This window comes from Oncorhynchus gorbuscha, linkage group LG02 (genome assembly GCF_021184085.1).
Source record: "Oncorhynchus gorbuscha isolate QuinsamMale2020 ecotype Even-year linkage group LG02, OgorEven_v1.0, whole genome shotgun sequence".
In the NCBI taxonomy this organism is placed as follows: domain Eukaryota; kingdom Metazoa; phylum Chordata; class Actinopteri; order Salmoniformes; family Salmonidae; genus Oncorhynchus; species Oncorhynchus gorbuscha.
The window spans coordinates 55,356,959-55,418,753 of NC_060174.1; the positions used below are offsets into that span (position 1 = coordinate 55,356,959).

The 61,795-nt window shown below is 42.9% G+C and overlaps 1 protein-coding gene across 8 annotated transcripts; it reads left to right on the top strand.

Moving 5' to 3' along the window:
- The first annotated feature begins 29,811 nt into the window (after positions 1-29,811).
- LOC124004783 (nuclear receptor subfamily 2 group C member 1-like) lies at positions 29,812-53,756 on the top strand. Of its 8 annotated transcripts, none has more exons than XM_046313610.1 (14): positions 29,812-29,997; positions 37,444-37,573; positions 39,220-39,456; positions 39,805-39,883; positions 39,987-40,166; positions 41,582-41,750; positions 42,874-42,970; positions 43,880-44,073; positions 47,004-47,157; positions 47,492-47,613; positions 49,513-49,655; positions 50,144-50,281; positions 52,803-52,908; positions 53,138-53,756. In XM_046313610.1, the coding sequence occupies exons 2-14, from the start codon at positions 37,505-37,507 to the stop codon at positions 53,307-53,309; spliced, it is 1,860 nt and encodes a 619-aa protein (XP_046169566.1). In that variant the 5' UTR covers positions 29,812-29,997; positions 37,444-37,504; the 3' UTR covers positions 53,310-53,756. The 8 variants fall into 8 exon arrangements, with proteins under 8 accessions (XP_046169566.1, XP_046169537.1, XP_046169575.1 ...); XM_046313581.1 differs by lacking the exon at positions 29,812-29,997 and adding an exon at positions 30,034-30,346; XM_046313619.1 differs by lacking the exon at positions 29,812-29,997 and adding an exon at positions 30,034-30,346 and having other exon boundaries at positions 41,582-41,729.
- The last annotated feature ends 8,039 nt before the right edge of the window (positions 53,757-61,795 follow it).

Below are 61,795 nucleotides of genomic sequence, written 5' to 3' on the forward strand. Positions count from 1 at the left end.
AGAGACACTTCCTGATTCTGACTAAGTGACTCAGTGCGGGAGTTTGGTGCACCGGGCTTGAACAAACCCAGGTCCCACAACTGCACTGCTCCTCCATCATTGAGAGGGATAAATTCCCAGAGCTGGAAAGAGACATGGTGGAGCTCAGAGAGCTGGTCCACACAATTCAGACAGAACAAACACACAAAACAGACCAGAACAGCAACCCCCCCCCAACAAGACCCGGGGGGCAGAAGGTGGAGATGGACGGCTGTCTGAGAGAGCTGGCTGCTCTACGGACTGAGGTGAGAGAACTTAAAGAGGCACACGTGTCACTGAAGGACGAGGTCAGAAAGCTGAGGTGTGACAGAGAGCAGAACACTCCCCCAGACAAGCCAGCAGAACAGCCCACCTCAGACCCGGACCACAACCTCAACACCACAATGTGACAGACAACACAGGACCCACCAACCCAACAGACCCCACCCCTCCTAACAGCTCCCGTGTCAGCTCCGCTGATAGCTCTCTTGACAACTCCCCACACATCCACCAAGAACACACAAAATCCAGAGATTGTGCTCCTCATTGACTCAAATGGCAAATACATTCAAGAGGATAAACTTTTTCCCAAACACAAAGTGGCTAAACTCTGGTGCACAAACACTAGACATGCCCTGGAGCTGTTGTCAGAGGACAGACTAGGGTTCCCCAGCCACATCATAATTCACATGGGCACAAATTACCTGAGGGCCCAGCAGGAAAGGGTGGCCACAGCACTCAAGGGAGTGATTGAAAAAGCTTCTTCCACTTTCCCCAACGCACAAGTGGTTATCTCTACCCTGCTACCACAAAAATACTTTCACCCTGCCATCATACAGTGGGTGAAAGCAAGCATTTCACGAGACTGTCTCAAAACCTAATGTCAACCTGGTCCACCTCTACAAAGCAGCAATCCCTATTTTTGCCAGGACCCTAAAGGACGTCACCCTCAACCGTAGCCCCAGCATCTCACATCGGAGCAACAGAGCAATGGACACACCGCCCAGACCTGCAAGACCTGCTCAGAGAGAACCCACGTCAAAAGGACCTACACCCAGACCACAGCATCACCAGCCACATCCAAAGCAATCCCTGGCCACACCCTATATAGGTCCCCCCATATCAGACCTATGCCCCTTTTGCCCACCATGACCCCCGCCCGTGATGAAAGGACCTCAACATGACAGCAGGACATATGCCAGGTTGTGAGCAGAGCAACAGGCCGAACCCCCACTATTACACCAGCCAAAGCCTGATCCTGCGACAAGAGGTATGTATCAGATGCTCAACATGCCCTGCTCACACCTACTGTGATGGTCTGTGCCTAAACCACACCAAAACAAATCTAGACACTATGGAACACAAGGCTTTTACTATCTCTTCCTGGAATATACAAGGTCTGAGATCATCTGCCTTCGGCCTAAAGAGCAGGAACCCAGACTTCATCAAATAAATTAGAAATACAGACATTGTCATCCTACAAGAAACATGGTATAAAGGAGACAGATCCACTGGTTGCCCTCTAGGTTACAGAGAGCTGGTAGTCCCATCTACCAAACTACCAGGTGGGTGGTATAGAGGAGATGGATCCACTGGTTGCCCTCTAGGTTACAGAGAGCTGGTAGTCACATCCACCAAACTACCAGGTGTGAAACAGGGAAGAGACTCAGGGGGTATGCTAATTTGAAATAGAGCAGACCTAACCCACTCTGTTAAATTAGTCAAAACATGAACATTTTACATCTGGCTAGAAATTAACAAGGAAATTATCTAAACAAAGAAAATTGTCCTCAGGTGTGCTACCTATATCATCCCAATAGAATCCCCATACTTTAACGAGGACAGCTTCTCTATACTATAGGGGAGATCAACAATTTCCAGGCCCAGGGACATGTACTAGTCTGTGGCATTCTAAATGCCAGAACTGGACAATAACCTGACACCCTCAGCACACTGGGGGACAAACACCTACCTGGAGGTGACAGCATTTCCTCCCCCATATGCCCCTTTAGACACAACTATGACAACATAACCAATAAAAATGGGTCACAACTCCTGCAGCTCTGTTGGACGCTGGGTATGTACATAGTCAATGGTAGGTTTCAAGGGGACTCCTACGGTAGCTCATCTCTTGGCAGTAGTACTGTAGACTACTTTATCACTGCCCTCAACCCAGAGTCTCTTAGAGTGTTCACAGTCAGTCCACTGACACCCCTATCAGATCACAGCAAAATCACACTCTACTTGAACAGTGCTATGGCCAATCATGAGGCATCAAAGCCAAAGGAATAATATTAAGAAATGCAATAGATGGAAGGAAAGTAGTGTGGAAATTTACTAAAAAACAATTAGGCAACAACAAATTCAGTCCCTTCTAGACAATTTTCTGGACAAAATGTTTCACTGTAATAGTGGAGTCTTAAACTTAGCAGTAGAAAACCTAAATAGTATATTTGACCTCTCAGCTTCCCTATCAAATCTAAAAAAAAATGTAAAGCAGACAACCTAAGAAAATTAACAACAATGACGAATGGTTTGAGGAAGAATTTAAAAAAACTAAGAAATAATTTGAGAAACCTATCCAACCAAAAACATAGAGGCCCAGAAAACCTGAGCCTGCGCCTTCACTATGGTGAATAACGAAAAGAATACAGAAATACACTACAGAAAAAGACGGAACAGCACGTCAGAAATCAGCTCAATGTAATTGAAGAATCCATAGAATCTAACCACTTCTGTGAAAACTGGAAAACTCCAAACAAACAACAACACGAAGAGTTATATTTCTGTCTCTTTAACAAAGGACAAACAGCAAAAACATATACATGATCAAATATAAATCTTAGTATCAACTATTTTTTTATTTGACCTTTATTTAACTAGGCAAGTCAGTTCAGAAGAAATTCTTATTTTCAATGACGGCCTAGGAACAGTGGGTTAACTGCCTGTTCAGGGGCAGAACGACAGATTTGTACCTTGTCAGCTCGGGAATTGGAACTTGCAACCTTCCGGTTACTAGTCAAAAGCTCTATCCACTAGGCTACCTTGCTGCCCCTACTATTAAAGACTACCAGAACCCACTGGATTCTCCAATTACATTGACTGAACTACAGGACAAAATACAAATCCTCCAACCCAAAAAGGCTTGTGGGATACCTAAATGAAATGATAAAATATACAGACCACAAATTTAAATTGGCTATACTTAAACTCGTTGACATAATCTTCAGCTCTGGCATATTCCCCAACATTTAGAAGCAAGACTGATCACCCCAGTCCACAAAAGTGGAGACAAATTTGACCTCAATAACTACCAGGGGATATGCGTCAACAGCAACCTTGGGAATATCCTCTGCATTATCATTAACAGCAGACTCATACATTTCCTCTGTGAAAACAATGTACTGAGCAAATGTCAAATTGGCTTTTCACCAAATGACAGTCGACAGACCACGTATTCACCCTGCACACTCTAATTGACAAACAAACAAACCAAAACAAAGGCAAAGTCTCCTCATGCTTTGTTAATTTCAAAAAAGCTTTCAACCCAATTTGGCATGAGGGCCTGCTATACAAATTGATGGAAAGTGGTGTTTGGGGAAAACATATGACATTATAACACAAACAACCACTGTGCGGTTAAAATGGACAAAAACACAGACTTTTCTTTCCACAGGTCCGGGAGGGGGGGAGACAGGGATGAAGCTTAAGCCTCACCCTATTCAACATATATAACAACGAATTGGCGAGGGCACAAGAACAGTCTGCAGCTCCACAGGTAACTTCCACAAAAGTGTGAATGACCTGAGAGACTTTGCAAGAAGGGCCTTCTATGCCACCAAAAGGAGCATAAATTTCGACATACCAATTAGGATCTGGCTAAAAATACTTGAAAGTTATAGAACCCATTGCCCTTTATGGTTGTGAGGTCTGGTGTCCGCTTACCAACCAATAATTCACAAAATGGGACAAACACCTAATTGAGACTGCAAAAATATCCTCTGTGTACAATGTAAAACATCAAATAATGCATGCAGAGTAGAATTAGGCCGATACCCGCTAATGATAAAAATCCAGAAAAGAGCTGTTAAATTCTACAACCACCTAAAAGGAAGCTATTCCCAAACCAAACAATTCCCAAACCAAACAATTCCCAAACCTTCCATAACAAAGCCACCACCAAATCATGAGAAAACAAAAAGAAAATTACTTGACACATTGGAAAGAATTTACAAAAAAACAGCAAACTAGAATGCTATTTGGCTGTAAACAGAGAGTATGCAGTGGCAGAATTCCTGACCACTGTGACTGACCTAAAATCAAGGAAATCTTGACTATGTACAGACTCAGTGAGCTTAGCCTTGCTATTGAGAAAGGCCGCCAAAGGCAGACCTGGCTCTCAAGAGAAGACAACAAAATGAGGTGGAAACTGAGCTGCACTTCCTAACTTCCTGCCAAATATATGACCATATTAGAGAGACACATATTTCCCTCAGGTTACACAGACCCACAAAGAATTTGAAAAAACAAATCCAATTTTGATAAACTCCCTTATCTATTGGGTGAAAATACCACAGTGTGTCATCACAGCAGCAAGATTTGTGACCTGTTGCCACAAGAAAAGGGCAACCAGTGAAGAACAAACAATTCTGTGAATACATCCTATATTTTATGTTTATTTTCCCTTTTGTACTTGAACTATTTGCACATCATTACAACATCGTATATAGACATAATATGACATATGAAATGTCTTTATTCTTTTGGAACGTTTGTGAATGTAATGTTAATAATAATAATATATGCCATTTAGAATTTAATGACTTACAGTCATGTTCATACATTTGTATTGTTCGAACCCACTACCCTGGCGTTACAAGCGCCATGCTCTACCAACTGAGCTACAGAAGGACCACTTTTCTTTATTATCTATTTCACTTGTTTTGGCAATGTAAACACATGTTACCCATGCCAATAAAGCCCTTAAATTGAAATTGAATAGAGAGAGGGATGGAGAGAATTACTTCCTCACTGAGTGATTCACTAACTGATATCGTGACAATGTAGTGTCAGTGTGTAGAGCAATAATGGTTTTAGAATAGCCTATTCTGTGGAATGTTCACGCTGATGAAGATACTGAAGATATGAATGAAGACTTTAGTTCCTTACGTACTTCCTGACACAAATCTCTTAACTTGCATACTGAACTCCAGCGTATTCATTTTTCCACACAACTCCGTTGCTTAGTTGCTGTTATTAGCACTGATGATGGAGAATTATATTCAACTTCAGCACACAATATGTGATGTTACATACAATATTCAGCAAACAAATATATAGGCCTATTACTACCATTGTTGAGCACAGGCATTTTTTTTGTGAAGCTTTTTTTATTAAACATATGAATAAATACTGGGATTGACAAATACAATAGGCTTTACAGACATCCGATTGGAAACGTAAACACTGACAGCGATGGCATACAAATAAAACAAAACAAAATTTAAAAAATACATGTAAAAACATATGCAAGTCATCCACTGCAACTCTCTGACCATATCAGTAATGAATGTCCACGACCTGAGAGAGCACAACCTTAAAGTCCCTGTGAAGTTCCTGTATAGATAGTTCTTCATTGAAATAGTAGCTTGTAACGTTTTGTAAAATGTTAATCCAATGTTTGTATGTGAGGTTCTTGAGCGTGCCCCAAATCATAGCACTCAATCTACCCTACAGATGTATATTTGATTTGTGGAGTTGTGAGCCCCCTAGTGGATATGTTGTGAATAAACTCCTTTATACATCGGTGCTCACAGCGTAGACTTCACAGGCAGAGTTGATAACATCGGAGCGGATCAGTGCAGCGCAACCATTGCCTATTTAGGATCAAAAGAAGAAACGTTACCAAATCTAACGGGTGGATAGCAAGATTACTTACAAAGCTTTGACACCACACTCGAGTCTTGACAATGCACCTGAAAGAAGAAAGCGGGCGGTTTCCATTCATCATCATGAGCGCAGTGGAATTGACAGGCTGTAGTTGATGAGACGTATTAATGGATTTCGATTGGGTTAGAGGATTTGAAAAGCAAGCTTAATTTACCCATGTAGAGATTAGGAATTACACAAACCTTAAACAATGATACATTTGGGATTATATATGTATATTTTTATTTTTTTTTTTTTTTATTAAGTAAAACATTAATAACCACATTGTTGGAGCGATTTGGTGGCCCTAGTGCATAGGCCTACATTACAGTGTAGGCTAGTTTTCATTGTCCCAATACTGCAGGCACAACCACGAAGTTAAGTTCAAACAACTACAGAGCAAGTAGTTTAGGGGTTAACTCCCAAATGTCTGTGATGAGTAAAAATGAATTAACCAAGAGATTCTTAATATAATGTCCATCCATCACAGCATACTCTTTGTTTTTGGCGTTGCATTAAAAGAAAAGGAAACTGTTCTCTTTGCTTTCAGTTGACTGTATTACATTGCATTGTTTTGTTCAGAAAAGTGGCACACGGATCAGGCCAAACTGAGTGGGAATAAACAATACACAATAGCAGTTTGGTTTTCAGACAGTGCTGATTTTGCTGAAGGACAAGCCAAACCACTGCCTCTCTCCCTTTGTATGCCTATCTCTATTCCTGTCAGCAGTTCAGATCTGTACATCTAACAATGTAAAAGTGTTTACTGAGCTACAGTTCATATAAGGAAATAAATGAGGCCCTAATCTATGGATTTCACATGACTGGGCCTTGGAGGACATAGGCCCACCCACTTGGGAGCCAGCTTCTCAGTACCCCCACAGAAACCCTCCATAGAAACCTATTGAAATATAGATTATAGAATACACAGGACCAGCGGTCATCTTTGTGGTAGTAATTATACGTAAACATTTTCAATGTCAATGGTGTACCAGGTAAATTGCAGTGGTCTGAAGGGATGGGTTCATTCTATGAATTATATTTCTATGATTGAAATGAGACACACCCTGTGGTCAAGAGCATGTTGTGTCTCAACCGATGGCGGGGGACAACACAAACAACTCAGAAGGTCTAAGTCTGCAACATGTAAAAACATGGAGTATGTGTGCTGTTAGATAATTGATGTTTAAAGGATGAAAAATGACAATTTTACAAACACCGTTTGTAAGCAAAGTCGACCGTTTATATTTTCCAGTGTTGAAGACATGGATGTCTCATGGTATGGTGGGGTATGCAGAATGGGGTAACTTTGAGCACCTTTATCTCCTGAGTGTTTTGGCATTCAGGTCTAAAATGTCACTTTTTGAACACTTCTTTCACTGCCAAATGTATAAAGAGTTTTGTTTTAAAATCAAAAGGGATCCTCTCAAAAAGTGATTGAATTCAAATGGATTTACCCATATGTCAACCCTCTGAGTGGAGGCACACACACCCCTTTCTCCTTGTTAGCCCAGCATCTGTTAGCTTTTACAGAGCATTTAACTGTCATTTGTATTCTAGAGTTCCAGGATTTTCTTATACTAGAATGATCAATAAAAATGTCATCTTTAGAACTCTCATTTTTAATTTCAGTTAGGACTGTTTGACATGTATGAGGGTGATGGTGTCACTTTTCCTATGTTTTTAATGCCTGTTCTCTCTCTCTCTCTCTCTCTCTCTCTCTCTCTCTCTCTCTCTCTCTCTCTCTCTCTCTCTCTCTCTCTCTCTCTCTCTCTCTCTCTCTCTCTCTCTCTCTCTCTCTCTCTCTCTCTCTCTCTCTCTCTCTCTCTCTCTCTCTCTCTCTCTCTCTCTCTCTCTCTCTCTCTCTCTCTCTCTCTCTCTCTCTCTCTCTCTCTCTCTCTCTCTCTCTCTCTCTCTCTCTCTCTCTCTCTAGGCACGTAGAAGCCACCGGTGGCCGCCAAACCAAAGATCACTCAGCCCCAGAAGCCAGGGCCCTCTCCATCCTCGGCTGTAGCCCTCAAACCACCATGCTTCCACAAACCATGCCTCACCACAGCGTTGGAGTCCAAACCACTCTCATCAAAGAATGTAAGTCACAATCAGACCACAGTGAACGATGGTCAGAGACCATCGGAAATGTCCAGAAGTATAGGTCTTCTGAACTGCAGAAATGGAATACAGCATCAAGAGAACAAGAAACCAGATTGTGATTATATTATTCCAATTTGTCAGTGTAGCCAGAAGAACTGTCTGTGGGTGGGGAATGGTAACACACCGGATGTAGAGATTGACAAAATTGAAAAAGACTTGAAAACGTTGCATAACAATAGCAAAATGGAGGAATCCAGAATAAAGCTTGTTCCCAAATCTCGATCTCGAGAGAACAAAGGAGACGACAACAACAAGAGCCAAGCAGTAAACAACACTTTACCAGATGTTTGTGTACAGGCTGTGTTGCTGTCCACTAATAACCACCTCTTAAACACAAATCAGAACATCAAATCAGACATAGTGACGTCAGCACACCCTGACATAGTGCCCTCTTCCTCAGGAGAGCACCCAGAGCAATGATACCAATGGTGGTGGTGACACCATCCCCTCCTCTTGTTCTATTGGTAGAGACACTGGCAAGTCCAATCAAAACCCAGCTGTACCTAGGAAGCCTCTCCCCCTCTCTGTACCCCGGAAACCCAGGAAGTCTGCCCTGGTTAGACAGGAAGACCCAGAGGAGGGGAGGGGTCAGATGGAGGGGAGGGAGTGGAGGGAAACAATGGTCAGAAAGGTGAAGGTGTCACTGGAGAGGAAGAACAGCCTGTCTCTGTCTGCCAACGCACACCTGCTTGTCACGCACACAACATTCCTGCCAGGACCAGTGAAAGCTGGAAGGGTCTTCCATTGTCCAGTACACCCTGCCATCCACCTGCAGCCCCTTCCAGAAAGAAAGCCTTTCTGTCTGAACCTGAGAATGCAGCACAGACCTTTTCCACCTCCTCCCATCCGCACCTCCCTCAGGATGTAGAGGAGGAGAATAAGGGATGGGTGGATGACAGTGTCTATGAAAAGGAGTGTTCAGTAGATAAGAAGGTGATCCATGGTGAGATTACTTGTCATCCTTTCTTGACCAGTCTGCCCAACCAGCTGGAGCTCAACTCCAACTGCCACTCGCCTTTCACCGTGGCAACCAGCAAGATGGCCGTTGTCCCCAAGAAACCACAGGGACACAGCTCCCCGTCAGCATTGGTACTGAAGAAGGAACTGTCAGAAGAGGGAAAAGGGGAGAAAGGAAAGACCTCAGACAGTGATGATGATGGACGTGTACTCGTTAAGGGCAGTCAAGTTGGTAGGGCTCTAAATATGAAAGCTATGAGAGCGCTAGCTGCAACCCCAGGGGAGCGACCAGGAAGGAGCATCCTGCAGATGCTGGTATCACCTATCTCCAGTAAGAACAGCATTGGTGAAACACTGATGCTGTCTAAGCCGCCTCGCTCCACCCTGGGGAAAGGGAGAACCAAGTCCTTCTCCTCTGCCGAGTTCACCCGCTCCGATGGACAGAAACTTAATTCCTTCCGGAGGCCCCTGGAGCTGAAGCTCTCTGTCACATGAGTAGTATGTGAATGGTGGCGGCCAAGATATCAATTTTCAAGATCACCTGGGGATGTCGGGCTCACGCAAGTTCTCCTGTCCCCAGCTTGGGGTGATTGAGGTGGGGGTGGAGCAGAGCGTGGATAAGTTCCGTTACCTCGGAGCGGCACAGGCTCCGGAGATGGAGCATGAGAATGTGTGGTATTACGAGGAGATGCCAGAGTATGTCATCCTACCTCTGGGACTGGGGAGTGGGGGGCCGGTGGGTACGCCTCCGGACCAGTCGGACTGGCACAACCACCTGTATTATGATAATATATACGAGGAACGGGAGCCGTACCATCCCCTGGAGAAACACATTGAACATCAACAGCGGAAGCATAGTGTGTAACGGTATTCATCTTCTGAAGAAGAGGAATCATTGGACCAAAGCTCAGCGTGGTAAGTGTTCATTCTTTCTTTATTAAAACTGAACACTAAAACAAAAGGTGCAAAGCACTAAACAGAAATTAACTACCCACAAAAACCATGTGGGGAAAAGCTACCTAAGTATGGTTCCCAATCAGAGACAACGATAGACAGCTGTCCCTGATTGAGAACCATACCCAGCCAAAACAAAGAAATACAAAAACATAGAAAAAGGAACATAGAATGCCCACCCAAATCACACCCTGACCAAACCAAAATAGAGACATAAAAAGCTCTAAGGTCAGGGCGTGACATAGTGAAAGGTTTTTCTTACTCTTTTTGTCATTTTTTAAATTCTAGGTAAAGGGACCCATACGCTTTAAATATATATATATATATATATATATATATATATATATATATATATATATATATATATATATATATATATATATATATATATATATATATATATTTACAGGATTAAACAAATGTGTGTGTTTCATTGGAGAGAGGAGAGATACTGTAGTCGGAAAGATAGATGGAGAGTGAAAGTGTCACAAAGGCAGTTGGTCTAATTCAAATCCACAGCAACACAATGTGACTAACTCTATTTGAGCTATTCCACGCAAGTGTGAACGGGAAATATTTCTGGTATCTCAGATTATTTTGGCAAAAATATTTTTATGAATATCTCAAAACTAACCTTTTTGATTTTGTTCATTTTTAAACATATTGTACATCACATTTCCAGAATGGGCTCTCTAGTACTTTTGAAAATATGACCCATTTCATACATAGAGATTGACATTATAGGTCATTAACCAATCACAGCCTTTAGGATTGCATATTCAGCAAATCACTAGCAGAGTGATATTCCACTTCACTATTTTGGGAACAGTGGGTTACCTGCCTTGTTCAAGGGCAGAACAACATATTTTTACCTTGTCAGCTCGGGGATTCGATCTAACAACCTTTCGGTTACTGGCCCAGTGCTCTAACTCCTGGGCTACCATGGTTTGGTAAGAAGAATGCCCCTCTCCCCACCGGTGTGATTACTACCTCTGAGGGTTTAGAGCTTGAAGTAGTCACCTCATACAAGCACTTGGGAGTATGGCTAGACGGTACACTGTCCTTCTCTCAGCACATATTAAAGCTGCAGGCTAAAGTTAAGGTTTCCTCTATCGTAATCTCACCTCTTTCACCCCAGCTGCCAAACTAACCCTGATTCCCATGACCATCCTACCCATGCTAGATTATGGAGACATACTTTATAGACCGGCAGGTAAGGGTGCTCTCGAGCGGCTAGATGTTCTTTACCATTCGGCTATCAGATTTGCCACCAATGCTCCTTATAGGACACATCACTGCACTCTGTACTCCTCTGTACACTGGTCATCTCTGTATACCCGTCGCAAGACCCATTGGTTGATTGGTTGATGCTTATTTATAAAACCCACTTAGGCCTCACTCCCCCCCTATCTGAGATATCTACTGCAGCCCTCATCCTCCACATACAACACCATTTCTGCGGCTGCTTTGCGTGATGTATTGTGTCTCTACCTTCTTGCCCTTTGTGCTGTTGTCTGTGCCCAATAATGTTTGTACCATGTTTTGTGCTGCTACCATGTTGTTGTCATGTTGTGTTGCTACCATGCTGTGTTGTCATGTGTTGCTGCCTTGCTGTATTGTTGTCTTAGGTCTCTCTTTATGTAGTGTTGTTGTCTTTCTTGTCGTGATGTGTGTTTTGTCCTATATTTACTTATTTATACTTTAATCCCAGCCTCCGTTCCCGCCGGAGGCCTTTTGGTAGAACATCATTGTAAATAAGAATTTGCTCTTAACTTACTTGCCTAGTTAAATAGAAAACGGTTCAGTGTTCTGTGCCTTGAACCAACAGCTTAGTGCGTTAGTCAGGCCACTTTATTTCAGAGTGAAACAATCACACGCATCTAACACACATTGAGCCTCTCACAAATATAGCCATACCATAGAATATCTACTTTAAACAGGGCATGGACCCAGAATGCACAAAGGAGGAGGCTACTTGAAGTAGCAACTCACCATGGTCCAGTTCTAAACCAATACCTAACAACAATAGTTCTGCTAAGCCTCCTGCTTGGCTAGGTGGTGTTTTTGTCATATTATAGCTGGTTGGAGCCAAGGGCCTAGGATTAGGGTAGAGTTAGCGGGTTTGGAACCAGGCCTTTCTTATGTCTGTGTTGGCCTGTGACACCTTTAACTTCCTCAAGATCAAGTCAACGAGCAGATAGGTAGAGAGGAGTGACCAGCTTGGAGCCCAGCCCTCCGTAATGTTTGGGTTGGCAATAGTGTGGACATGCAGCCAAACTACTCTGACCCAAGGCAATATTTTTTTTCTTCTGTCTGTCAAACACCTATTTCCTTTGTGTTCTCTGTGGTCACTCCAGGAAATGTTGGAATACTGGTGGACTGATGATTTTTCTTATGTAAGAAAGACACCTCCCTGATGTGAAATGCTTACTCAGGCGTTTTATACCAACCAACCTCTCCTTCCTCTCTCCCTCCTTCACCATCCTACTTTTATATCACACTCTCCTCCACCCTTTCTCTCTCCTAGGTGAGTGGTACGTGTGTGTTTTTGTGTACGTGCATTACTGACTAATCTACTGTCCTCCCAACAGGAGCTCTATAGATGAGGATGTTGGCCAGATGGATGATGAGGACATCATGGTTCACAGCTTGGACGAGGACGATGACACTTCCTCCTCCAACAAAGGGGAACCTGAGCAGCATGGGGAGAGGGAGGTGAGCTGCTAGAAAATAGAAAGAAAATATGCCACTTAGCAGATGATTTGATGTAAGGTTACTTACAGTACAGTGATTGCATGCATTTCTAGTATATGATCCCTGTGAGAATTGAACCCACGATCTTGGTGAAAATGTAGTGATTGACTTAGTGTTTGTACCTGTGTCTGCGCTAGGCTGACAGTGTCATGCAGGTGAATGAGGACCCAAAAGCGACTTGGCGAAAACAGAGTCTTTAATCCAGTAAAGTAATTCTACAAACATAAGACATAATTCCACTCGTAATGACGAGAACAGACTGGAGACTCGATCAAGAACTGCAGGTTGCCTCGGGAAGGCACTTGAACCTAGCAGACTCAGACACCTGCTCTCCACGCAGCATCTGAGGGAAACACGACACGACAGGGCGATACACAGACACAGCACGGTGAACAATAGACAAGGATCCGACAGGGCAGGAACGGAAAACAAGGAGAGAAATAGGGACTCTAATCAGGGAAAAGAATAGGGAACAGGTGTGGGAAGACTAAATGATTGATTAGGGGAATAGGAACAGCTGGGAGCAGGAACGGAACGATAGAGAGAAGAGAGAGAGGAAGGGAGAGAGAAAAAGGGGAACGAACCTAAAAAGACCAGCAGGGGGAAAATGAACAGAGGGAAAAGCCAAAATGACAAGACAATCTAAGACAAAACATGACAGACAGTGGTGCCAAGGAGAGCAAGGTAGTCCACATTGCAAGGGAGATCATGAGCTCCGAGAATGTATTGTCAACGTCCTGAAGCTTCTCCATATTGTAATTATTCTGGCATTTTGCCATCTTTGTGCTACGTTTGATACAAAAAACATGTTGACAGACTTATCATTCTCTACAGAACTGTGGCTTGCGTTTTACTGTTCATGAAATATCTAGTGAGAACTCCAGTATGTACTGTAAGTGAGACTTCTCCATTTGTGTTTTGATTATGCTAACCACTGGGGCACAGTCCACCATGAGGGACATGCATTGGGTTTCTGAACTGTACACTACTTTCCTCATTCCCGCTATGCCCTCATTCCTAACAGGCAGTTAGGAAAGCCAAGGCTAGCTTTTTCAAGCAGAAATATGCTTCCTGCAATACAAACTCAAAAAAGTTCTGGGACACTGTAAAGTCCATGGAGAATAAGAGCACCTCCTCCCAGCTGCCCACTGCACTGAGGATAGGAAACTCTGTCACCACCGATAAATCCCCTATAATTGAGAATTTCAATAAGCATTTTACTACGGCTGGCCATGCTTTCCACCTGGCTACCCCGACCCCGGTCAACAGCCCTGCACCGCCCCAGCAACTCACCCAAGCCTCCCCCATTTCTCCTTCTCCCAAATCCAGTTAGCTAATGTTCTGAAAGAGCTGCAAAATCTGGACCCCTACAAATCAGCCGGGCTAAACAATCTGGACCCTTTCTTTCTAAAATGATCTGCCGAAATTGTTGCAACCCCTATTACTAGCCTGTTCAACCTCTCTTTCGTGTCGGCTGAGATTCCCAAAGATTGGAAAACAGCTGCGGTCATCCCCCTCTTCAAAGGGGGACACACTCTTGACCCAAACTGCTACAGACCTATATCTATCCTACCCTGTCTTTCTAAAGTCTTCGAAAGCCAAGTTAACAAAGAGATTACCGACCATGTTGAATCCCACCGTACCTTCTCCACTATGCAATCTGGTTTCAGAACTGGTCATGGGTGCACCTCAGCCACGCTCAAGGTCCTAAACGATATCATAACCGTCATTGATAAGAAACAATACTGTGCAGCCGTATTCATTGACCTGACTAAGGCTTTCGAGTCTGTCAATCACCACATCCTTATCGGCAGACTCAACAGCCTTGGTTTCTCAAATGATTGCCTCGCCTGGTTCACCAACTACTTCTCCGATAGAGTTCACTGTGTCAAATCGGAGGGCCTGTTGTCCGTACCTCTGGCAGTCTCTATGGGTGTGTCACAGATTTCAATTCTTGGGCCGACTCTCTTCTCTGTATACATCAATGATGTCGCTCTTGCTGCTGGTGAGTCTCTGATCCACCTCTACGCAGACGACACCATTCTGTATACCTCTGGCCCTTCTTTGGACACTGTGTTACCAACCCTCCAGACGGGCTTCAATACCATACAACTCTCCTTCTGTGGCCTCCAACTGCTCTTAAATACAAATAAAACTAAATGCATGCTCTTCAACCGATGGCACCTGCCCGCCCGTCCAGCATCACTACTCTGTATGGTTCTGACAAGCATCACTTGTTAAGTGTAATGTAAAATGGTGCTCTCACTGACACATATTTCAAGGGACGTGGGGACCCTGATTTGTTATGGGGTGTCATCCCCCCCCCCACCCTGGTCCCCCCTCTCTTCTGTCAGCTGAGCAGTGCAGTATGTGAGCAGATGTAAACCACAGGAGATCCCTGCTACAGGGCCCGCGCCCCTTAGAGCCTATCTGGTACTGTATGTGTTGTCCGAGTTGTCCCATGAACCACAAAAAAGCACCAAACACCATCATCAGAAACAACTTTCCCTGAGAGCCCCAAGGCTTTCCTTCTCTCCTCCTCTCCTGCTCTGCTTTTTTAAGAGGACTGGGTGTGTGAGTGAGAGGTGGTGGGGGGTATTGGAAACTAAACAGGGCTTTCATGTAAGACCGCTTGGTATAGAGGTCAGAGGTTGAGGATGGCTCATTCTTATGGCTCAGATCTAAGTGCACTGAAATGTTCCGAACTTGGAACATTTGATGTGTTGTGCTTGCAGCCTAACACTTTTCTGTGTAAAAACAATAAACGCCGTACAAAAGGAAAGGGAATGGGAAAGGGGATACCTAGTCAGTTGTTCAACTGAAATGTCTCTTCCGCATTTAACACAACCCCTCTGAAAGACATTGTGTGTCTGTCTGTGTGTTGTGTGTCCTGTGTCTCTGTCTCTCCCACCGACCCATCCATCCCTCCCATACAGAAATTCCGTGGTGCGGTGGCAAAGGCGTCTCATCAAAAGTGGGAAGCCTATTATAGAGGTTCCAGATCCTGTACTACCTTCCTCAGCTCTATGAATTGAACCATGGCCTGCTCAGAGAGCTGGAGGAGAGGGTCACACAATGGTACCAGAATTGTAAAATTGGAATTTGTATATTCTAGTTATATTTCTATTGCCAGAAGCAATGCTACCTGAATTAAAATGATAGAATTAGTCTATTTCTATGACCCAGGCTATCATTCAAATCTTTTCTCATAGGATTGATAATCTAGGATCGGATCAGACAAACCCCCCCCGTCCATATTTTATTATTCATTGTGATCAAAAATACTACACTCATCCTATATCAGCATTCCTACTCTGAGATGTCTGTGAATACGGGCCCGGAACCGTCACTAGCACTCAACTCTATCACCATCAACATAAATTACAACTACAAAATAATAACGCCTACATACATCACTGACATTGTGACTCACAAACACACATCTATCATTCCTGACACAGTCGGCCAGTGGTACCTTAATTGGGGAGGACAGGCTCATAGTAATGGCTGGAACAGAATAAATGGAATGGTATCATACTCATCAAACACATGGTTTCCATGTGTTTGATACCATTCCATTCACAACCATAAATAACCACACATTTACAGGTTAAGTAAGTAAGCGAAACTTAGATATGTGTTTTTGGTTGTTGATTCAACTAGATCATGCCCATTTCGAGCGTATCTTTCTAAAGAATAAGGAGTTGTGTCAAAATATTTAGATATAAGTTAGCTGGCAAACAAAATTGATCCTACCCCTCAGGGACGAGCATGGTCGGCTAGCGGACATCTTTGTGAAGAAATGGCCCTATCTGAAGATGTACTCGACATACATCAGAGATTTTGAAAATAACGTGGCTCTACTGGACAAGCAAAACAGGAAAAACCTAGCCTTTGCTGCAGTAGTGCGGGAATTCGAGGTAAACGGACTCACTGGGACAACCTGTTTTCTGTGTGTGTGATTTGTTTAAAGTGAAAGGTGTGTGTATCTTTGTTTGTTAGTCGATCTGTGAGTGTGTGTACTAAAGTGTTTATTATATGTCTCAGGCTAGTCTCTGCTGTGCCAGCCTGACTCTGACCTACTGAAGCCTGTTCAGAGGTTTCTCCAGTATCAGCTTCTGCTCATAGGTAACTGAGGGGTCTCTTTGGTTTCACTGACAAGCTCAGTCCTGAGGGGTGTACTACACAAGTAGGATCATTAGCTAGGCTCCCATCCAATAGGCTCTATGCATTATACCACCTCCAACGTTCTAATTTACTTCCTATCAGGTTGTTGACTTTCGGAGCGATTTCTGCTATTGTTTTTATCATTAGCTTACTAGCTATCGTCGATGCATTTCTCCGGAAGTCATCGACCCGGTAGGAAGTCAATTAGAACGTTGGAGGCGGTATAATGCACAGAGCCTTATTGTTGGCGATAGAAATAAGTTCATGATGAAGTAGCACTCACAAAACTCTCATCGTATTTTCAACAGTTTTGTCACAAAAACGGTTGCGTCTAAATAGAAACATGTTCGCAGATACAGTACGGGTAGTCTGGTCTACAGTACATGATAAGATTACTGTGGATAATAGCAAGCATATTTTTACTTGTCAAAAGGGCAGTCAAGCATCGATCATCATGTCACCAGAGTGTCTGTGATATTTATTGGAAAGTAGCATTAAGCTCATCATCATAACTTATTTCGTCTGTAGCCGAATAAACTGTCGAGTTGTAGTGGGAGGACCACACCCCATTTCATCGCTTGACTACAAATTTACTTCGATATGATGGTTAATATAAATATTTGCGCATAAAGGCATTCCCACATAATTCATTTTACTGACACAAAAGATCCCACTATGTAAAACGAACAAATGATCTGTTGGCATTTATAAAATTACACTGAAACTTCCTGTTTCCATCACAGCTGTTGTGATTTTTAAAATAAATATACGATATGACTTTACTCGCATAAAAAACTGTGGATGGATAAGTGGTGAATGAGTAGGCCAGCTAACTTGGATAAATAACCAGAAATAACTATTGATTTTCTAGTTTATTAAGAATGCTGAATATTCAGAATATTGAGGCAATTTAGCTGGCTAACTCCTTGATACTGCTTTGTAGTGTATTCTCCTCTGGACTAAAAGGCATACTCAATGGAAAATGTCTTCAAAAAACCAGAGAAATGTAATAACACTTTGACAAATCATTGCACAATAACACCCAAAATAACAGCAAAAAACAGTAAACAACTCAACACATTCACATGGTCAAGTGTTTAATTTGTTGTGTTTAATTTGTTGTACATCTACTGGTCAAATAAGTGCACTGCAAACAGAATTCTTCACCTAGTCTTCAAGCCAGTCATAATAAGATTATGAAGTGCGGTCAAGGAGAATTCTGAAGATTTTCAAACAACTTAGAACATTTCTTCAAGTGCTATGATGAAACTGGCTCTCATGAGGACCGCCACAGGAAATGAAGACCCAGAGTTACCTCTGCTGCAGAGGATAAGTTCATTAGAGTTACCAGCCTCAGAAATTTCAGCCCAAATAAATGCTTCAGAGTTCAAGTAACAAGACACATCTCAACATCAACTGTTCAGAGGAGATTGCGTGAATCGGGCCTTCATGGTCGAATTGCTGCAAAGAAACCACTACTAAAGGACACCAATAAGAAGAAGAGACTTGATTGGGCTAAGAAACACGAGCAATGGACATTAGACCGGTGGAAATCTGTCCTTTGGTCTGATGAGTCCAAATTTGAGATTTTTGGTTCCAACCGCCGTATCTTTGTGAGATGCAGAGTAGGTGAACGGATAATCTTTGCATGTGTAGTTCCCAACAAAAAGCATGGAGGTGTGATGGTGCTTTGCTGGTGACACTGTCTGTGATTTGTTTAGAATTCAAGGTACACTTAACCAGCATGGCTACCACAACATTCTGTAGCGATACGCCATCCCATCTGGTTTGCACTTAGTGGTACTGTCATTTGTTTTTCAACAGGACAATGACCCAACACACCTATTTTACCCATCTCTAAGATCAGTAGATTAAAGAGTCTTGGTTGAGTGGAATATTAGATAATAATATCTCTCCTTTCGGGATAACATCCAGAAACTGATCCAGGTTCAGTGCAGTCTGAACGGTCACCATGAAATCGTCTTGCTTGGGAGGGTGTTCCTGAAAGAGGGTGTTCTGATGAAGCCCTCTAGGAAGGTCATGCAGCCCAGGATGTTCTTCCTGATGAGTAGGGAATTAAATGAGCTGTCTTCATCAGACAGTTTCAGATAGTGCCTCTTGGATCGTTTTCTTCCATTTTGTCCATACTAAACACAACCTATTTGTGTCTCCTTTCTCCCTGCACATGTTCGTTCTTCAGTTATGGAGTGTCTAGATGAGCAATTCCAGTGATATAAAATGATTGTATTTTTATCTAGTTCAATGACACATTTCTGTACACCACCCCTGTTCAGTCTGGACAGTTCAAACTCAACAACATGTTCTCACTGGCTGGGATGAAGGTAGGAGCTCGTGATTGTGTCTTAAATTGCACCCTATTGTACCTGTGGCCTTTTTAAATCCTACATTCAGTAATAGTTGTACACGTTCTTCAACCACAAAACTACGCCGTGGCCCGTTTATTAGGTACACCCGTTCACAATGATGGTTCGCTCCTGCAGACCGTGAGTCACGTGGACTTGGCAGACAGTCCTTCAGTTACTGTTCGTTTCAACATTAGAATTGGCAAAACAAGTGACCTATGCAACATTGAACGTGATATGAAGTTTGGTGCCAGGGTACCGGTTCCAGTATCTCAGAAACGGCCCGCCTCCTGGGCTTTTCACGTACAACAGTGTCAAGGGTTTACCGAGAATACAATCGTGCAAGCTAACAGGCTTGGCGCAGTACAACGGTGGTGTGCAGAACGGCATCTCGGAACAAACTCATCAGACAACCACACCGGGTTCCACTCCTATCAGCTAAAAACAAGAAGTGGCTCCAGTAGGCACCAACACTGGACAATTGAGGAGTGTGTCAGGATTAATCTAGCTGTCATGATTTGGGGCTGTACAAATGTTGAATGTATTAGAAGAATTGATTTAGCTTCTGTTATATTAATAGAAGGGGAGGGGTTATAAGACCCCTCCCTACTTACATTTATAGGGTCCTAGACTACAGATTAACAATATACAGTGGGGAGAACAAGTACAGTGCCTTGCGAAAGTATTCAGCCCCCTTGAACTTTGCGACCTTTTGCCACATTTCAGGCTTCAAACGTAAAGATATAAAACTTTATTTTTTTGTGAAGAATCAACAACAAGTGGGACACAATCATGAAGTGGAACGACATTTATTGGATATTTCAAACTTTGTTAACAAATCAAAATTATTCCATGTATTGCGAGATCTTGGCCAACAACCTCCTTGCCTCAGTAAGAGCATTGATTGAAGATGGGTCGTGGCTGGGTCTCCCAGCATGAAAACGACCCGAAACACACAGCCAGGGCAACTAAGGAGTGGCTCTGTAAGAAGCATCTCAAGTTCCTGGAGTGGCCTAGCCAGTCTCCAGACCTGAACCCAATAGAAAATCTTTGGAGGAAGCTGAAAGTCCATATTGCCCAGCGACAGCCCTGAAACCTGAAGGATCTGGAGAAGGTCTGTATGAAGGAGTGGGCCAAAATCCCTGCTGCAGTGTGTGCAAACCTGGTCAAGAACTACAGGAAACGTATGATCTATGTAATTGCAAACAGAGGTTTCTGTGCCAAATATTAAGTTCTGCTTTTCTGATGTATCAAATACTTATGTCATGCAATAAAATGCAAATGAATTACTTAAAAATCATACAATGTGATTTTCTGTATTTTTGTTTTAGATTCAGTCTCTCACAGTTGAAGTGTACCTATGAATAAAATTACAGACCTCTACATGCTTTGTAAGTAGGAAAACCTGCAAAATCGGCAGTGTATCAAATACTTGTTCCCCCCACTGTATATATTCAATATGTAGTTTTAGAAATGTTACACCCCCCCCCCCATAGGAACATAACACAAAAAAGGAACCAGCCCTTTATATTTGGCACTAGAGCTCAAACTCCCCCCAATAGAATAAATAACGTTAAAAGGTAACCCTCTAGCCATTAGATTGGCCCTCTCAGGGGCCAGGCCCATAGGAACCAAATCTCCGGCTTTGCGTGCCAAACCTGGCCATGTGTCACCCGAAGGGAGAGCATGTACACACTACTCCACAGCAATGGGGAGCACCAAGGTTAGGAGGGAGAGAGACTGAGTCCCTCACTGTATGCCACTACCGCCATAAATATTGCTGGTTCTGACCAGCACAAGCTGGCCCGACAAAGGTGGAAGGAAGCACCTGATACCCTTAGGGGGATGTGTCTGTCATCAGCATCCTGCATGTTACAACTCAACTCATGGGAGCCCCCTGACAATAACAGTGGGTCCCACCACTGGGCCAGAACCTGTAGGCCCGATGGGGACACCCAAAGCAACCGGTTTAGGCTGTGAAATGCGTTTATGTGAGCGACTTGCACTCAGCGCTGGAAAGGCCACAACAACAATAACCCCAGGGGAATGGCTTCTACCACAGAAGTCATCCTCCCCATTAGGCATAGGCACTGGTGAAAACACACTGCGTGACCCAGCTGAAATTTGGTTAATCAGAGCCAGAGTGAGTCGAACTCGAGACCCAGAAATGGAACACGCTGAGAGTCAGACAGCAAATTTTCTGGTTTCCTATGAAGCCTAGAGACTGAGTATGGGAAACCAGCATGTATGCATGTAACACTGCTTGCCCCGAGCCCATCAACTGTAACAGCTGGCGGCTCGTGATGCATTCTGAATTCATAGACTCTTAGGTGCTTGCTGAGGACACATAGGTCTCGACCCCGTTTCGGAACCAGGATTTACCGGCTGTACCAGCCGTCCTGGAACCAACATGGAATCCACTCGGATTGCCCGCTTCGGGAACAGTCGATGTGATGACCTCACAGAAGTGTGGGGAACGCGCAACAAATTGTATCCTGTACCCTGACGTCACTGTTCACATGATCCAGAGCAACACTGCGCATGCAAGCCATTGGTTCGAGCAGAAAACGAGCCTCCTGTCAAGTGCCATCTGAAGGAGTGGGACGCCACATTGTGGACTGGGGGAGATTGGTTCTTCTTCCCTTTCCACTGCTCTCGACCACCATTTGTCTGGATATGGCGAATGAACATTTTCCATTGAACCCACATTCAAATCCAATCAAATTGTAATAGTCACATGCACCGAATACAACAGGATACAACAGAATACAACCTTACAGTGAAATGCTTACTTACGAGCCCCTAACCAACAATGCAGTTAAATAAAATAGAGATAAGAGATAAAAGTAACAAGTAATTAAAGAGCAGCAGTGAAATAACAATAGTGAGACTATATACAGGGGGGTACTGATACAGAGTCAATGTGCAGGGGCACCGGTTATGAGGTAGTATGTATATGTAGGTAGAGTAATTAAAGTGACTATGCATAGATGACAACAGAGAGTAGCAGTGGTAAAGAGGGGGGGGGGGGCACTGCAAATAGTATGGGTAGCCATTGGACTAGATATTTAGGAGCCTTACGGCTTGGGGGTAAAAGCTGTTTAGAAAACTCTTGGACCTAGACTTGGTATCGCTTGCTGTGCGGTAGCAGAGAGAACAGTCTATGACTAGGGTGGCTGTAGTCTTTGACACTTGTTAGGGCCTTCCTCTGACACCGCCTGGTATAGAGATCCTGGATGGCAGGAAGCTTGGTCCCAGTGATGTACTGGGCCGTACGCACTACCCTCTGTAGCCTTACGGTCGGAGGCTGAGCACTTGCCATAGCAGGCATTGATGCAACCAATCAGGAAGCTCTCGATGGTGCAGCTGTAGAACCTTTCGAGGATCTGAGTACCCATGCTAAATCTTTTCAGTCTCCTGAGGGGGAATAGGTTTTGTCGTGCTGTCGTGCTTGGACCATGTCAGTTTGTCGGTGATGTGGACACCAAGGAACTTGAAGCTCTCAACCTGCTCCACTGCAACCTGTCGATGAGAATGGGGATGTGCTCGGTCCTCTTTTTCCTGTAGTCCACAATCATCTCCAATGTCTTGATCACATTGAAGGAGAGGTTGTTGTCCTGGCACCACACGGCCAGGTCTCTGAAGTCCGCCCTATAGGCTGTCTCGTCAGGCCTACTACTGTTGTGTCATCAGCAAATTTCATGATAGTGTTGGAGTCGGAGTCGTGCCTGGCCTTGCAGTCACGAGTGAATATGGAGTACAGGAGGAGACTGAGCTTGCACCCCTGAGGGGCCCCTGTGTTGAAGATCAGCGTGGCGGATGTGTTGTTACCTATCCTTAACACCTGTAGGCGGCCCATTAGGATGTCCAGGATACAGTTGCAGAGGGAGGTGTTTAGTCCCAGGGTCCTTAGCTTATTGATGAGCTTTGAGGGCACTATGGAGTTGAATAATGAGCTGTAGTCAATGAATAGCATTCTCACATAGCTGTTCCTTTTGTCCAGGTGGGAAAGGGCAGTGTGGAGGGCAATAGAGATTGCATCATCCATGAATCTATTGGGGCGGTATGCAAATTGGAGTGCGTCTAAGGTTTCTGGGATGATGGCGTTGATGTGAGCCATGACCAACCTTTCAACCCAGTTCATGGCTACACACTTGAGTGCTATGGGTCAGTAGTCGTTTAGGCAGGTTATCTTCATGTTCTTGGGCACAGAGACTGTGGTGGTCTGCTTAAAACATGTTGGTATTACAGACTCGGACAGGGAGAGGTTAAAAATGGCAGTGAAGACACTTGACAGTTGGTCAGCGCATGCTCGCAGTACACGTCCTGGTAATCCGTCTGGCCCTGCGGCCTTGTGAATGTTGACCTGTTTAAAAGTCTTACTTACATCGGATGCGGTGAGCGTGATCACACAGTCTTCCGGAACAGCTGGTGCTCTCATGCATGTTTCAGTGTTATTTGCCTTGAAGCGAGCATAGAAGTAATTTAGCTCGTCTGGTAGGCTCGTATCACTGGGCAGCTCTCGGCTGTCCTTCCCTTTGTAGTCTGTAATGGCCGGTGTAGTATGATTCGAATTCACATGTGGGAGATACAAAACTTTTGACACCCATGAACTCTGGAACTTTGGATTGACGACTGTTTATGCGCCAAGGTTTGCCTAAAGCCTGCCACTCTGGGTTCGGGGGCTCCAGCAATCATTGACATACACCAACTGGCAGTGTCACTTGGGGGTACTTTTGTCACATCGAGCCTCACTTGGTTTAGGCAGTAGGATGTGTCCCAGTACCCAGCACTGTACCGCACACATTTAACAATAGACTCAGATAAAAAAACGCTATCATGGAGGTTACCATGCCCACCAGTGCCCCCGTGTAGACAGAGCGAATAGCCCAACTCCTTACTCTTGCCTTGGGGAAATGTACACTACATCGCCAATAGTAGGTGGACACCTGCTCGACGAACCTCTCATTCCAGTCAAGTTCATCCACACCAATCTCGACAAACCCATTTACAGTTGAAGTTGGAAGTTTACATACACTTAGGATGGAGTCATTAAAACTTGTTTTTCAACCACTCCACACATTTTTTGTTAACAAACTACAGTTTTGGCAAGTCGGGTAGAACATCTACTTTGTGCATGACACAAGTCATTTTTCCAACAATTGTTTACAGATTATTTCACTTATAATTCACTGTATCACAATTCCAGTGGGTCAGAAGTTTACATACACTAAGTATCTAAGCATGCCTTTAAACAGCTTGGAAAATTGCAGAAAATGATGTCATGGCTTTAGAAGCTTCTGGCTAATTGACATAATTTGAGTCAATTGAAGGTGTACCTGTGGATGTATTTCAAGGCCTACCTTCAAACTCAGTGCCTCTTTGCATGACATCATGGGAAAATCAAAAGAAATCAGCCAAGACCTCAGAAAAAAAGCCTGAAGGTACCACGTTCACCTGTACAAATAATAGTATGCAAGTATAAACACCATGAAACCATGCAGCTGTCATACCGCTCAGGAAGGAGACGCGTTCTGTCTCCTAGAGATGAACGTACTTTGGTGCGCAAAGTGCAAATCAATCCCAGAACAACAGCAAAGGACCTTGTGAAGATGCTGGAGGAAACAGGTACAAAAGTTTCGATATCCACAGTAAAAAAAAGCCCTATATTGACATAATCTGAAAGGCCGCTCAGCAAGGAAGAAGCCACTGCTCCAAAACCGCCATAAAAAAGCCGGACTACGGTTTGCAACTGCACATGGGGACAAAGTTCGTACTTTTTGGAGAAATGTCCTCTGGTCTCAAACATAGAACTGTTTGGCCATAATGACCATCGTTATGTTTGGAGGACAAAGGGGGAGGCTTGCAATCTGAAGAACACCATCCCAACTGTGAAGCACAGGGGTGACAGCATCATGTTGTGTGGGTGCTTTGCTGCAGGAGGGACTGGTGCACTACACAAAATAGATGGCTTCATGTGGATGGAAAACTATGTGGATATTTTGAAACATCTCATCTCCTGACATTAGTCAGGAAGTTAAAGCTTGGTCATAAATGGGTCTTCCAAATGGACAATGACCTCAAGCATACTTCCAATTTTGTGGCAAATGGTTTAAGGGCAACACAGTCAAGGTATTGGAGTGGCCATCACAAAGCCCTGACCTCAATCCTATAGAAGATTTGTGGGCAGAACTGAAAAAGCCTACACGAGCAAGGAGGCCTACAAGCCTGAATCAGTTACACCAGCTCTGTCAGGAGGAATGGGCCAAAATTCCCCCAACTTATTGTGGGGAGCTTGTGGAAGGCTACCTGAAATGTTTGACCCAAGATAAACAATTTTAAAGGCATTGCTACCAAATACTAATTGAGTGTATTTAAACTTCTGACCCACTGGGAATGTGATGAAAAATAAAGCTGAAATGAATCATTCTCTCTACTATTATTCTGGCATTTCACATTCTTAAAATAAAGTGGTGATCCTAACTGACCTAAGACAGGGAATTTTTACTCGGATTAAATGTCAGGAATTGTGAAAAACTGTAAGGAAGCGTTTCACTGTAAGGTCTCTGCAGCTGTGGTATTCGGCGCATGTGACGAATACATTTTGATTTGATACAGAAGATGGCCCTATTTGGTAAAAGACCAAGTCCCTATTATGGCAAGAACAGCTCAACTAAGAAAAGAGAAATGACAGTGCATCATTACTTTAAGACATGGTCAGTCAATGCGGAACATTTCAAGAACTTTGAAAGTTTCTTCAAGTGCAGTCGCAAAAACCATCAAGCGCTGTAATGAAACTGGATCTCATGAGGACCGCCACAGGAAAGGAAGACCCAGAGTTACCTCTGCTGCAGAGGATAAGTTGATTAGAGTTACCAGCTTCAGAATTTGCAGCCCAAATAAATGCTTCACAGAGTTCAAGTAACAGACACATCTTAAGATCAACTGTTCAGAGGAGACGCTGTGAATCAGTCCTTCATGGTCGAATTGCTGAAAAGAAAGGACACCAATAAGAAGAAGAGTTTTGCTTGGGATAAGAAACACGAGTGATGGACATCTGATGAGTCCACGTTTTAGATTTTTAGTTTCAACCGCTGTGTCTTTGTGAGACACATAGTAGTTGAACGGATGATCTCTGCATGTGTGGTTCCCTCCGTGAAGCATGGAGGAGGTGTAATTGTGTGGGAGTGCTTTGCTGGTAACACTGTCAGGGATTTATTTAGAATTCAAGGCACACTTAACCAGCATGGCTACCACAGCATTCTGCAGCGATACACCACCCAATCTAGTTTGCGCTTAGTGGGACTATAATTGTTCTTAACAGGACAATGTCCTAACACACCTGGCCTCCACAATCACCCAACCTCAACCCAATTGAGATGGTTTGGGATGAGTTGGACCGCAGAGTGAAGGAAAGCAGCCAACAAGTGCTCAGCATATGTGGGAACTCCTTCAAGACCATTGGAAAAACATTCCAGGTGAAGCTGGTTGAGAGAATGCCAAGAAGGTGGCTACTTTGAAGAATCTAAAATCTATTTTGATTTGTTTAACACTTTTTTGTTCCTACATGATTGCATGTGTTATTTCATAGTTAATATATTTTCTATTATTCAACAATGTAGAAAATAGTAAAAATACAGAAAAACCCTTTTAATGTGTAGGTGTGTCCAAACTTTGGACTTGTACTGTATGAAAATAAGTTATGTTTGCAAAAAAATCTATAAACCTGTTTTCGCTTTGTCATTATAGGGTATTGTGTGTAGATTGCTGAGGATTACATGGTTTACACATACTGAGACAGAAGGCCAGCATCCCAGAGTCGCCTCTTCACTGTTGATGTTGAGACTGGTGTTTTGCCGGTACTATTTAATGAAGCTACCAGTTAAGGACTTGTGAGGCGTCTGTTTCTCAAACTAGACAATGTAATGTACTTGTCCTCTTTCTGAGTTGTGCACTAGAGCCTCCCACTCCTCTTTATATTCTGGTTAGGGCCAGTTTGTGCTGTTCTGTGAAGGTAGTACACAGCATTGTACGAGATCTTCAGTTTCTTGGCAATTTCTCTCATGGAATAGCCTTCATTTCTCAGAACAAATATAGACTGATGAGTTTCAGAAGAAAATCTTTGTTTTTGGCCATTTTGAGCCTGTAATTGAACCCACAAATGCTGATACTCCAGATACTCAACTAGTTTAAAGAAGGCCAGTTTAATTTGCTTTTTTATTCGGAACAACAGTTTTTAGCTGTGCTAACATAATTGCAAAAGGGTTTTCTAATGATCAATTGGCCTTTTAAAATGATAAACTCCATTAGCTAACACAACATGCCATTGGAACACAGGAGTGATGGTTGTTGATAATGGGCCTCTGTACGCCTACGTAGATATTCCATTAAAAATCAGTCATTTACAATATTAACAATGTCTACACTGTATTTCGGATCAATTTGATGTTATTTTAACGGACATTTTTTTTTGCTTTTCTTTTAAAAACCAGGACATTTCTAAGTGACAGCAAATTTTTGAACGGTAGTGTAAGTATTCAGACCTTTTGCTATGAGACTCAAAATTGAGCTCAGGTGCATCCTGTTTCCATTGATCATCCTTGAGACGTTTCTACAACTTGATTGGAGTCCACCTGTGATAAATTCAATTGATTGGACATAATTTGGAAAGGCACACACCTGTCTATAAAGGAATTGTCCGTAAGAGCTCCGAGACAGGATTGTGTCGAGGTACGGATCTGGAGAAGGGTACCAAAACATTTCTGCCGCATTGAAAGTCCCTAAGACCACAGTGGCCTCCATCATTCCTAAATAGAAGAAGTTTGTAGCCACCAAGACTCTTCCTAGAGTTGATCAAAGAGGGGAGAAGGGCCTTGGTCAGGGAGATGACAAATAACCCACTGGTTACTCTGACAGAGCTCCAGAGTTCCTCTGTGGAGATGGGAGAAACTTCCAGGACAACCATCTCCGCAGCACTCCAGCAATCAGGCCTTTATAGTAGAGTGGCCAGACGGAAGTCACACCTCAGTAAAAGGGATATGACAGCCCACTTGGAGTTTGCCAAAAGGCACCGAAAGGACTCTCAGACCATGAGAAACAAGATTCTCTGGTGTGATGGAACCAAGATTGAACTCTCTCGCCTGAATGCCAAGCGTCACGTCTGGAGGAAACATGCTGTGGGGATGTTTTTGAGCGGCAGGGACTGCGAGACTAGTCAGGATTGAGGGAAAGATGCTCCAGAGGGCTAAGTGCCTTAAACTGGGGCGAAGGTTCACCTTCCAACAGGACAATGACCGTAAGGACAAGTCTCTGCATGTCCTTGAGTGGCCCAGCCAGAGCTCGGACTTGAACCCGATCTAACATCTTTGGAGAGACATGAAAATAGCTGTGCAGACACTTCCCATCCAACCTGACGGAGTTTTAGAGGATCAGCAGAGAAGAATGGGAGAAACTCCCCAAATACAGGTGTTGCAACAAGCTCATACCCAAGAAGACTTGAGGCTGTAACTGCTGCCAAGTGCTTCAACAAAGTACTGAGTTAAGGGTCTGAATACTTATGGAAATGTGATTTTTTTTCTCCCCAGTTTTTATTTTAATACACTTTCAAAAATGTCTAAAAACATGTGGAACAAGTCAAGCAGTCTGAATACTTTACGAATGCACTGCACATACAAAGTTAAGTCTCTAAGTCAAACGGGGTGACGGATATGAGCATTGAAGTGAGACCGCGTATAACAGCAACCCCTTATAGGCCAATCTGTGGCATTATTTTTGACCAAGTTAGTCATGGCCTCTAGTCTGTGTGCCAAATTTGAAAAGTTGCCAATCCATGCTTGAATGATTTATTAAGTCAAGGAACAATTATTCATAGAATAAAAATAGGTTTTGCTTTGCTGTGAAACCCTAATAAGTGATTAGTAGGTCTGCAGGTCTGAATAATCTGTTATGATTGATTGCCCATTACTTTGAGCCAAGGGCAAAATTGTGGTGCAGATATTGCTTGGGAAAAACAGTAGGCAGGGTGTCCAGGGGTCCTCTCCTGGAATTTAACATTTTAAAACTAATTTCCTGCAATTCTACAGTTTGACATGACTTCTTTTGAGGGGTATAAAGAGTGGTATTTTGAAAACAGAGTATGAGGGCTCCCAAGTGGCACAGTGGTCTAAGGCACTGCATCTCTACAGATCCTGGTTTGATTCCAGGCTGTGTCACAACCGGCTGTGATTGGGGGTAGCATAAGACGGCGCACAATTGGCCAAGTGTTGTCCGGGGTAAGTTGTCATTGTAAATAAGAATTTGTTCTTAACTGACTTGCCTAGTTAAAGGTTCAATTAAAAATTTAAATGAAGTTTAAAAGTTCATATTCATATCCAAATAGTGGTGTTGACTCATCCTATACTCGTATTGGTGGCCAAAGAATAAATTAGAGAAACTTTTTTTAAATATTTTTTTTTACAAAACCCCACCTCAAACAAATCACTTGCATTTCCTCCTGAGGAGCTGTCCAATCAGACGGGTATACTCCCACACCATTCCAACAGAGAAAGCGTCTTCTTTTTTTTAAACATACTTAATTCCAGGACAACTATTTAAGTCATATTGTAGTTAATTATAAGCCATACATCTGGAAACACTGGACAGTTACTGTAAACCCAGTTGATCAACAGCAAGGGATGAAATAATATAAGAAATAGTGTAACAGCAGGTGAGAGTGGACACACGACGGCATTAGCTACATTGTCATTAATCGCAAAACTCGAATGACATGGTTGAACTGAGGATACACCAGGACTCAAAACAAAAAGTCCTGCGGATCACGGAAAGGCCACATCTTTGGTTTAAAAGCCTTCGGTTGTGATATTCAACAGAATACGCTACATTTTGCAAGCCTTCCGACTCGCGATGCCCGGGTGTTTGAGCTAATGCGCAGAAGCATCACAACGTGTTTTGAGGAAAAAGGTCACGAACTCTGACCCTGCCTGAAGCAGGAGCAAAAGACAGAAAAATAACATTAATTTATTACCTAGACAATCAGCGTACAACAAGCAGAGCAGGTAAGACAACTGAATTGTGAGCGAAAGCTGCCATGAAAAAAACACGTCATGCATCACATAATGAAGAATACATTTGCCAAGCCAGCAGCCCGAGGGAAAGCTGCCATTAGCTAACGTAGCTAGTTCGTAGACTTTGCTATTGATTCCGGACCAAGAGTGCATCAAAACCGGCAAGTAATGAGATATCAAAACCATACCGATACTCGGGTGTTATTTGGCACTAAACGACAGTGTAGTTAGCTAACTCAAACAAATCGATATTCGCGTGCCAGTTATTAGCTAAAACGTGTATGCTAGCAAGCGTGCTAGCTGTGAATCCTGTAGGAGAATGCTAACTAAAATCTATCGCGAAGAAATTTGGTTCGATTTCCGAAGCTGATGTTCAAATTTGAAACCCAGCTAAATGTTCGTTTGTATTAGACCAACAACAATTTGAAACGGTTCCAAATTGATTTTCAATTGCTAGCTAACGTTACATTTGTGCGTTCTTATTCCTTGTTGTCAACCGCGAAGTCCCGCCACTCGCTGGCTGCGTTTTGGTATGGGCCTTGAACCCTAACGTGCTTTAACCCTTCAATGTTGACCTTTCACCTACAGGAAAAGAAATACCTTTATCTTCCGTATCGATTTTAAATAGTTAGCAACTAGACCAGGGCGTGTTTGTTGTACTTACAACCATCGATATTAATGTAAGGCTAGTTAACGAACTACATGCTGTGTGATATTTCTCAGCTTGGTGAAGACGGCCACAAATGCAGATACCAAGCATGCTAGGCCGAGTAATTATACCACGATGTGTCCCATAGTTAGCTAGTCAGCTAGCATGCACATTCCGAGTTAAGTCAAAACAAAAATAGTCTGTACTAGATTGACTAACCCTCCTGTTTTCTCACATTAGTAGCAACGAACGACCTAGCTAGCTTCCTGCATAGGACATGGGCAGGCATTTCAAAAACATGTTGCTTGCTAGCTAGTAAAACGGACCCATATCCACTAACAAATGTAACGTTCGTTATTGTTGTTGGCAGGGCAAACCCGATTTGATGATTTCTGGTATGATCCAAATAAATCACAGCTCGTTTGTGGACTCGTTTTACCGGATTAAGTAGAATGCAATTGGAAATGAATGTTCAAAGTTCAATGTCTATATCTAAAATGTAAGTTGACAAGACATTTTGATAAATATCCTAATGTCAAACCGCAGTTTGTGTCCAAATCTATGACCAATATGCAGAAACGGATTTCATGTTTAGGTTTCAGAATATCAATCTACACATGTGCCACAATAATAACAATATTACTTGTATTTGTTTTTTTGTTTAAAAATGAAGACCTTATAAACTGCACACACTCCGAAAACCCAGTTTTGACAAGTGGCAATAAATCACTCATAGAAATGTGCTTTTTACATCAACTGGTTAGAGGACAACCTTAAGAACACAGTCATCTTGTAATTTCGTTTTTTAAATTCAAGTGGGTCTCCAACGCGGTAGGCTAAGTGTAACGCAACACTTATTTTGTTAATCCATCGATATGAGGTTGAAATCAATAGGACAGGAGGCAAACGTTGGGGTGTAGCACTGTTTAAACTAACACTATTCAAAGGCCACAATGAAACTTGGAATAACATCTACTCGGTTGTTTAGAGGAGACCTTTAAGAGGCTTATGAACAAAAATGTTACTGCAACAATTTAAAAGATTTTACTGAGTTATAAATGGAAGGAAATCAGTCAATTGAAATAAATTCGTTAGGCCCTCATCTATGGATTTCACATGACTGGGAATACAGATATGCATCTGTTGGTCAGAGATACCTTTAAAAAATAGGTAGGGGTGTGGATCAGAAAACCAGTCAGTATCTGTCTGACCACCATTTGCCTCATGCAGCGTGACCCATCTTCTTCCCTTAAAGTTGATTGTGGCCTGTGGAATGTTGTCCCACTGGCTATACGAAGTTGCTGGATATTGGTGGGAACTGGAACACACTGGTGTACACGTCTATCCAGAGCATCCCAAACAGGCTCAATGGTATGCGGGCCATGGAAGAACTGGGACATTTTCAGCTTTCTTGCGACATTATCATACTGAAGCATGAGGTGATGGAGGCGGATGAATTGCACAAAAATGGGCCTCAGGATCTCGTCACAGTATCTTTGTTCATTCAGATTGTCATCCATAAAAATGCAATTGTGTTTGTTGTCTGTAGCTTATGCCTGCCCATACCATAACCCCACCAAGGGGCACTCTGTTCACAATGTTGGCATCAGTAAACTGCTCTCCCACACAATGCCATACACATGGTTGTGAGGCCGGTTGGATATACTGCCAAATTCTCTAAAACTAAGTTGGAGGCAGCTTATGGTAAAGGAATTAATATTAAATTCTCTGGCAACAGCTCTTGATGGACATTCCTGTAGTCAGCATGCCACTTACACGCTCCCTCAACTTGAGACATCTGTGGCATTGTGTTGTGACAAAACGACACATTTTAGAGTGGCCTTTTATTGTCCCCAGCACAGGGTGCACCTGTGTAATGATAGTGCTGTTTAATCAGCTTCTTGAAATGCTACACCTGTCAGGTGGATGGCAACCAACTTTAAGGTGCATTACTGCCACCAACTGCACTGTAGAGTGTGGATCTTGTTCATCGTTCAATCACCAACGTGATGCTTGTAAAAACCAATGAGTCGATGGGAGGCAGGACTTGCAGCACACCAAGCGTCTAAAATAGAACCAAGTTCTCAAGTGACTGTTGACGCATGTGTAGGGCTGTTACAGTGACCCTATTACCGCCACACCAGCGGTCAAGAGTCATGACTGCAGTCAAATTCCACATGCTCAAGCTTTGATGCTCATTAGCAGCCAAACCAAACTTGCTAACTGCCTGGTACTCAGCACTCTATTGTCCCGCTAATCACTCTCACTGCAATGCAAATGTAATCTAAAATCAAATCAAACACTTCATGAGAGCCCATGAGCTCATGTTGTGCAACATTCTATAGGCTATGCAATAGAATGAGAAAACAAAGTTTTGATGGCCTCTATTAAAAAGAAGATCCCATCATCTTTCTATAGGCTAGACCTACTATATTTATTTATTTCTCAACTTTCCTAATATTAAGCACATTCCTTTGCTTTACAACAGGTACAACTGACTAGTTATCCCCTTCTCTTTCTGCTGTTCTGAGACAAAATGGTCCATTCTAAATTGAAACTCATTTTACACATATAGTATATGTAAAGGCTCGCTTCGAGGCAAGCAACACTGGAGCATGCACGAGAGCACCAGCTGTCCAGACAGATTACCTTGACGTGTACTCAAAGCATGCGCGGACCAACTGGCAAGTGTTTTCGCTGACATTTTCAACCTCTCCCTGACCGAGTCTGTAATACCTACATGTTTCAGACCACCATAGTCGCTGTGCCCAAGGAAGCGAAGGTAACCTGTCTAAATGATTACTGCCCTGTGGCACTCACGTTGGTAGCCATGAAGTGCTTTGAAAGCCTGGTCATGGCTCACATCAACACCATCCTCCTGGACACCCTAGACCCACTCCAATTCGCATACCGCCCCAACAGATCCACAGATGACGCAATCTCAATCGCACTCCACACTGCCCTGTCTCACCTGGACAAAAGGAACACCTATGTGAGAATACTGTTCATTGACTACAGCTCAGCGTTCAACACCATAGTGCCCACGAAGCTCATCACTAAGCTAAGAACTCTGGGACAAAACACCTCCCTCTGCAACTTGGACTTCCTGATGGGCTGCCCCCAGGTGGTTAGAGTAGGTAACAACACATCTGCCACACTGATCCTTAACACTGGGGCCCCACAGGGGTGTGTACTTAGTCCCCTCCTGTATTCCCTGTTCACCCACGACTGTGTGCCCAAACACGACTCCAACACATCATTAAGTTTGCTGATGACACAAAAGTGGTGGGCCTGATCACCGACAACGATGATACGACTTGTAGGGAGGAGGTCAGAGAACTGGCAGTGTGGTGCCAGGACAACAACCTCTTCCACAGTGTGATCTAGACAAAGGAGCTGATCGTAGACTACAGGAAAAGGCGAGCCGTACAGGCCCCCAAAAATCCAGAGCTTAAAGAGTTTAAAGTTCCAAACTATTATGGTCCAAACATCACAAAACAGCCGTGAATATGACATGACAAAACCTTTTCCCCCTCAGGAGACTGAAAATATTTGGCATGGGTCCCCAGATCCTCAAAAGGTTCTACAGCTGCACCATCGAGAGCATCCTGACCAGTTGCATCATCGCCTGGTATGGCAACTGCTCGGCATCTGACCATAAGGCGCTACAGAGAGTAGTGCGAATGGCCCAGTACATAACTGGGGCCAACCTCCTTGCCATCTAGGACCTATACAATCGGTGAGGTCAAAAGAAAGCCCATAAAATTGTCAGAGTCCAGTCACCCAAGTTATAGACTGTTTTCTCTGCTACCGCACAGCAAGCGGTACCGGAGCGCCATGTCTATGACCAAAAGGCTCCTCAACAGCTTCTACCCCCGAGCCACAAGACTGCTGAACAATAAATAAAATCACCACCGGACAATTTACATTGAGTATCCCAGCACACTGACTCTGTACCGGTGCCCCCTGTATATAGCCCCGTTATTGTTATTCATTTTTTATTGTAGTCTGCTTGGCAAATGTTTTTCTTGAATATTAAATGAATACTCTTCTTGAACTGCACTGTTGGTTAAGGGCTTGTAAAAGTAAGCACTTTTCACAGGAAAGTCTACAGTTGTTGTATTAATTTTCAATACAAATAAAGTTTGTTTTGAAGTTAAGAATAGTCTGATGGGTGACAATATTAGCCTATCAGTTGTGAATGATTCCCAGCACGTACAGTAAGGCAAGAAACAGCGCATGCCTTCTTTTTTCTTTTTTACAACTTATCCAAATCATAGTCGTACACCTCATGTAGCCTAGCCCATAGACCTATATGCTGATACGGTTTGTATCACAACTAAAGTGGTCAAATAACTTAAGCACATTTAATTTGCTTTACAGCCGGTGTAGAGCCTAACTGGCATGCAATTTAGGGAAGATAATTTTTACCACATTCACCTTTATAATAAAGCATTATTATTTATTATTAGCATTATTATAATAAAGCATACATAATCGCATTTGCGGTCACTTTTAAGAAAAGTGTTTTCCTGCTAATTGCATCTTGGAACGTTCACGCTTGTGTGCACATTGCTGCTCTTATAATGTGAAAAAATGGCCCAGTAGTTTATCAACATTAAGCTAAATGTTCTGATCTGTTTATTAGATTCCAAATTAAGGCAACTGTCCCAGAGTATGTTTGGAGTATTTATTTCTTGCACAAGTTGACCAATAGAATAGGTCAACTTTTGTACTATGGGGGACAGTAGATTTTTTTTAACTAGGCAAGTCCGTATAGAACAATTTCTTATTTTCAATGATGGCCTAGGAACAGTGCTACTAAACTACTGGGCCAGTTCAGAGGCAAAATGACAGATATTTACCTTTGTCAGCTCGGGGGATTCGATCTCGCAACCTTTTGGTTAAAAGTCCAACTCTCTAACCACAAGGCTACCTGCCACCCCATAGGCTAGTGTTTTTGCTGTTCGTTAGGCCTACTCATCCTGTTAGCTGACAAAGTAAATGTGGACAGTTCTAACATCTTCAATATGCACCTCGGAATTTGATAAGAAGGACGCACGCAGTTGCGTCCCTAATGTGTCTATCTTCACTTGTAGCCTACTTCGGAGTTGAGATGCCTGTGAGAAGGTACCGATCACGTGACGGGTATAGGCTAATCAAAATTGAGATATCTGAGCGGTGCTTCGGGGACAGTGATTGGCAGCCGGGCGAAGGGAATTATAATTATTATATTTAGTCCAAGGGCACAACGGCCACTTTCGCGGGCAAAAGGCATTAAAAATGATTTTTTTAGGGGGCATTACGGCCACAAGTGGATTTGTATCTACTGTAGCCCACAGCCACATGTCATAGCCAGATCAGGGCCTAACATAACCGCAACTCACAGTATGCTATTCTGTTCTTCTGAAATAGACTGCATTTTCTTCATAGCGTGTTTCTTCAGACCTGTCTAATATAAAGAATACATTTATTGTAACGGTGTAGGCTATATTACATGTATTTATTAGACTTTTTAAAATGTAGATGTTTCAAAGGTCTGCATCAGCGGCTTGTAGCTTTTGTGTGGAAGCCAAGAGCTGCTAAACATGTTTGTTAATTAAAGGTCAATTACCGTGAGGCCAGCAGTTACTATTAGCTTGACAATCACAGGCTGACAATTTCATGACTGTCACAGTACTACGCGCGCGAGCAGTTTGGATGAAATGATTGAATAACAACATTCGTGTACGCTACGTGGCCCGTTTGGTCAGCATACAAGTCCTGCGCACCCCAGCATTTGACCAAATCAACGGTACAACACCAAAGATATTGATTAAATTTTTTTTTTTTTGTAAGTTATCGATCTTATGTTATTGTGATGACTAAACTTTTATTCTAACATCACCAATCTGAAGTAAAATAGGATGTCATTCCACAAAATTTTATGGGGTGAAAATGCAAGTTTGTGTAAGGTAGTAACACAAACGGTCCACATTAGGGAAATTAGCCCAATCCAAAATACGTTTATATGGCAAAATAATTCAACATGTCAATTAAGATGATAGTATATGTTGCCCAATCACAAACCATTGCAACAATGACATCGTTTTCTCACTAATTTAACCATTTAGAGAGTTTAAAAATGCTCTCAAACAACGTTTTACCAGGCGCTCTACACTAGAGCTATAGTGTCTGTGCAGCAGCCGGAACATTTGACGTCCATAATTATGGTATGTAAGAATGTAGGCCTATGTTTGTCCTCTCATTGTATAGATCTGTTACTGGCCCATCCGTATGGCCTAGTACTAACTATATTGTGTCTATTTTGTGTTTTGCTGTGATATTAATAAGCCCATTTGCTACACATCTCACTCTCTGAGAACTTGTTCTGATGCAAATATGTTTATCATTGATTTTCAATGCATACCCAGTAACTGAAACATTCCTTCCTACACAGTTTGATGTGCCTCCTTGGGGCTTTGATGTGAGCAGCAGCAGAAGGAAACAGAATCAGCGTCATGGACAGACAGACTCAGAGGATTCAGCTGGTGTCAGCTGATGGTGGCATGATGGGACACCGTATCCAGGTAGTGTAACGGACAAGTCATTTCCTGCTCTGAGACATGGCTGTGACCTCCACGTCTCAGGTTATCCCTTACCCCTAAACTATTGGTCAAGGCTATTATTAGTCAACATCCGCATGACTAGTACCTTCACTGACGGGCCGCCCCCAGGTGGTGAGGGTAGGCAACAACATCTCCTCCCCGCTGATCCTCAACACGGGGGCCCCACAAGGGTGCGTTCTGAGCCCTCTCCTGTACTCCCTGTTCACCCACGACTGCGTGGCCACGCACGCCTCCAACTCAATCATCAAGTTTGCGGACGACACAACAGTGGTAGGCTTGATTACCAACAACGACGAGACGGCCTACAGGGAGGAGGTGAGGGCCCTCGGAGTGTGGTGTCAGGAAAATAACCTCACACTCAACGTCAACAAAACTAAGGAGATGATTGTGGACTTCAGGAAACAGCAGAGGGAACACCCCCCTATCCACATCGATGGAACAGTAGTGGAGAGGGTAGCTAGTTTCAAGTTCCTCGGCATACACATCACAGACAAACTGAATTGGTCCACTCACACTGACAGCGTCGTGAAGAAGGCGCAGCAGCGCCTATTCAACCTCAGGAGGCTGAAGAAATTCGGCTTGTCACCAAAAGCACTCACAAACTTCTACAGATGCACAATCGAGAGCATCCTGGCGGGCTGTATCACCGCCTGGTACGGCAACTGCTCCGCCCTCAACCGTAAGGCTCTCCAGAGGGTAGTGAGGACTGCACAACGCATCACCGGGGGCAAATTACCTGCCCTCCAGGACACCTACACCACCCGTTGTTACAGGAAGGCCATAAAGATCATCAAGGACATCAACCACCCGAACCACTGCCTGTTCACCCCGCTATCATCCAGAAGGCGAGGTCAGTACAGGTGCATCAAAGCTGGGACCGAGAGACTGAAAAACAGCTTCTATCTCAAGGCCATCAGACTGTTAAACAGCCACCACTAACATTGAGTGGCTGCTGCCAACACACTGTCATTGACACTGACCCAACTCCAGCCATTTTAATAATGGGAATTGATGGGAAATTATGTAAATATATCACTAGCCACTTTAAACAATGCTATCTTATATAATGTTACTTACCCTACATTATTCATCTCATATGCATATGTATATACTGTACTCTACATCATCGACTGCATCCTTATGTAACACATGTATCACTAGCCACTTTAACTATGCCACTTTGTTTACTTTGTCTACACACTCATCTCATATGTATATACTGTACTCGATACCATCTACTGTATGCTGCTCTGTACCATCACTCATTCATATATCCTTATGTACATGTTCCTTATCCCCTTACACTGTGTATAAGACAGTAGTTTTGGAATTGTTAGTTAGATTACTTGTTGGTTATCACTGCATTGTCGGAACTAGAAGCACAAGCATTTCGCTACACTCGCATTAACATCTGCTAACCATGTGTATGTGACAAATAAAATTTGATTTGATTTGATTTTCACATGACTTCAAGGTTAAACAATAGCAGAACGTACAGCATCAGGGTTAGATTCCAGACAGTATACTAACCCAACATAATTTGGCTGATGTATTTCTGTTATTCTCATATAAGTTGACTTGAATATTCTCCTCTCCTTTCCTTCCAGATTGTGACAGACCAGTCCACGGGCCAGAAGATCCAGATCGTCACTGCATTGGAGCAGGGTTCTGGTGGGAAGCAGCAGTTCATCCTGGCTAATGCAGACTACTCCACGGCAGGCAAGGTAATCCTAGCCAAACAAGAGGCCTCGTCCCCGGGCAAGGTGATCCTGGCGGCCCCAGACGGTTCAGGGGTAAATCAGCTGCTGTTTGCCTCCCCTGACCTGGCTGGCCAGCAGATCCAGGTAGAGGCCTCGGCCTGCACCACCAATATTCTAGTCTCTTACTACCTTCTATTCAGAATATTGCTATCCACAAAATTCTGGTTCCGCAAGCATAGATTAAAGCTACGATCTCTGATGAGTTTTTCAGTCAAACAACCGCCCGCCATTTGTTTTGGTATACAGCTGAGGGATGGGGTTAGGGAAATGTAACCCCTCTCAAATCATATTAGACAGCACTCTATATGCAAGGATTGACAGTCCATTTAGTCCAGTACAATGCTTAATCTGTGAGGGAAACAGGCCCCTAGAAGTATCTTCGACATCTGATATGAATGCCTCTTTTGCTTTTTGTGTGCGTTGTATTTCCAGTTTGTGACGGAAGGGTCAGACCAGGCCCTTTCCAAGCCCGTGGTGGAGTACTGTGTGGTGTGTGGAGACAAGGCCTCAGGTAGGAATGAAATGCACTTGAACTTGTCTGACCCTTCTTGAACCCTCTCTTCTCGTTGTGTGACTGATCCTGTCCCCCTCCCCCCTCCCTTCTCCTTGCCCAGGTCGTCACTATGGGGCAGTGAGCTGTGAGGGCTGTAAGGGTTTCTTCAAGCGCAGCATCAGGAAGAACCTGGTTTATACATGCAGGGGGTCCGGAGAGTGTGTCATCAACAAGCACCACAGGAACCGCTGTCAGTACTGCAGACTTCAGCGCTGCATGGTCCTGGGCATGAAACAGGACTGTGAGTACCTGCCCCAATCACTTACTGACGTTCACATAGGTATATAATGTTAAACAAACATGCTTCTCTAACATGTAATTTAAGAAATGGTGTCAGTTTGTCAACATCTGCAATGTTCCACAATGCTCTGTGTTGTTACTAGTCCGTATGTTTGAGGGGATCAGTTTGAGCAAAGTGGAGGTATTGATCACAATAAAGGCTGTTTTACACACCCACTCTAAGAACCCAAATCATCTGATTTCATTTATATATTCCAATATTTCTTTCTGACTGTCCACATAGTAGCACACAGTTGCAATGCTAAATTCCTGTCACTTTTACATTTTGGGATGGTTTTCACGATAAAGGCATGTCATGTGCAAAAAAGACACTTCCGAGCAATTATTTTTCGATCTGAGCGTTCAAGGCAGAGGTCGCATATGGAGGAACGGTTTTGTATTAGGATTCAGATCTACTAAAGCCTTGTTCACATTGGCAGTTTGAAGTGACTCAAAACATTTATTTTCCATATCTGATTTAAAATCTGTTCTTTTTTCTGCGGTCTGAACAGCCAAAAAGCACATGGAATTAGATATTTCAAGCCACAAATCGGATACAAATCAGATTCCTGGCCACGCGACTTGTCTGAACAGTCAACTCTGATTTATTTGACTGTTATTTGGCATATCTTGTTGCTTCCTAGCTATGCTGTTGACAGTTTTGACAAAAACGTGTGGTAGTTAACTAGGATGTTAATTGTTTCCAAACAAATGAGTGAATGTGCTAAACAGCTAGGCCTACCTACCTAGCTAGCTAGTTGACTGCTGTGGCTAGCCAAAAAGTTGGATCATCTTATCCTTTGAAACTTTAAAAGCGTTCTTCTTTTTAACATTCAAAGCAACTGGGAAATGTCCATGGCTGGCATTGTTGCCACCGTAGCTTGATAACTTCTGAGTGATAGGAAGCACGAGCACCACCACCAATCAGCCTACACCACTGCGCACACATCCATTGTTGCTATGACAACTAGCATAGACATGTCAGCAAATGACGACTGTCTGAACACACCAAAATCCTGTTTGGTCACTTGTAACTTGCTGTTTGGATAGTCAGTATTCAAAAATTGATTTGTAAAACGAAACTTATTTGAGCATTATGGCCTGCAGTTTGAACAAAGCTTTAGACTATTTTTACACAGATTACTCAGATTCCATGTGTTTTTTTGTTTGCTGTTTACACATTAAGAAAATATCAGATATGCAAATTAATTGGTGGAAGATCTGAATTTAGCTGCCTGTGTAAACATAGCCATAATTAGTAGTTATTTGGGATGGAAGGTGACTTGTAAATCACTGGTTCTGTGTAGTCCGACTGCAATGCAATGTAGCACATAAGCATGGCGGATTAAAGTTAACTGTTCTCTTCCTCTCTCTCAGCCGTTCAGTGTGAGAGGAAGCCGGTGGAGGTATCCAGAGAGAAGTCTATCAATTGTGCTGCATCTACGGAGAAGATCTACATCAGGAAGAACCTGTGTAGTCCTCTGGCTGCCACGCCCACCTTCGTCACAGACAAGGAAACCGCCAGGTACTACAAGGAGACAGCCAGGTACTGCAGCTGGCTTAAGGGCCCCATCACATTGAGCAACGCAGCATACAATTATAAAACCAACTCTTATGTATTTCATTGGGGAAGTTGGTTTGGAGTGGTGGAATATAGGCGCATGAGGTCACACCAAACACAGCCTCAAAAGGCACAGGGTACATACTCCACCGTAAGCTCTGTGTGGGATGCGTTACCACTGTGTGTGAGCCCTAATTAATTAGTTGACGTTACTGATTAGCTGGAGTGGACACACCTGTGTTCCCATGTAGAAATCAGTCCATAGAGTCCACTCGGAGAGAAAGAGGTGAAGTCAAGAGGGATAACTGGTCCCAAAATCTGTCTTCTCCAGCAGGTGGCTTTTAAAAATATTTTTTCCCACTCACCGAGCAAGGAGTTTTTGTATGAAGAGGGTTGAATTTGGTTAACAAAAAAATATAATTGCTTATTTGCTACGCGTGGCTTATTTGATCAAATAGAAGTTCCGTAATGCTTAGTTTGCACAGATATAAGTAGGAAACGTGACAACCAGGCAACTTCGGCAAAAAAAAAAAAAACTTTTCACGCGTATCTGCCCTCCGACTACCCTCCATTTTTTAAAAGACATTTCTTTTTGTTGTTAGAGTGGCCACTTGAGTATCTGAGAACTAACCACTGCGTCACAGTCTCAATCGTTCCTAATTGGACCTCCAATTCATCTGCACCGATTGGAAAATACTTCACAGGTGAAAACAATAGTGTGGAAGCTCAACATTGGCTGAGTTTAGACAGGCAACCCAGTTCTGATATTTTTTTCAATAATTGGTCTTTTGACTAATCAGATAAGCTCTGAAAAAGATCTGATGTGATTGGTCAAAAGACTCTAAACGTATCCAAAATAGGCTAGCTTTCAACCTTTTTTCCAGATTAGTGTAAATGAAGAGGATGGTTGGGGTAAACGGAATGACTGCATAGCCATTTGGCTGCATTTATACAGGCAGCCCAATTCTGATATTTTATCGGTCTTTTGACCGATCAGCTCTTTTGTTATTAATTGGGCAAAATATCCAAATTAGGCTGTCTGTGTAAACGCACCCTTCGAGATCTCTGTGAGATTAGATGGTAGAATTGAAGTGTTTTGTGTTTGCAGATCAACTAGTTTGCTGGAGTCGAGCATGCTCCTCAACATCCAGCAGCCATTCCCCAAGCTGGAGAATACCATCCTGCTCCCGACATCCCCTGAATCGGTTAGTAACTGCAGCACAATATACAAATTAATTTAATTTCATAGTAAACTTGATCCACCCGTGGGCTAAACTCATCTTTTTGAGTTTTTTAAATGATATTTTTTAAGGACACATACAAAGCATACATACCACAGAGCCAAAAAGTTAAATGTAGTATGTAAAAAGCCACCCTCCCATTGTCTTCAGAAATTATTCATACCCCTTGACCTATTCCACATTTTGATGGGTTACAGCTTAAATTCTAAATGGGTAAAATAGATTTTAGATATTTCTGTATTTCTGTATTTCATTTTCAATAAATTTGCAAAGCTGTTTAAAAACATGTTTTCATTTTGTTATTATGTGTAGAAAAAATATATATAATGAATTTTGAGTTCAGGCTGTAACACAACAAAATGTGGAATAAGTCAAGGGGTATGAATACTTTCTGGAGGCACACTATAAGTGAAGACCATCTCTTCCAGGGCAATAGGAGACACCGTATTTATATTTGTACTCACCCGCGGGCCAGAAGAATCATGTCCAAACCAATTTACGATTGGACAAATTGCGGGTGCATAGAAATACTATTTTAAAGTTCGGTATGGGTAGTCTTCCTACGTCTTTCCCTCTATGTAATTGTTAATTTTATCAGGGGAAACTGCAGTTTTATCATACCGCACTATGGATTTGTTCCCGATAGCCAGAAAGGAAATTCAGTCGTGACAATAGATATTCTGCCGGTTAAAGCAACTGGGATGTTAGTCTGTGATGAGGTCTGATTGAACCGATTTGAGCATCCTGTTGAAGTTTCAGGCAAGGGTTTTATCTAAGGAAGGAAATATATCTATTCACAAATATTTAAAATGGGAAATGATTGGGACTCCATTATTAATAGTGGTGCTGATTCTCCCTTGTGCCTCTCCATAGAATGACCCATGTCAGGGTGACCTGAGCACCCTGGCCAACGTGGTGACATCACTGGCTCACCTGAACAAGGCCCGGGAGATGAGCGACATTACAGACGGCAATGACCTAATGGGTGTGGATGACACCCTTAGCAACGGAGACAGCTCAATGACGGATCTCCAAGGAGACGAACAGACGGCCAGTGACATTACGCGGTGAGGAGATTTCTTATACAGGATTTTAAAGCCACTTCCTGGAATTTTGTTTTATTCTCAGATCGTATCTATTTTTAACCCCCCGGAGTCACTTAAATCGAAGTTACATAACAACAACAAAAAACATAAAAATCTGTCAGTTTAAATTAATGTTTGTTTTTAATTGGCTGCATCTCAAATCTATTGCATCCGCCAGTGTCGCACTTCCGCATCTGCGGTGAAAGGTGGCAGAGCTTGAGTGGTGTTTGTCAGACCACGATACATTCCTAAAATCGGCCTTCTTATGTACATGTCTACAGTGTCCGTATGGTTTGACCTACGGGGGAGACTCACGAACACGATGGTGTTCTCCGTTTTGCTCTACGAGGAGACCCGTCCGAAGTCGGTACCGTTGATGTGCCGACTTCTGTTTGGTACTGTGAACCGTTTGGGCTATAAACTAATGGGAGCCTGTGGTGGAAATTTCCTCTATTTACTAAATCATGGGAGCAAACCACACACACACACGTCAGAGTTCTTTATAAAAGTCCATCTTTAATTATATGAGCTCTATCAAAGTCCTGTGACTCTCAGATAAATTCAGTGTCTCCCAGTGAATTCTCTGAGAGCCCCCTTACAATGCAACTGAGTTCCTTTAATAGCAAAGACACACATGGTCAGACAGCATAGACATAATTCATCGTTCAGCTTTGTCTCCTTTCCCAAACCCCAGAACCATAAACCAAATCCTCCATATCAACAGGCATATATCAAATTGTCATTTAGATACAATCCACTCTAAATACAAACTCCTGGACAAACTCACGGAGAGGAGAATGAGGCTATAGGTTAAGATAGAAACAACATTAGAGGGAGCATAGAATGATTCCAGACACTGCCACCCTTCTTTCCCCAGAATGGGAAAGGTAGGGAGTAAAAGATATGTTTACACATGATGTCACTTTGACCTCTCCCCTCTCTGTGGCCCATGCAAGTTAGTCCTGACATAGAACAGATAACTAACTGCCAATGGCCACCACTATAGTACAGCAAAATACATTCTTATGAGAAGTAACTTACACACATTTGATGAATATTAAACATCTTACAAATGTTACCAACAAATTCTGATCCTTCCACGACAAGCCCACTGTGGAAAGGGGAGATTCTCACGAACACGATGGTGTTCTCCATTTTACTCTACGAGGAGACCCGTCCAAAGTCGGTTCCGTTGATGTGCCGACCTCTGTTTGGTACTGTGAACCGTTTGGGCTATAAACTAATGGGACCCCACTGTGGAAAGGGGAGATTCTCACAAACACAATGGTGCTCTGTTTTGCTCAAGGACCACCACAAGTGTTACTGGACTCGTCTGAAGGTACCGTTAAAAAAAACAAAAAAAAAACGAATGGAAGTATGAAGGTAGTTTTGTTCCTACTCAAAAAAAGGGGTTCAATATGTATAATAAAAAAAAATATACAAAATATTTCCTGTTTTTTACATTTTATTTTGTTTTTACATCTAGATTTAAGACGGACACTTCAAACCCTTATTTATTTTGACTGTCCTTTTTGCCATTTATGAATGTGTTATTCAATGTGTTTCTATGCGCTTCAGTAGTAAAGGCCAAAATCTACCTACAATTCCAAATCAAATAGCTAAATGATCCATATTATGAACATCTTAAAACAATTCCATATGTCAGCTTAGCATCCCCCCTTTCCCAACGTCTTTAAAGAATTTTAATAGGTAAAATGTAATCTGCTTGGATTGACTATCAGCAGTGCTGATTTTAGATCTGATAAATGTTCTGAGTGTATCAGAAGGAACTTAGGGGTTGTGTTTTCTGTATATCATGGGGCTCAAATTGAATTTTTTCCAGTCAAGGGCCATGTGGTTCCTGTGTTCCTGCCTCAGTTAATTAGGTTTCGTGCTGGTTAGATATTTCCTATCCCAAGATCTGTCAAGCTTGAAACTTGTTTTCCTTTCTGCAGTCTATTTCTGTATCACTTTCTGAACCTCAACACTAATAGACCTTTTTACCTCTAAGAAAGTAAAGACAATATAAGTACTTTTAGAGATGAATACAGTGCCTTCAGAAAGTATTTACACCCCTTTAATTTTTTCTACATTATGTTGTTAAAGCCTGAATTTTAAAATGGATTACATTGAGATTTATTGGTCACTTGCCTACACACAATACCCCATAATATCAAAGTGGAATTATGTTTTTAATTTTTTTAAACGAATTAATAAAAAATGAAAAGCTGAAATGTCATGAGACTATAAATACGTATTCAGGCCCTTTCTTATGGCAAGCTTAAATAAGTTCAGGAGTAAAACTGTGCTTTAACAAGTCTCATAGTAAGTTGCATGGACTCATTTTGTGTGCAATAATAGTGTTTAACATGATTTTTGAAGGACTATCTCATCTTTATACCCCACACATACAATATCTGTAGGATGCTTCAGTCAAACAGTGAATTTCAAATAGATTCAACCACAAAGACCAAGGACATTTTCCAATGCCTTGCAAAGAAGGGCATCCATTGGTAGATGGGTAAATTACACTTTGGACGGCTGTAACACAACAAAATGTGGAATAAGTCATGAGGTTTGAGTCATTTCTGAAGGCACTAAGTGTACTAGTTTGAACTGGTGTGTGTGTGTGTGTGTGTGTGTGTGTGTGTGTGTGTGTGTGTGTGTGTGTGTGTGTGTGTGTGTGTGTGTGTGTGTGTGTGTGTGTAAAGGGCTTCTACACTACAGAGCCAAAACAGAGATTTACTGAGCTGGCCTGATTACACATCCACCATAATTGATGGAACCGTGCTGGAAAGGACAATGAGAAAATAAAACACCAGAGCCAGAAGTTTAAGTCGGCACTATAGTGTGAATCGAGCACTAATTTGTTGATTGACTTGTTTTGTTGTCTCGCTCTCCCACCTCACCAGAGCGTTTGACACCCTGGCCAAGGCCTTGAATCCTGGTGATGGCTCAGCGGGAGACTCTCTGGAGGCCACGTTGCAGTTGATGTCAGGCGACCAGTCAGGCCCTGTGGTGGAGCTGGAGGGGCCCCTTCTCTCAGACAGCCACGTCCCCTTCAAGGTGAGGTCCAGGGGCCATGCTCAAAAGTAGTCTACTATAATGGGAAAAGGATGCCACTTGGGACGCTACCCCAGTCAAAGGCCCAGGGGCTGACCATAACTTTAATCCATTTTTAAATCAGGTGTTATCTTAAAATGGAAATGTATTCTCAGCACGTCATAGTGCTTAAAGAATCAAGAGGCGCTGAACTCATTTGCTATGGCAACTTCATTTCCCTGCAGGGATTAATAAATATAATTAATCAATCAACTTTTTAAAAATATATATTTTAAAAGTCTAATCTCTAGGCCCATTCTTTCTCAATCATGATGTCTCTCTTGCTCACGCTCTTTAGTTGATGATGCCTTTGCCCATGCCTGAGTACCTAAACGTGAACTACATCTGTGAGTCGGCCTCAAGACTCCTCTTCCTGTCCATGCACTGGGCGCGCTCCATACCTGCATTTCAAGCCTTGGGGTGAGTCCCTACCTACCTACTGCTCTCATTCTGTGTCTCTAATTCTCTTCCACTGAATTGGAAGGTGTAAGTAAATGGAAGATGTAAGTATTCAGACCCCTTTACCCTTTTCACATTTCGTTACATTACAGCCTTATTCTAAAATTGATTAAATAAATGTTTTACCTCAACAATCTGCACACAATACCCCATAATGACGAAGCATAAACAGGTTTTTAGAAGTCTTTGCAAAACAAAACGAAATGCCGTATTTACATAAGTATTCAGACCATTTGATATGAAACTTGGAATTGAGCTCAGGGTGCATCCTGTTTTCATTGATCATCCTTAATGTTTCTACAATTTGATTGGAGTCCATCTGATGTAAATTCTATTGATTGGACGTGATTTGGAAAGCCCCACACCTGTCTATATAAGGTCCCACAGTTGTCAGAGCAAAAAGCAAGCCGTGAGGTTGAAGGAGTTGTCCGTAGATCTCCGAGACAGGATTGTGTCGAGGCACAGATTTGGATAAGGGTACCAAAAAATTTCTGTAGCATTGAAGGTCCCCAATAACACAGTGGCCTCCATAATTCTAATTCTTACGTGGAAGATGTTTGGAACCACCAATACTCTTCCTAGAGCGATCCGCCTGGCCGAACTGAGCAATCGGGGGAGAAGGGCCTTGGTCAGGGAGTTAACCAAGAACCTGATGGTCAGGTGTTCATGATGGTCACGCTCTGGAGTTCCTCAGTGGAGATGGGAGAACCTTTCAGAAAGACAACTATCTCTGCAGCACTCCGCCAATCAGGTCTTTATGGTAGAGGGGCCAGATAGAAGCCACTCCTCAGTAAAAGGCACATGACAGCCCATTTGGAGTTTGCCAAAAGGCATCTAAAGGACTCTCAGACCATGAGAAACAAGATTCTCTGGTCTGATGAAACCAAGATTGAACTCTTTGGCCTGAATGCCAAGTGTCACGTCTGGAGGAAACCTGGCACCATCCCTACGGTGAAGGATGGTGTTGGCAGCATCATGCTGTGAGGATGTTTTTCAGCAGGAAGGACTGGGAGACTAGTCAGGATCGAGGTAAAGATGAACAGAGCAAAGTACAGAGAAATCCTTGATGAAAACCTGCTCAGGACCTCAACAGGACAATGACCCTAACCACACAGCCAAGTCGACGCAGAAGTGGCTTTGAGACAAGTCTCATAATGTCCTGGAGTTCCCCAGCCATATCCCGGACTTGAACCCGATCTAACATCTCTGGAGAGACCTGAAAATAGCTGTGCAACAACGCTCCCCATCCAACCTGACAGAGCTTGAGAGGATTTGCAGAGAAGAATGGGAGAAACTCCCCAAATACAGGTGTGCCAAGCTTGTAGCGTCATACCCAAGAAGACTCGAAGCTGTAATCACTGCGTCAACAAAGTACTAATTTAAAGGGTCTTGATAGTTATGTAATGGTGATATTTCAGTTTTCAAATTTAGCAACCATGTCTAAATACCTGTATTTGCGTTGTCATTATAGGGTGTTGTGTGTAGATTGGGGGGGGGACAAGTTAATCAATTTTAGAATAAGGCTGTGACGTAACAATATGTGGAAAAAGTCAAGGGGTCTGAATACTTTCCGACGGCACTGTATATGCAAACTGCCGTGTGTATCAGTCAGCCTTTTTCTTCCTACTGGCCAGAGCACCAAAATGGAAATGTATTATATTGCTGACAGGTGTCATCCTCTATTATTTTAAATGCAGTGTATATTAATATATTCTCCATGCATGCATTTTAATAAATTAAATGCATCCTGTATTTCCTAGTGATATTGACACTAACCTGGTGAAGTCCTGTTGGAACAAACAGTTTGCCCTGTGCCTGGCTCGACGCTCCAACATTACGAATGTTGTCTTTTCTCCATAGTGGTCTCGATAATGACATTAACCTGATGAAGGCTTGTTGGAACGAGTTGTTTGCTCTGGGCCTGGCTCAGTGCGCCAACGTTATGAATGTCGCCACCATCCTGGCTGCCATCATCAACCACCTGCAAACCAGCCTACAAGAAGGTACAGGAGGTGGATTGTACAAATGAATACATATTTATCACAGTGTTTACAATAATTGCCAGCAGATTTTTTATCCAAAGCGCCTTCCAGTATGGAGAGTGTGATTTATGCAGCAAACATATTTGCAGCAAACATATTTTCAGGCTCTATCTCAATTGATAAAAATCTGTCCTCCTCGTTGTCTCCTCTTTATCATAATCTGGACTGATTCGAAAAGACTTGACTGGGAAAAACAATATGGTGGAAGGGAAGCTCATTAGGCTAGCTGTCACCTGGTCATTTTTTGTTGTGGAAATGAAGGAAAGGAAGAATTTTAGACCAAGAGCCCCAGTGTCCTTCTCCATTCTTCCTCATCTGTTCATTCCCCCCCCCCCCTGCAGAGAAGCATCTGCCGAGTCAGAGCCACAGTAGGCTTTTTGTTGTGGGAATACATGGGGGTGTTTATAGTATTTTAAATGATTTACGCTCCCCCTTTTCCCCCCCTATAGAGAAGCTGTCCCCAGAGCGAGTGAAGCTGGTGATGGAACACATCTGGAGGATGCAGGAGTTCTGTAACAGCATGGCCAAACTGTCCCCTGACTCGTATGAATACGCCTACCTCAAAGCCATCGTCCTCTTTAGCCCTGGTGAGTGGTGGCTGGAGAGAGTGATAAAGAGGGACTGATGCATAATGTAACTCGGTGTTGCAAAGAGTAATTGGTCACATTCCAGACAGTACAAAGCATCCATGGAGAGTGGGAAAAGATAGGAATTTTAGCGTTTTATGTGTTAGTTTTGAAATTAGTGCTGATGCACTATATGGCCAAAAGTATATCGATACCCCTTTCAAATGAGTGGATTTGGCCATTTCCGCCACACCCATTGCTGACAGGTGTACCGTTATAGGATGCAACCTTTCCAACAAGTCAGTTTGTTAAATTTCTGGCCTGCTACAGCTGCCCCGGTTAACTGCATGTGCTGTTATTGTGAAGTGGAAATGAAGCAACAACGTTTCAGCTGAGAAGTGAGAGGCCACACAAGCTCACAGAATGGGAACACTCACTGCCGAGTTCCATACTGCCTCTGGATGCAACGTCAGCACAAGAACTGTTAGTCAGGAGCTTCATGAAATGGGTTTACATGGCCAAGCAGTCGCCCAAGCCCAAGATCACCATGCGCAATACCAAGCGTCTGCTGGAGTGACGTAAAGCTTGCTGCCATTGGACTCTAGAGCAGTGGAGACGCATTCTCTGGAGTGATGAATCTTGCTTCACTATTTGGCAGTCCGACGAACAAATCTGAGCCTGCAGATGCCAGGAGAATCCTACCTGCCCGATAGTGCCAACTAAGGTTTGGTGGAGGAGGAATAATGGCCTGGGCTGTTTTATAGTTCGAGCTAGGCCCCTTTGTTCCAGTGAAGAGAGATCTTAACGCTACAGCATACAATGACATTCTAGAAGATTCTGTGCTTCCTATATCGACATGACAATGCCCCTGTGCTCAAAGTGAGGTCCATTCAGAAATGGTTTGTTGAGATCGGTGTGGAAAAACTTGACTAGCCTGCACAGAGCCCTGACCTCAACCTCCATCTAACACCTTTGGGATGAATTGGAATGCCGACTGCAAGCCAGGCCTAATCGCCCAACCTAAGTGCCCCAACCTCACTAATGCTCTTGTCGCTGAATGGAAGCAAGTCCCCTCAGCAATGTTCCAACATCTATTGGATAGCCTTCCCAGAAGAGTGGAGGCTGTTATAGCAGCAAAAAGGGGAACCAACTCCAAATTAATGCCCAGAATTTTGGAATGAGATGTTCGACGAGCAGGAGTCTACCTACTTTTGGCAATGTAGCGTAAATGAGAAACTGTTGCATGACTCAACTCACTTCTGTGAAAAATGTTGTCACACGATTATGTTCATTGGGCCAACCTCCTGGACACAGATTATGCCCATATATTTATTTAGAATTTAAACAAAATATTTTTATACATATATATTTGTTTTACTATTAAGCTTGTTCAATGGTGAGTCTGTCCCATGCAGTAACACGGCAAATTGTTGCTCGCCCCTTCTTAGTGTAGTTAGGTGCTGCCCTTCAGACAACAGTTCCCAGATCCTCAGCAAACTATTTAAACAAAAGAAAGTACACTGGACCATGACTCCCCATGGATTTGCTGTGTACATAAAAGGGAGAGTTATTATAAATGCAGAGTTGCACCCTTTCCTTTTGCTTAATCTACTTGTTCTGCGTCTTTGCCAAGAACTATACTGAACAAAAATATAAACGCAACCATTTCAATGATTTTACGGAGTTCATATGTGGAAATCAGTCAATTTAAATAATTAATTAGGCCCTTATCTATGGATTTCACATGACTGGGAATAAAGATTTGCATCCCGTTACCTATACCTTAAAAGAAATGTGCCTTACATTGGGCTTTAGGATCGCATCACGGGATTTCTGTGCATTCAAATTGCCATCGATTTTTAAAATGCAATTGTGTTCTTTGTCTGTAGTTTATGCCTGCTTATACCACAACCCCAATGCCACTATGTTGACATCAGCAAAACGCTCGCCCACATGACGCAATACACGTGGTCTGCAGTTGAGGCCAGTTGGACGTACTGCCAAATTCTCTAAAATGACGTTGGAGGCGGCTTATGGTAGAGAAATTAACATTCAATTATATGGCAACAGCTCTGGTGGACATTCTTGCAGTCAGCATGCCAATTGCATGCTCCCTCGACGTTTGAGACATCTAGAATTGTGTTGTGACAACTGCACATTTTAGATTGGCCTTTTATTTTCCCCCAGCACAAGGTGCACCTGTGTAATGATCATGCTGTTTAATCAGCTTCCCGATATGCCACAGCTGTCAGGTGGATGGGTTATCTTGGCAAAGGGGGGGATGTAAACAAATTTGTGCACACCATTTGAGAGAAATATTTTTTTTGTGCGTATAAAGAATTTCTGGGATCATTTATTTGAGTTCAAGAAACATAGGACCAACACATTACATATGTTTTATTTTTGTTCAGTGTATAAAAGACAGCAGTGAAATAGAAACATGTAGATAGTCAGTGAAGGTTGTTTGGTACCATGGTGATTGTCTGATGCGGTACCGTTCCTTTTGTTTAATGAACTTGTTCTGTGTGTGTGCATGCTATAGACCACCCAGGCATTGACAACACCTTACAGATCGAGCGGTTCCAGGAGAAGGCTTACATGGAGCTACAGGACTATGTTACCAGGACCTACCCAGAAGACTCCTATCGGTCAGTAACTCGCTACATTCTACCACTAAATCCAACTATAACATAATTTCCTCGATCATTCATCTTCCAATTCTGTTTCTCGGCCACTGTTTTTGCCTCCCTCGATTAAATTGTCAAATTCTAATGCTTTCCTGCCTTCAATTATAAGTGATTTATTGGCATGACATTCACATGAATATTATTGCCAAAGCAAAGATCCATAACATTCTAAAATGTCTCTACCTGTCAGGTTATCCAAGCTGCTGCTGCGTCTCCCGGCCCTGCGGCTGATGAGTGCAGCGGTGACAGAGGAGCTGTTCTTCGCTGGCCTCATCGGCAACGTGCAGATAGACAGCATCATCCCGTACATCCTCAAGATGGAGTCCACCGACTACAACAGCCAGGTGGCCACTGGAGTCTGACCTTTTGACCTGACCCACTCCGACCTGGTCGCCACAGCAACCTAGAAGCGTCTCCTGGTCACCATGGCAACTTTACCTGCAGGCCAACTGTAGGGCTGTAGGCGAGCTTCCAAGGTAAAAATGCAGGGTCGTGTTCATTAGGGCACACCATTAGCAAAAAAAAAAAACATCTGTGGGAAGTTCAGATCGTGCCTCCATGTTTTCTTTTTTTTCCCGCTCCATTTTGGACGGTTTTCTTTCCGTTTCGTACCTACTGAACACAACCCAGGTTGGCTGCATTGCTGTGTGTCCACCTCCCTAAACAGAATCTGAAGGTTTTCTCAATGGAATCGGATGACCTTCAATGCTGAAACAATCCTCTTCTTTGACAACCTGATTATAGCTCAAGCAGGAAGACTGTAGTCCACACACACACACACACACACACACACACACACACACACACACACACACACACACACACACACACACACACACACACACACACACACACACACACAGCCGCCACGCCTAATGTTATCCTCAGCTTCAACAAATGAACTTTGAGTGAGTCAATCAAGCTTCGTGAATTGTGCTCTTTAGTAATGTACAGCACATTTACATATGTAGGATAAATTGTTGTTGCTGAGAATTTTCCTGCACAACAGGAAATGCAAACTTGTGTCTTCAGGGTTTAAAAAGGCTTCTGAAGTTTGTACTTTCCGCTTTAAAATGTCCGACTTGATTTGCCTTAACAGCATTTTTAAACAAATCAACCCCTACAGATTTATTTTGTCCACATTATTCACATTTCCCGTTTCAACCGGATTATTTTCCTGCTGTTGCAAACTGGCTCAAATTAAGATCCTTCATCTGTGTTCTTTATATCCCTTCATTTTGTGCTTCTGATCTCGTTTGTATTTTGATGAACGGACAGAGGAGCTGTTTTACTTTTTCAGAGTGCCCACCTCATCTGGTTTCAAAATGCACTTGTATTATCCCCCCCCCCCCCCAAATTGGAGAAACTTTTTGTCAATGTTGGTTTGCCATGATGTGATCAGTTAAGGTTATGACCTTTATGGTATTTGTTTGCTAATCCGAAGGAAATGGCTTGTATCATGAGTCAACTCTTGTCTAACTTGGAACTCAAAGTATCATGTATGTATGTGTAAATATGTATATAGAAATATGTGGAGAAAAAGCTATCATGGACAAAAGATGCTTATTACAAGAATTTTCAGCTTTTTGACATGTAAATGTAGTTGCTAAAACAATTGTCAAGTCATTTCAAAATAAAATGAAATTTCAATGGTCAATCAAATGTATTATAGAATTATTCATACTTTTCAATGATGGGGTGACCTTTTTTGATGACCACTTCAGTTGTAGCCTGGTTCCAGATCCGTTTGAGCTATTGTTACGAAACCAATAACTAGCCTGCTAATATTGTTGCACTTGCTTTGTCTAGCGAACTTAGGCCTAGTCTGTAACCTGAATGTGTGCATGTGTGAGAAGTCAGCGTATGTGCCTTGGTGTTGAATGTACCCTACATGTGCCCATGGCAGTGCTTCATTTGTAAATCATGAGGTGAACAAAAAGTGAGCGTGATAGGGGGGGGGCTGTGAATGCATGAAAAAATATACAAATGTATTCGGCGCAGATGTTATTGCGAGTGTAGCATAATGCTTGTGTTCCTAGTTCCAACAGTGCAGTAATACTTAACAATACACATCTAAAAAGTAAAATAATGGAATGAATAAATATTAGGTAGAGCAATGTCTGGAGTATAAATGAATTATATAGTCAAAAGTTTGGACACGCCTTCTCTTTCAAGGGTTTTTATTTGTACTATTTCTACATGTAGAATAATAGTGACGACATCAAAACTATGAAATAACACCTATGGAATCATGTAGAAACCAAAGTGTTAAAACAAATAAAAATATATTTTGAATTTGAGATTCTTCGAAGTAGCAACTCTTTGCCTTTGACAGCTTCGCACTCAACCAGCGTCATGAGGTAGTCACCTGGAATGCATTTCAATTAACAGGTGTGCTTTGTTAAGTTCATTTGTGGAATTTCTTAATGCGTTTGAGCCAATCAGTTGTGTTGTGACAAGGTAGGGGTGATATACAGAAGATGGCCCTATTTGGTAAAAGACCAAGTCCATATTATGGCTTAACAGCTCAACTAATTAAAGAGAAACGACAGTCCATTCCTTTAAGACATGAAGGTCAGTCAATGCGGAAAATTTCAAGAACTTTGAAGAAACTTTCAAGTGCAGTAGCAAAAGCCATCAAGCACTGTAATGAAACTGGATCTCATGAGGACCGCCACAGGAAGACCCAGAGTTACCACATTCCACTTATCCTGCTGCAGAGGATACGTTCATTAGAGTTACCAGCCTCAGAAATTGCAGCCCAAATAAATGCTTCAAAGAGTTCAAGTAACAGACCTATCTTAAGATCAACTGTGTGAATCGGGCTGCATGAATCGGGCCTTCATGGTCAAATTGCTGCAAAGAAACCACTACTAAAGGACACCAATAAGAAGAAGAGACTTGCTTGGGCCAAGAAACACGAGCGATGGACAATTATTAGACCGGTAGAAATCTATCATTTTTGGTCTGATGAGTCCAGATCTGAGATTTTTGGTTCCAACCGCTGTGTCTTTGTGAGATGCAGAGTAGTTGAACGGATGATCTCCGCATTGTGGTTCCCACTGTGAAGCATGGAGGAGGAGGTGTAATTGTGTGGGAGTGCAGTTGACACTGTCAGTGATTTATTTAGAACTCAAGGCACACTTAACCAGCATGGCTATCACAGCATTCTGCAGAGATATACCACCCCATCTGGTTTGCGCTTAGTGGGACTATCATTTGTTTTTTAACAGGACAATGACCCAACACACCTCTAGGCTGTGTATGGGCTATTTGACCAAGGAGAGTGATGGATTGCTGCATCAGATGACCTGGCCTCCACAATCACCCAACCTCAACCCAATTGAGATGGTTTGGGATGAGTTGGACCGCAGAGTGAAGGAAAGCAGCCAACAAGTTCTCAGCATATGTGGGAAATCCTTCAAGACCATTGGAAAAGCATTCCATGTGAAGCTGGTTGAGAGAATGCCAAGAGTGTGCAAAGTTGTCATCAAGGCAAAGTGTGGCAATTTTTTGTTACGATACAACCTTATTCTAAAATTGATTAAAAAAATAAAATAATTCATCAATCTACACAATACCCCATAATGACAAAGAAAAAACAGGTTAAACAAAAATTGTTGCTACTCTATTAAAAAAAAAAAAAACTAATCACATTTACATAAGTATTCAGACCCTTTACTCAGTACTTGAAGCACCTTTGGCAGTGATTACAGCCTCCTAGTCTTTTTGAGTATGATGCTACAAGCTTGGCACCACTGTATTTGGTGAGTTTCTCCCATTCTTCTCTGCAGATCCTCTCAAGCTCTGTCAGGTTTAATAATAATAATAATAAAGTCGCTGCACAGCTATTTTCAGGTCTCTCCAGAGATGTTTGATTGTGCTCTGGTCTTGCTGTGTGCTTAGGGTGGTCTTCCTGTTGGAAGGTGAACCTTCGCCCCAGTCTGAGATCCAGAGTGCTCTGGAGCAGGATTTCATAAAGGATCTCTCTGTACTTTGCACCGTTCATCTTTGCCTCGATTCTGACTAGTCTCCCTGTCGCTGAAAAACATCCCCACAGCATGATGCTGCCACCACCATGCTTCACCGTAGGGATTGTGCTAGGTTTTTTTTCCAGATGTGACGCTTGGCATTCAGGCCAAAGAGTTCAATCTTGGTTTCATCAGACCGGAGAATCTTGTTTCCCATGATCTGAGAGTCCTTTAGGTGCCTTTTGGCAAACTCCAAGTGGGCTGTCATGTGCCTTCCATCTGGCCACTCTAGGCCTGATGGGGAGCATCACACATCAGCGGAGAAGGTGAAAAGCTTAAAGTTCCTTGGCGTACACAATTTGACCATCTAAAATAGTCCACCCATATAGACAGTGTGGTGAAGAAGGTGTTAAAGTGACTTCAGGAGACATTCAGCTTGGCCCGTAATAATAATAATAATATATGCCATTTAGCAGACGCTTTTATCCAAAGCGACTTAGTCATGTGTGCATACATTCTACGTATGGGTGGTCCCGGGAATCGAACCCACTACCCTGGCGTTACAAGCGCCATGCTCTACCAACTGAGCTATAGAAGGACCATAAGACCCTCACAAACTTTTACAGATGTTCCATTGAGAGAGTCCTGTATGGCTGTATCACCGCTTGGTACGGCAACTGCACCATCTGCAACCGCAGGGCTCTCCAGAGGGTGGTGCTGCCTGCCCAAAGCATCACCTGGGGTACACTGCCTGCCCTCCAGGACATCTATAGCACCCGGTGTCACAGCAAGGCCAAGAAGATCATCAAGGACCTCAGCCATATTCTGACTGATGGCAGCCCATTCTTGCATAATCAATGCTTGGAGTTTGTCAGAATTTGTGGGTTTTTGTTTGTACACACGCTTCTTGAGGATTGACCACAAGTTCTCAATGGGATTAAGGTCTGGGGAGTTTCCTGGCCGTGGACTCAAAATATCGATGTTTTGTTCCCCGAGCCACTTATCACTTTTGCCTTATGGCAAGGTGCTCCATCATGCTGGAAAAGGCATTGTTCGTCACCAAACTGTTCCTGGATGGTTGGGAGAAGTTGCTCTCGGAGGATGTGATGGTACCATTCTTTATTCGTGGCTGTGTTCTTAGGCAAAATTGTGAGTGAGCCCACTCCCTTGGCTGAGAAGCAACCCCGCACATGAATGGTCTCAAGACACCTTACTGTTCGCATGACACAGGACTGATGGTTGCGCTCACCTTGTCTTCTCCGGACAAGCTGTTTTTCCGGATCCTGCAAACAATCTGAAAGGGGATTCATCAGAGAAAATGACTTTACCTCAGTCCTCAGCAGTCCAATCCCTGTACCTTTTGCAGAATATCAGTCTGTCCCTGATGTTTTTCCTGGAGAGAAGTGGTGGCTTCGCTGCCCTTCTTGACACCAGGCCATCCTCCAAAAGTCTTTGCCACACTGTGCGTGCAGATGCACTCACATCTGCCTGCTGCCATTCCTGAGCAAGCTCTGTAATGGTGGTGCCCCAATCCCGCAGCTGAATCAACTTTAGGAGACGGTCCAGACGCTTGCTGGACTTTCTTGGGCGCCCTGAAGTCTTCTTCACAACAATTGATCCGCTCTCCTTGAATTTCTTGATGATCCAATAAATGGTTGATTTAGGTGCATTCTTACTGGCAGCAATATCCTTGCCGGTGAAGCCCATTTTGTGCAAATCAATGATGACGGCACATGTTTCCTTGCAGGTAATCATGGTTGACAGAGGAAGAACAATGATTCCAAGCACCACCCTCCTTTTGAAGCTAGTTATTCGAACTCAATCGGCATGACAGAGTGATCTCCAGCCTTGTCCTCATCAACACTCACACCTGTGTTAACGAGAGAATCACTGACAGCTGGTCCTTTTGTGGCAGGGCTGAAATACAGCGGGAATGTTTTTGGGGGGATTCAGTTCATTTGCATGGCAAAGAGGGACTTTGCAATTAATTGCAATTCATCTGATCACTCTCCATAACATTCTGGAGTATATGCAAATTGCCATCATACAAACTGAGGCAGCAGACTTTTAAAATTAATATTTGTGTCATTCTGAAAACCTTTCACCCCGACTGTACAGAGCATTCGGAATGTATTCAGACCACTTTTGTTTTTTCCACATTTTGTTTACGTTAGAGCTTATTTTAAAATTGATTAAATCATTTTCCTCATCTTCACACAATACCCCATATTGACTAAGTGAAAACTCTTTATTTGTAATTTTTGCAAATGTATAAAAAATGGAAATATCTTCTTTACATAAGTTTTTCAGAGCTCAGGTGCATCCTGTTTCCATTGCTTATCATTGATGTTTCTACAACTTTATTGGAGTCCACCTGTGGTCAATTCAATTGATTAGAAATTATTTGGAAAGGCACACACCTGTCCATATATATATAAAAAGGCCCCACAGGGGTCGAAGGAATTGTCCATATATATATAAAAAGGCCCCAAGCCATGAGGTCGAAGGAATTGTCCGTAGATCTCCGAGACAGGATTATGTCGAGGGACAGACCTGGGGAAGGGTACCAAAAAATGTATTCAGCGTTGAAGGTCCCCAAGAACACAGTGGCCTCCATAATTTTTAAACGGATGAAGTTCGGAACAACCAAGACTTTTCCTAGAGTTGGCCATCCAGCCAAACTGAGCAATCTGGGGTGAAGGGCCTTGGTCATGGAAATGACTAAGAACCTGATGGTCACTCTGACAGAGCTCCAGAGTTCCTCTGTGGAGATGGAAGAACCTTCCAGAAGGGCAACCATCTCTGGAGCACTCCACCAGACGCCTACAAGCCCTCCAATGGAAGCTTCATTAAATAGTACTCGCAAAACACCAGTCTCAACGTCAACAATGAAGAGGCGACTCCGGGATGCTGGCCTTCTAGGCACAGTTGCAATGAAAAAGCCGTATCTTAGACTGGCCAATAAAAATAAAAGCTTAAGATGGGCAAAAGAACACAGACACTGGACAGAGGAACTCTGCCTAGAATGCCAGCATCCCAGAGTCTCCTCTTCACTGTTGACGTTGAGACTGGTGTCTTGTGGGTACTATTTAATGAATGTGCCAGTTGAGGACTTGTGAGGCATCTTTCTCAAACTAGACACTAATTCACTTGTCCTCTTGCTCAGTTGTGCACCGGGGCCTCCCACTCTTCTTTCTATTCTGTTTTGGGCCAGTTTGCGCTATTCTGTGAAGGGAGTAGTACACAGCGTTGTATCTTCAGTTTCTTGGCAATTTCTCGCATGCAATAGCCTTAATTTCCCAGAACAAGAATGGATTGACGAGTTTCAGAACAAAGTTATTTGTTTCAGGACATTTTGAGCCTGTAATCGTACCCACAAATGCTGATGCTCCAGATACTCACCTAGTCTAAAGAAGGCCAGTTTTATTTCTTCTTTAATCAGGACAACAGTTTTCAGCTGTGCTAACATAATTGCAAAAGGGTTTACTAATGATCAATTAGCCTTTTAAAATGATAAACTTGATTAGCTAACACTACGTGCCATTAGAACACAGGAGTGATGGTTGCGGATAATGGGCCTATGTAGATTTACAACGTTAACAACGTTTACACTGTATTTCTGATCAATTTGATGTCATTTTATCTGCAAAAAATGTGCTTTTCTCTCAAAAACAAGGACATTTCTAAGTGACCCCAAACCTTTTAACGGTAGTGTAGGTTCAGATGGCATTGGGCAGTGTGCAGTGCAATGGCGAATTGCGTCATCTGTGGATCTATTTGGGCGGTATGTAAATTGCAGTGGGTTTAGGATGTTGGGTAAGGTGGAGTTGACATGATTCTTGACTAGTCTCTCAAAGCACTTCATGATAACAGAAGTGATTCCTATGGGTGATAGTCAATTAGTTACCTCTCGCTTTCTTGTTTACAGGAACAATGGTGGACATCTTGAAGCAAGTGGGGACAACAGACTGGGATAGGGAGAGATTGAATATGTCCGTAAACACTCCAGCCAGCTGGTCTACGAATGCTCTTAGGACGCGGCTAGGGATACCATCAGGGCCGGCAGCCCTGCAAGGATTAACGCGCTTAAATGTTTTACATCGGCGGTGGTGGCACTATGTTTCCCTTGAAGCAGGTGAAGAAGGTGTTTAGCTTGTCCGGGAACAAGATGTCAGTGTCCACGGCGTGGCTCGTTTTTGCTTTATAATCCATGATTGTCTGGAATCCCTGCTACATACATCTCGTGTCTGAGCCATTGAATTGCGACTCCACTTTGTCTCCATACTGAATAATAAAGCATTGAATGCATTTTCATCACTTTTGCATAGTGGCACAGAGCAGTAGAGCATAAGCGCTTGCAGAAGTTGCACACATCACAGGAGGCCGGTGGCACCTTAATTGGGGAGAACGGGCTCATAGTAATGTCTGGAACCGAATAAATGGAATGGTATCATACTCAAACACATGGTTTCCATTCCATTTTAGCCATTTATTATGAGCCATCCTACCCTCAGCAGCATCCTATGACAGACATACAGTGGGGCAAAAAAGTATTTAGTCAGCCACCAATTGTGCAAGTTCTCCCACTTAAAAATATGAGAGGCCTGTAATTTTCATCATAGGTACATTTCAACTATGACAGACAAAATGAGAAAAAAAATCCAGAAAATCACATTGTAGGATTTTTAATGAATTTATTTGCAAATTATGGGGGATAATAAGTATTTGGTCAATAACAACATTTTATCTCAATACTTTGTTATATACCCTTTGTTGGCAATGACAGAGGTCAAACGTTTTCTGTAAGTCTTCACAAGGTTTTCACACACTGTTGCTGGTATTTTGGCCCATTGCTCCATGCAGATCTCCTCTAGAGC

Coding starts and splice junctions, on each gene's coding strand:
- LOC124004783 (XM_046313610.1), top strand. CDS start 37,505: ATGGACAGACAGACTCAGAGGATTCAGCTGGTGTCAGCTGATGGTGGC. Junction 41,751..42,873: donor TACTACAAGGAGACAGCCAG/GTACTGCAGCTG, acceptor TTGTGTTTGCAG/ATCAACTAGTTTGCTGGAGT. Junction 52,909..53,137: donor TACCCAGAAGACTCCTATCG/GTCAGTAACTCG, acceptor TCTACCTGTCAG/GTTATCCAAGCTGCTGCTGC.